The following is a 72,089-nucleotide window of genomic DNA, read 5'->3' as shown; positions in this document are numbered from 1 at the left end:
TTTCAATTCCAAATTGAATACGTGTTAGTTGTAGCATTTCACATGCCATGTTTAGAACAGCCGAGCCCATTTCTAGTTGCATTTCGCATGTGTTGCATTAGCCATCTTAAACTAGGATCATGCATATGATTACTAACTAGTTTCTATTTTGGCTTGGAGCACTCGGTAAGCATTTATGCTTTAGCATACCGCATGTGTGTGAGTGTTGCCATAACAGCATGATTACCATGAGGCTAGCTGCTTATGTGATATAACTGCTTGAATGCCTGTGGATGGAGGTTGAATTAATTAAATTGGGATAATGCATTAAAACTGTGAGTTTTAAGCCCACTAGATAGTGGCAAAACCATATTTTCTAAAGCCCACTTGAGGGTGGGAAAACCTACATTTTAGCCTACTTACAAGTAGCAAACCATTTTCAAAACAAGCATGAAATGTTTTGTTGCAATTTAGGCAATTTGGTCTATACTTGTTTGCTGCGCGCATAACATAGTAATTCTAGGCTAATAAATGGAATAAGAACACATAACATTTTCAAAAACGGATATCACGGTTAGTAGAGGCCGATCTTCGGATCGGGCGAGAGGGGGTGCTCATAGCTGACCTTCCCCAATCGTACCCAAGCTCCCGAGCCGAGGCAACTTTGGTGATGATGGACATGTGGCCTTTCGCACTGAGTCAGGGTTTCCTAAATTCCCCCTTAAAAAAAATATTTAGGTGGCGATTCTGTATCTGGCAAAGCAGTTCATGTTTGGCACTTCTTTTCTAAAAATCTATTTTCTTAAAACAATTAGTCGGATTTGGACTCTTTGGTTCAGATTAAGAACCGTGACACAAATTGAGTCCGAACTGTAGCACGAAGGCCTCATGCGGGCGCGTCTACACCCACCCATGATTTAGAACTAGCGGCGGTAATTTTTGCCTTAAAAATTTGGAGGCATTACTTGTATGGTGAGAAGTTTGAGATCTTCTCCGATCATAAGAGTCTAAAGTATTTGTTTTCTCAAAGGGACTTGAATTTACGTCAATGGAGGTGGATGGAATTTATGAAGGATTATGACTTTGAGTTACACTATCAGCCAGGGAAGGCCAATGTAGTGGCCGACGCTTTGAGTCGGAAATCGGTAAAATCTGTGTGTAGCTTGGCAAGTGTGGCCATTCGGGAATGGGAAATGCTAGGTGTTATTGGCAAGTTCAATTTGCACTTGGGTGAATCCAAGGAGAGTGCTACATTGTTTACTTTGAATGCTCAACCTACCTTGATTAGTAAGGTCATAGAAGCATAACAAGGAGATCGTGATGTAGAATCAATCCGTATTAAAATTTCCAATGGGAAGGAGGAGAAAGGTTTGAACATTTACTCAGATCTGAGTGTACATTACTTAGACCATTTGTTTGTACCAAAATCTTGTAGAGAGGAAGTACTTCAGGAGTTCTGTAACGCCCTCAAAATAACAACATTAAACCCATTAATACAGACATGCATTGATATACAAAAGCTTCACATTCTCCTATTCATCAGAGTGCTTCATTACAAAAGTATTACATGTTAACAACAAAAGCAAATGCCCTACGGGCTTACAGCTTTCCAAGTTAATACTTGGTTACAAAAGAGAGTACTAACTCAATTACATATTAAGCCCTTGGCTTGAATTTACATGTAATACATCAAAAGAAATAAGACAACAAAAGTGTGTCCGCCTTTAGCCTCCCAAGCTAAGTCCTTGGAGGTGGCATGCTACCTGTACCTGAAAATGATATTCCCATATAGGGTGAGCCACAGCTCAGTAGAGATATACTAAACCAAATATGAACAATGACTAAAAGATTAGCAGTTGATAGATGGGCAACATTGATACTTTCCCTTATCACACTTTACGGTTTCATGACATACAAGTCCATATTTCAATCCATTTTCCAATTCTTTTCAATTCTCAATTTATAACCATGGCTCAGAACCTGGCCAAACAACTTATATGAGACAATAACTCATATTAAGCCCTTTCTCATTTCATAATAGATAAGCATACTAGCTATATCACACACCAACAGATAAGCATACAAGCTATATCATCACTTTCATTGATATGCATAAAAGCACTATCACACTTCCAAAGACAAGCATATGAGCTCTGTCAACACATCACTAGATAAGCATATGAGCTCTATCTATGGAGTCCATCCCCTATCTCCTCCCAACAACATCCGGTTTAGAGGTCCATCCCTTATCTTCTCCTAAACCGTGGAGTACATCCCCTATCTCCTCTAACACAACACAATGCATATAAACAATAATTATACACATCATCACACAACACATAAAATTAATGTATTCTTTCAACCGTCATACTCAATGACATATTCCAGTGATTAGTTTCAGTTTACCTAATCATCATGCATTGTCTACAACAATCAAGACTATCCACCACCGATAGCCCAAAGCAGTTATTTCTATATAGAAAATAAATGCAACAATGGATATATAATCAACATTTCAACCAGGTGAGTAATAAATGATCCAACTACACCCTTTAACCCCTTTCCTTTCCAATTTCCACATTTTCAAATCAATCCCTCATTACCAACAATTAATTATACAAATTAATCAATCAATGTAATTAGGGCATTTTTCATAATTAACATTACAACCCTTAGGTTCCATTTTCATTAATGTTTCAACATTAATTTCACTTTTCCATGCCAAACATGTATTTAGGTTTTATATAGCTAAAACCCCAACTTTTTGTAAATTTACACAAAAGCCCCCAACTATCACAAAATTACCAAACCAACCCCAACATCTCAAAATACTAAAATTTAAAGACAAAGTCCATAGTGAGGAGTAGGTTATCCCTACCTCGAAGTTAGAGCTCGAATGGAGAAGAGACCAAAACCAAAATGCTCCAAAGACCGAGATTTTCGGATCAAAACGACGCCCTCGACGATCAACACAACTTTTACAAAGGCCGAAGAGAAGGAGGACACTCTAACTAGATCAAACCCTAGAGAGAAGGGAGTTTCTAGAGAGAGAGGCTCTCAAAAAAGGTTTTTAAAAAAAGTAGGAGAGAGAAAGAAAGGCAAAAAGTGATTTAAAATCACCCAGCGGACAACTCATATACGTATGACCCGCTCGAGCAGAGAACACAACACTCGAGCGCCAAGAACAAAAATTTGGACACGCTCGAGCGCAATAAGGCCCGCTCGAGCGCCAAGACACAAGAATAAAGCACTTTCGCTCGAGCGCGAAAACCAGTCCGCTCGAGCGTAGATTTCCCCCTCCCAGAACTTATACCCAGAAAGTACTACCCGCTCGAGCGCCACCACACCCGCTCGAGTGTAAACAAACCCGCTCAAGCGTAAAAATCACATCTGTGGAAGTTTTGCAGGAACACGAAATACTGGAGGTGTGCAATCCCCGCTCGAGCGCAAGAAGACCCGCTCGAGCGGATCGCCTAAAAACTGGACAACAAAGATTTGAAACCAAGGCCTAACCAACCTGTAACAACCCTGCCCAAAACATTCTAAAACTTAATCAAGTGGAATTAAAGGACGACAACAAGATGGATACCACTACCAACTTCACGGAACCGAGTCCGGAACACAACAGAACAGTAAGGGGACAACCGGGATCGCTATAAGTTCCATCACTCACGCCTTGTGGTGCATCCGGGAGGCACAAAAATGTATCAGGATCTTAGTCCCTAGTTTTGGTGGAGAGGTATGAAAAAGGACATAGCTGTGTTTGTATCGAAGTGCCTTACTTGTCAACAAGTGAAGGCCAAACATCAAAGGCCAGCGGTTTGTTGCAACCCTTGCCTATAGTAGAGTGGAAGTGGGAACATGTTACAATGGACTTCGTTGTGGGCCTTTCAAGGACTCAACGGGATAGTGATGCCATTTGGGTGGTAGTAGACCGGCTGACTAAGTTGGCGCATTTTATTCCTATGTGCATAAGTGACTCAGTAGATTATCTTGCCGACCTGTACATTAGGGACACAGTGAGGTTGCATGGGGTCCCTGTGACAATTGTTTCGGATAGAGATCCGCGTTTCACTGCTCGGTTATGGCAGAGTTTGCAGAATGCCTTGGGCACTAGATTGACTTTTTGTACTGCGTATCATCCTCAGACTGACGAGCAATCCGAGCGTACTATTCAAATCCTTGAAGATATGCTTTGAGGTTGTGTCCTTGACTTTTTGGGTTCGTGGGAGAGGCACTTGCCTTTAGTGAAATTTGCCTATAATAATAGTTTCCAATCGAGTATTGGCATGGCACCATTTGAGGCCTTGTATGGTCGATTGTGTAGATCCCCTGTGTGTTAGGCCGAGGTGGGTGATGTACCTTTGTTAGGTCCAGAGTTGGTTCAAGAAATGACGGAGAAAGTGGTAATTATCTGTAAGAGGCTAGCTACGGCTCAAAGTTGCCAGAAAAGTTATGCCGATCGTAGGAGGAGACCCTTGTCTGTTGAAGTAGGAGATCATGTCTTTTTGAAGATATCACCTAGAAGAGGTTTGATGAGATTTGTGAAGAGTGTGAAGTTGTCCCCTCGGTTTATTGGCCCTTTTGAATCCTTGAGCGGATTAGGGAGGTTGCTTATCGTTTGGCGTTACCGCCACAACTTTCTGGTATTCATGACGTGTTTCACATTAGTATGCTTCAGAAATATGAGCCGGATCCATCACACGTGTTGGATTGGACCGACTTAGAGGTAGATGAGGATGCCTCGTATGAGGAGAGACCGATGAGAGTTTTGGATAGACTGGACCAACTCTTTCAAGGCAAGACAATTCCTTTGGTAAAAGTATTGTGGACGCATCACGGGGTCGAGGAAGTGACTTGGGAACGTGAGTTGGAAGTCCGAGAGAAATATCCGGATTTGTTTGTTGATGCATGAGCACGTAATGGGAATTTGGTTATGTTAGTGAATAGTATGGGCATCATATATGTTTTAACTTAGGAGTTATTGTTGTTTTGGAAAAAAAAACATGGATTCAATATAATCATGGTATATGTTTTGAGAATATGGAATATTGTGGGTGTGGTGTCACTTTTGGAAGCATTGTGTATGCGGTGTAAAAACTTTTGAAAATTTTGACTTTGATTAAACATTGCAAATGTTTTGGGAAATTGTAAATTTCGTTTTGATTAGGACTTGTGAGCCGAGTCGTTGGGAATGGATGACCAGAGAATGGGTCATGGTGATGTAATTGTAAGAATAGCCTTGTTGTGGCTAGTGTAATTATGATTTTGGACTTAATTTGAAATTTCGGGGACGAAATTCTTTAAGGGGGGAAGGTTATAGCGATCCAGGTCTTTGACTCGTCCTTGTGGTGTTCTGGACTCGGATTTCATGGTTAGAAAGTATTATCTACATCTTTTCTTCCTTCCACTCTTTGAGTTTGAGTTTTGCGATGTTTTGGGAGTGTTTGGAACTGGTTAGTTGCAAGCTGTTCCAACTTTTGTCATCCAGAATTTTGGCTCTTCGCTCTAGCGAGCTTTGTGAGCTCCCAGTACTTTAGCAGAAAAGAGTCCTTCACTCAAGCTAAGTTTCTTGCGCTCAAGCGAGGAGTGCGTCTGAAAAACTTTTGAAGCTTGGTATTTTATGCTTGAGCGACGCTTCTTGCACTCGAGTGAGGTGACCTTTTTGTGTCAGGTTGCTCGAGTGAGAACTCCTTCGCTCGAGTGAGCCCGGCATATATCAGTCACCAGCAGCGCCGTTTTGCTTCACTTTGATTTCCTTTTGACTCAAAAACCCTAAATCTGCAGCTTCTCTCTCTAGAAGTCACATTCTCTCTTTGATTTCTCCAAATCCATTGGGATTTAGGCCTAAGTTCTTCACCAAAGTTGGTTATCACCTCGAGGGATTCATTGTGTGCGGTGGAAATCGAGTTTAGGCATCATTGATTTTGGAGTTTCATCTCAATTTTTCTTCAAAACTTGAGGTATGGATTTTCTTTGAGTTATATATATATATATATATATGTTTTTGCAAGATCTAGATGATTTTCGAAATCATCTTTTGATTAATTTTGGAAAATAGGTTGTTGATTCAAGAAGATGAGTGATTTTGAAAGTGGGTTTACTTTCTAATTTTTTTTTTATAAGAATTGAGGGTTTTGAACTATGTTGCAAAAAGAAATATGTTTTTGGTGAGATCTTCTTAAATATTTGAAAATGGATGGTTTTGGTGAGAACACCTAGAAATTGGGGTTTTTTGTTTAAAAGATGTTGAAAATTTTTGGGGGATGTTGTTATATTTTGTAACGCCCTAATTTTCTAGCCCAAATGATAATACAACAATCATGACTCTTTCAAGAAAAATCGAGTATAAATCTCCAAACTTACATTACATGATGTAATAGTTTTTCATGCAACAATACATTAATCCAACAACAAGTAAATAAACAAATAAATACCCCAAAGGGTTTACAAGTTTCCAAGACTTGAGCCTGGTTACACAAAACTATTATTCAAACCCACACACATACAGCCCTTGACTTATACACAGAGTCACAGCAAAATGAGAGTCTCGTACTCTCAACACACATTTTCTCGCCTTTAGTTAGGCGACATCACCACATCTTTTCCTGCACAAAAATCCCGTAGGGTGAGCATAAAGGCCTGTAGGAAATTCTTAACAAAGTATATACATTTTATACAAGACTTAAGATATGGAATGCACATGCCATGCTATGTCCTTTTTGAAGATAAATCACATTTTCATCTTTTGAAAACCATCATGCTCAATGATGTCATGCAATTTCAATTGTTCAAAACTTAACAATTTATTTCAAGGGTGGTAAATACGACTCTGGTAATCTCTAGGTCGGTGTCTGCAAGTAGACTATACAAGTACTACCAAATTGTCATTTTTATCGGTATTAACCGGAAGGTTGAACACCTATCCACGCGGGTTTTCGGTCTTTCACCCCGGACTCTCAGGCCAACTTATTCAATATCATCTATACTACCTATCAAGATTTAGCAACGTATTTACCCCAAAACCATTCCATGAAAACTTGTTTCTCAACATTCTTTTCTTAATGTAAGTTTTCAAATCAACTTTCAAAGTTTAATATAATCAAATGAATTGATATGCGAATAACACAAGATGAATATAAATACTGTTATTCCAATTCATCATCAAAGGAATAACACAATTCCTTCTTCTCAAGTATCCTCAACAATTGGTCATATCAAGACTATTTCAACGTTTTGAACAATAATTTCCAAAATAAATATTCCCTAAAATTTATCATTTATATAAATATAAATAAGAATTTTTCCAAACATCCATTTATTTTGACACACAAAATAAATATAACAATATCATTCTTGGATTTTCAGTCTCTAAAAAAAATCTTCAAATTTTAGGTTTTTTCACCAAAACTATACAACTCAAATCTTTTGAAAGAAAACTTTCCAAAATCATCTTTTATTCAATCAACGAAGATCAAAACCCATAAGATCATTTTAAAAGAACAAGAGATAAACCCACTTTCAAAATCATTCAACTTCTTGAATCAACAATCAGTTTTCAAAACTATCGAAAGATGATTTCGAAAATCATATAGATCTTGCAAAAAAAAAAAAAAATATATATATATATATATAACTTTAAGAAAATCCCTACCTCAAGTTTTGAAGAACAAATAAGATGAAATCCCAAAATTTACGGTGTCGAAACTCAATCTCCACCGCACACAACAAAGCCTTCGAGAAATTACACAACTTTGATGAAGAACTTCGGTCTAACTCCCAACGGATTTGCAGGAATCAAAGAGAGAGGATGACTTCTAGAGAGAGAAGCTCTAGATCTGGAAATTTTGGAGAGTTTTAGAGAGAGAGAGAACTGAAAAAGTGATATGAAATCTCCCCTTACGGCCTGATATAACATGGTCCGCTCGAGCGTGAAATACACTTTCCCGTAAACAATTTCGAATGAAAAATGCATTTTTGCTTTCCTGCTCGAGCTCGATCCCCGTAAGTTGACCGGGTCAAAATCGGGATCGCTACTACCTCCCCCCTTAAAGAATTTCGTCCCCGAAATTTCAAATCAAACTACCCAAACAAAGGGGGTTTCTAGCGATCAAAACCACGCTATTTCATTTTAAAATCACAATATTAACTCTCAAGCAATTTCTTATTTTTTATTTTTATTTTTATTTTTATTTTTTTATTTTTTGCCATTTCTACCATGGTTATCTTATTAACAACAACCGTCCACATCAACCTAAACATGAAGCAAAGAAATGACAATCTGTAACTACTTCATGCTTAACATAACAACATACATAACAACATGCGGTCAACAATTTTAAGACATTTCCCTCAAACACTAGGGAATATTACAAGAAAAAACAATTTAAGCATTTTCAAACAAATCCGAATACTTAGAGCGGACTTTCGCCTCCAGTTCCCACGTCGCTTCTTCAACCCCATGGTGTCTCCACAATACCTTTACCAACGGTATAGTTTTGCCCCGTAGCACTTGCTCTCGGGTATCTAATATTTGAACCAGTCGTTCTTCATAAGGGGCATCCTCATCTATCTCTAAGTCAACCCAATTAAGCATATGAGAAAGGTCGGGTTCATAGTTCCTAAGTATAGCTACCTGAAACATGTTGTGAACTCTCGAAAGTTATGGCGGTAAAGCTAACCGGTATGCGACTTCCCTAATTCACTCTAAGATCTCAAAAGGCCCAATGAACTTTGGAGATAATTTGCCACTCTTACCAAATCTCATCAAACTTCGCCTTGGTGAGATTTTTAAAAACACATAGTCACCAACTATAAAGACCCAAATAAGATAAAATAAAAATGTAGTGAAATTTTTTTTTGAAAGGATCATACTCACTTTCTGTGGGAAAGTGTTTAAAAAAAATAAAATAAAATAATAAAGAGATGAAGACTGCAATGTTGAATGAGTGGTACCTTATATTATAATATAGTAGAATAAGAGAATAATAATAATGAGGCGTGCGGGAGTTGTGGTCAAGTCGTGCATATTATTTTAAAAGAGAGACTAAGTGAGAATTAGAGGTGTGATTGATTTGATCTTGGTTCATCATCTCATGGGCAAAGTGACCATTAAAATATTTTCTTACTCATGCAAGATGGCTGATGTCACAGAGGGAAAAGAATATTTTTGAGAGAGAGAGAGAGAAAGAGAGAGAGGGAGAGGGGTTGAGCTGTCCAACTCCGTGCATATGGAAATAGTTTCCTCAAATCTCTTCCACCGAGATCATCATGCGGAGGCGGAGGAGGGGTTAAGGTGCTGGAAACTAAACTGAAGGAACTTCGTTTCGATCGGGAGGAACCAGGATTCGGCATTCTTCGTTTCTCCTTGCGGAGAAGCTTCGTTCGGAGTTTAAAGTGATCATACACTGTTCTTCAATGGCTGTAGACGAAGATGCTGACCAAGAATACGTGCCTCAGAAGAAGAAAATCGTTTCTGATGACGATAAAAGGAAGAAGAAGCTTGTGCCTGGAGGTTTGATGAAAGCTGTGGTTAGGCCTGATGGTGGCGATTCGATACCGCCGATGGTGATCAGGTCGTGTTTCATTGCACGGTTCGGACTCTGGATGGAGTTGTTGTTCAGTCTACAAGATCAGAATTTGGTGGCAATGGTACCCCAATAAGGCATGTTTTGGGGAAAAGCAAAATGATACTGAGGACAGGTTATGATCCAGACATCATAACTTATACCGAGCTCATTAAAGGTTATTGTATGAGAGGTAAAGTAATGAAGGCTGAAAAAAACTTTTTGCCAAGATACAGAGGTCTGGTTTACCCATTGAAAAAGTTCCATTTCTAATACTCATGAAAAAGTTCTGCCAGATGAGAGAGTTTAACAAGGCATTTGACCTTTATCAAATATGGCTTGGAAGGGACAAATAAGTATTTGCGTTAGCCAATTATTAATACATGGACGGTGATGATAGTCAGCTTCTGGAAAATGATGCCCCATAATGGAAAGTTTGTTGCTGACCTTGTATCTAAGGGACTATTCAGGAATGTCTATGAAAAACTTCGGGCTGAGTTGATGCTTGTTACTTTGTCCTGTTCTCCCTGGTTTCAGAAAAGGCTTGTGGTTTCTGCAAAGAGGGAGAAGGCCACACAAGTGATAGTCCAATCCATCAGCAGATTCAATTGATTGCTGACATAAGAGCCAACACACCTGGAATCGAAAATTTGGATTTTTGCATATTTCCTCTTCCAGCTTGAAGTAGGGATTTTCTTTGAATTATATACATGTTTTTACAAGATCTAAATGATTTTAGAAATCATCTTTTGATTTGTTTTGAAAAGTGGATTGTTGATTCAAGAAGGTGAATGATTTTGAAAGTGGGTTTACTTTCTTTTTCCTTCTAAAAATAAAAATTTATATTTTTGAACTATGTTGATGAAAGAAAGATGTTTTTGGTGAGATCTTCTCAAATATTTGAAGATGAATGGCTTTTGGTAAGAAAGCCTAGAAATTGGAAATTTTTAAAATTTTTAGAATATGTTGTTACATTATTTTGTGTGCCAAAATAAATGATGTTTGAAAATTATTTATTTATTTACATATAAATGATGTTTTCATGGAATATGAGAATTGTTGAAGTTTTGGGAATTGTTGTTTAAAAGTATTAATATAGTCTTGAGATGACTAAATTGTTAAGATTGTTTGAAACATGGGAATTATGCGATCCCTTAGATGAATTGAAATAAAAGTATTTATTCATCTTGTGAAATTGCATTGAAATGAGAAATGAAAATTTTGATCACAATGGGAATATTGTGTGGGAGTATTGAAAGTAGAAGAAATATTGCATTATATTATTAATCATTTCATTGGCATATCAATTCATTTGATAATGAGAGTTTTGAAATTTGATTTGAAAACGTTGCATTTAGAAAAGAATGTTGAGAAATAAGTTTTCGTGAAATAGTTTTGGGGTAAATACGGTGGTAAGTCTTGACAGGTCGTGTGGATTATAGGTATCGAACCTTCTAGTTGCGATTAGTAAAAATGACAAATTTGTAGTATTTGTATAGTCTACCTGCAGACACCAGCCTAGTGATTGATAGGTGGTGTGGATTATAGGTAGTATTTGTATAGTCTACCTGCAGACACCAGCCTAGTGATTGATAGGTGGTGTGGATTATAGGTGTCGAGCCTTCTAGTTGCGATTGGTAAAAATGACAAATTGGTAGTACTTGTATACTCTACTTGCAGACACTGGCCTAGGGATTACCAGAGTTGTATTTACCGCCCTTTGAACAAAATTGATAAATATGGAACAGTTGAAATTGCATGGCATCATTGAACATGATGGTTTTTGAATAAATGAAGACGTATTCTTACTTTTCAAAAGAGCATGGCATGGCATGTGCATCCACCTTTTTGAGACTTGTATAAAATGTATATACTTTGTGAAGGATTTTCCTACTAGGCTTTATGCTCACCTTATGGGATTTTTGTGCGGGAAAGGATGTGGTGATCCCGTCTAATTGAGGGTGTGGAAGTGTGTGAAGAGAGCATAGTGTGCTCGTTTGCTGTAACTCTGATTGGAAGCTAAAGGCTTTATATGTGCGGGTTTGAATAACTGTTTTATGTAACCAAGCACAGGCCTTGGAACTTGTAAACCCTTGGGGGTATTTGTTGTTTAATTAGTAGTTGTTGGATTAATTGTATTATCGCATGAAAACTATTTACATCATGTAATGCAAGTATGAGGATTTGTTACCAGTTTTACATTAAAGAGCCATGACTAGTGTATCACTATTTGGGCATGAAAATGGGGGCATTACACCAACTTCAAAAGATAAAGGTCGTCTCCTCTTATTGGTATAACTCTTTTGTTGGTTTTGGGCCGTAGCTAACCTCTTCCGAATGAGAATAACTTTCTCGGTTGTCTCTCTAACAATTTTTGGACCCAGTAACAGTGTATCACCCACTTCCGCCCAACAAATCAGCGATCTACAAGGTCGACCATACAAGGCCTCAAATGGTGCCATCCTAATACTTGCTTGGTAACTATTGTTGTAAGCAAACTCAATCAATGGTAAGTGCCTTTCCCAAGACCCCTTAAAATCAAGGGCACAAGCTCTAAGCATGTCTTCCAAAATCTGAATAGTATGTTCCAACTCTCTATCGGTTTGAGGATGATAAGCGGTGCTAAGAGTCAACTTAGTTTCCAACGCCTCTTGAAGGCTTTGCCATAACTGGGCAATAAAACGAGGATTCCTATCCGACACAATAGTCACAGAGACTCCATGAAGTCGAACTATCTCTCTAATGTACAACTCTACCAAGCGTTTAATTGAGTCGCTGGTGCACATCAGAATGAAATGGGTAAACTTAGTCAACCTATCAATAATCACCCAAATGACATCATTGCCTCATTGTTCTAGGAAGCCCAACTACAAAATCCATGGTAACACGCTCTCATTTCCACTCGGCTATCGGTAAGGGTTGTAACAAACCCGCTGGTTTTTGGTGTTCGGCCTTCACTTGTTGACAAGTAAGGCACTTCGATACAAATAAAGCGACATCTCATTTCATACCCTTCCACCAAAACTGATGACTAAGATCATGATACATTTTAGTGTCTCCCGGGTGTACCGCAAGGCATGAGTGATGGAACTCCTAAAGTACCTTCTCTCTACAAGATTCTGGTACAAACAAACGGTTTAGGTAACGTACACTCAGATCCGAGTGAACGTTCAAACTTTTCTCTTCCTTCCCATTAGAACTCTTAACACGGATTGATTCCACATCACGATTTCCTCGTTGTGCCTCTATGACCTTACTAACCGAGGTAGGTTGAGCATTCACAGTAAACAAGGTAGCACTCTCTCCGGACTCACCCAAGTGCAAATCAAACTTGCCAATAACATCAAGCATATCCCATTCCCGATTGGCCACACTAGCCAAACTACTCACAGATTTTCGACTCAAAGCATCGGCCACCATATGGCCTTCCCTAGATGATAGTGTAACTCAAAGTCATAATCCTCTATAAATTCCATCCACCTCCGTTGTCGTAAATTCAAGTCTTTTTGAGAAAACAAATACTTTAGACTCTTATGATCGGAGAAGACTTCAAACTTTTCACCATACAAGTAATGCCTCCAAATTTTCAAAGCAAAAATCACGCTGCTAATTCTAGATCATGGGTGGGGTAATTTTTCTCATGAGTTTTCAATTGTCGTGAACCGTAGGCCACAACTTTTCCCTCTTGCATCAAGACACACCCAAGTTCATCCCCAGACGCATCACAATAGACAGTGTAATTCAAACCCCTTTCCAGAATTATCAAAATCGGTGCGGTAGTCAATTTAGTCTTAAGCACTTGGAATGACTTTTCACAAGCCTCACTCCACACAAATTTGATACCCTTTCTAGTCAACCTAGTCAAAGGTGCAGCTAGTCTAGAGACAAACCCACTTTCAAAATTGCTCAACTTCTTGAATCAACAATTAGTTTTCAAAGCTATCGAAAGATGATTTCAAAAATCATGTAGATCTTACAAATATATATATATATATATACATAGATATAACTCTAAGAAAATCCCTACCTTAAGTTTTGAAAAAGAAATGAGATGAAACCCTAAAATTTACGATGTCGAAACTCGATCTCCACCGCACAAAACGAAGCCCTCGAGAAGTTACACAACTTTGATGAAGAACTTCGGTCTAACTCCCAACAGATTTGGAGGAATCAAAGAGAGAAGATGACTTCCAGAGCGAGAAGCTCTAGATCTGGAAATTTTGGAGAGTTTTAGAGAGAGAGAGAGAACTGAAAAAGTGATTTGAAATATCCCCTTACAGACTGATATAACATGGTCCACTCGAGCGTGAAATACACTTTCTCGTAAGCAAGCTCGACCCCCGTAAGTTGACCGGGTCAAAATCGGGATCGCTACATATTTATTTTGTGTGCTAAAATAAATGATGTTTTGAAAATTTGTTTATTTATTTACATATAAATGATGTTTTTCATGGAATATGATGGTTGTAGAAGTTTTGGAAATTGTTGTTTAAAAGTGTTGATATAGTCTTGAGATGATTAAATTGTTAAGATTGCTTGAAAGGTGGAAATTTTGTTATCCCTTGGATGAATTAGACTAAAAGTATTTATTCATCATGTGAAATTGCATTTGAATGGAGAAATAAAGATTTTTTATCACAATGGAAATATTGTGTGAAAACATTGAAAGTGAAAGAAAATATTGCATTGTATTATTAATCATTGCATTGGCATATCAATCCATTTGTTAATGAAGAGCTTTGAAATTTGATTTGAAAACTTGCATTGAGAAAAGAACGCTTAGAAACAAGTTTTCATGAACGGCTTTGGGGTAAATACGGTGGTAAGTCTTGACAAGTGGTGTAGATGAAAATGAATAGGTGTCGAGCCTTCCAATTAATACTGGTAAAAATGACAGATTATAGGTGTCGAGCCTTCCAGTCAATGCTGGTAAAAATGACAAATTGGTAGTACTTGTATAGACTACTTGCAGACACAGACCTAGGGATTACCAGAGTAGTATTTACCGCCCCTTGAATAAAATTGATAAGAGTTGAATTATTGAAATTGCATGGCATCATTGAGCATGATAGTTTTCAAAAGATAAAGATGCGTTTTATTTTCAAAAGGGCATGGCATGGCACATGCATTCATCTCTTGAGACTTGTATAAAATTTATATACTTTGTTAAGGATTTCCTACTGGGCTTCATGCTCACCCTACGGGATTTTTGTGCAGGAAATGACGTGGTGAATTCGCCCAACTGAGGGCGTGGAAGTGTGTGTGTTAGGAGCACAATGCTCTCATTATGCGTGACTCTGTTTTGTAAGCCAAGGGCTTTATTTGTGTGGGTTTGAATAACCGATTTGTGTAACTGGGCTTAAGCCTTGGAAACTTGTAAACCCATGAGGGTATTTATTTGTTTATGATATTTGATTTGGATCATGTAATGCAAGTGTGAGGATTTATACCCAGTTTTTATCTTAAAAAGCCATGAATATTGTGTTATCATTTGGGCATGAAAATTGGGGTGTTACAGTTGCCCAGATTTTTTCTCTTCCGTTCGAGCGGGCTTTGTAATTTTTGCTCCTCTGCTTGAGCGGCACTTTTCACGCTCGAGCAAGCTTTGCCAACTCTCAGTACTTTTGTAGGCCTACAAAACTGCTGGGAGAGTGTTTTTTATGCTCAAGCGGCCTTTTTTGTGCTTGAGCGGTTTGTCTGTTGCCTGCAAAAGTATTGGATGTGTGTATTTTGCGCTCAAGCGGGTCACTTCTTGCGGTCGAGCGGAACAACTTTTTGTGTCTGATGCTGGAGCATCAACTCTTGCGCTCGAGTGGACTATGCGTATATCAGATCGCGAAAATAACTTTTTATATCACTTTTTCATATCTTTTCTCCCTAAAGCCTAAAGTTGAGACCGTCTCTCTCTCTAAAACATTCTCTTTTTCTCTCTCTCTCTCTCTCTCTACATTTTTACCTAGTTTTAGTGATTTCTTAACCCTAATCCCTTTGATAAAAAGGTAGAACATCTCAAGATCTCCATTTTGATCTGAATAGAGTTGGATTTGAACACTTTTGAAGTTTCACCTTTTCTTGGCTTGTCTTCTCTCTTTGAGGTAGGAATTTTCTACACCTTTATATGGTTTTTAACTTAGTTATTTGTCGTTGTGTAACAATGGTGGGATTTGGAAATAGTTTGAACAAACTTAGGGTTTGGGTATGAAATGAAAAGGAGGGGTTTTTGATGATTATGAAATAAATGGGTATGGAGTTCGAATACAATATTATATGGTGTCAAAATTGTTGCTTTTGGTACTTGGGGTGATATTTGGAAAAATGGGAAGTTTTGCCCTAATTGGATTAAATTGTTATTTTGTGTAAATAATTGAAATTGACGTCGTGTAATGTGCAATTGGATGACTTTTGATGTAAATGGTAGAGTTGGACATGTGTTGTCTCTCACCTATGAAAATTTGAATAATTTATCTATTGAGAAATTTGTATATCTGTTTAGAAATATCTGTATTGGGCTATCGGTAGAGGATAACTATGATTATTGTAGAAATTGCATGAAGATTAAGTAAATTGAAACTAATCTAATGTTGTTTGTCATTGAATATGACTATGTTTTCAATACATTGTATATGTCGGTGCTTGAGAGGACAAAAGAAATGCACTCCATTGTTTGAAAGGAGATAAGGGATGAACTCTATTGAAATTAAGTTGGTCAGAGTGTTGAGGGTAAAAGTCCCGAAATCTTGTGTATACATGGGTGCCAATCCCTTGGACGAAATTTTTGTAAAATGGCAGATTAAAGTATTATGTGGTAATTGTGTTGATTAAATAACCACTAAGTTGTAGTCTCAGTTGGGGTTATTGGAAGATAATAAAATTGACTCATGAATTGAAATGAATTGAAGGAAATTGGAAGAAGATATGAACTTGGTACTTCATGATGATATAAAAATGAGAATGTTTTGTCATAGGCATTGTATATGCACATTGCACTTATACCTTTGTTAAATCTTATATATTGTGTTAGATTATTCCTGTTGGGTTTTGGCTTACCCTATTTGGGAAAAACCATTTTCAGGTGTTGGTGACATGCCTCCGCCAAGGCAATAACTTGAAGGGACTTTTGGGAAGCAAGAGATTATTTATTTTGTTTTATTCTTTTGAATAGCCAATGGCTTAAATTGTATTGAGCTAAGCTCATTTTGTTGTAACCAACTAACGACTTGGAAAGATGTAAGTCTATAGGGCATATTATTACCTGTTTAGTTTTCAATTCTCTTATTATTGTAACATATGCTCTAGATTTAGGATGAACATTTGTGAATGTATATCTCATGTGTTAACTTTTGTAAACGAACTCTAATGAATGAAAGCATATTATTCTATTATTTTTCTGCTTTAAGGATTGGTTTTATTGTAATAATTTGGGGGCATTACATATTTATTTATTTTAGAAATTATAACTATCCATTAATTTATGGATTTCAAATGGAAAAATAACAAAAATATTTCATAATCTCTCCATCTAAGCCTCTCTCACCAATTTTAAATAAATAAATAAATATTAAAACTTGCATTCCTTTTCTCTTTTCCAAAAAATCAGATAATATTTTTCATGAAAGTTGTGGGTATCCATCTATATCTTATATATTATATAATAACATATGAAAAAATAAAAATAAGAATAAAAATTAGATATACAAACAAATAAAATTAATAAATTTGATTTTTATTTGTTCAATTGAAATATTTCTTTTGCCTCTCAATATCCAATTTTAAATTTTAAAAATATATAAAGTCTATCTAAATAAACCTGATTTGAAAATATCTCCCACTATCATACTTTAAATCAATAAAACTCACATATCTATCACATATTTAACTCTCATCGTAACTTACCTAAATAATAATAATTAAAAATAAATAGAAACTATAGATAAATTAAATTTTAAGAAAAATAGAAACCCACAACTCCCATCACTAACCCACAACCACATATTTCACTATAATTCCATTTAAGAGAATATTCAACCCTTAATATATTTTTTTTATCAAATTATAATTTGATAAAAATTTAAAAAGATGAAATGTTGAAAATTATTTGTTTTTTCATCAAAATTGGTGAAAAGAAAAAAAAAAATTGGGATGAGAATGAAAGTTCTTTTAAAAATTGATAAAAATTTAATGAAAAAGTAAAGTAATTCATATCAAATCAAAATTTTTATTCAAATTTAAAATCAAATCAGATAAAAAAAAATTAAAAGAAAATGAAGAAAGTTTGAAAATATTTGAAACCTTCTTATTTTTAAAGACTAAAAATCCATGTGTGTATTATATTCATATTGTATTTTTAGTTATGAAATTGAAATAAAACAAATGTAACTTAAATTATTGGATTAATAATAGAAATATCATATTAATTATTGTTAAATTTCACTTGACTACACATTTAATAATAAAATTGTATATTTGTCTTAATTATAACTTTTAAATTTATATATTTTCAAAACAAGAAGAGATATGTCATAATTCATTTAATCTCATTTAATCAGGTTTAACTTTTTTTTAATGCAAATTATCAAACTTGCACTAAATAGATTTATATATATTTTAATTTTTTTAAACTAATAATATAAAAAGTTATAAACATAAAAGTTAACTTATAAATTTCATGTATACCTCAATGCAAAATATTAAATTACTTTAAAATATTTATAATGATTTGTTTATTTATTTATTTATAAAGTCCCGTACATAGAATGGGTTACCACTAGTTACTTTTAGGAAAAAATATAACTTATTAATATGGAAAGTTATTTTGACAAAATAAAATATAACAGTTTTTTTTTTTTTTTTTTTTCTCTTTTTTACTCTATCCAAACAAGATAAGCGATAAATTACATTCTTTTATTTTTTTCTAAACATAAATGGTGATAAATTATAATTATTTCTTTTCTTTTCTCACTTAGGTGGGAAATCACAATTATTTCTTTTTTCACATCATCTTACGATCCAAACGGATTGTTAGATTGTATTTGGTTGCAGATTTGAGAAAAGATTTGGAAAGGAAATGAAAAAGGTAAGTGAAATGTGAATAAAATATGTCTAAATTTTACTTAGTTTCACACTTTTTTTTTTCTTTTTCCTTTTCAAATCTCTTCCCAAATTATTCGACCAAACATAGCCTTAAATTTCAAAAAAAAGTAGAGTATTTTTATTTTTGAAAAAAATTCACTTTATCTAGCGATTTGGTAAGGCTTTCCAGGCCTACAACGATAATTCAAGTGGTTGTTCTATATTATCCTTCCTATACTATTTTGTGGGCATTATCTTAATTCATAATTATAATTTGAATTGTTGATTTAAAAATTTAACGGAAAAGATAAATTATCTAAAAATTTAGTTTGGGTAAATTATGTAAATAGTCCCTATAGTTTACACGATGTGACAATTTGGTCCATGTAGTTTCAATATGCTCGATTTTTCCCATTAATTTAACGAATTGTGTCATTTTAGTCCAATAAATAACTATTGTTGAGTTAATTTAACGAAAGGTCAAATGATGTGTCAATTTAGTCCCTATACTTATATACAATGTGTCAATTTAGTCCATGTAGTTTCAATTTTCTCGATTTTGATAGGGACTAAATTGACACATTGTGGAAAATACAGTGACTAAATTGACACATTGTTTGATTTTTCGTTAAATTAACTTAACGACTGTTATTTATTGAATTAAAATGACACAATCCATTAAATTAAGGGACAAAATTGAGCAAATTGAAACTATAGGGGCCAAATTGACACATCGTGTAAACTACAGAGACTATTTGTATAATTTTCCCATTTAGTTTTATTGAGCATTATATGTTTTAAAATAGATGTCAACTATAAATTTAAACTTAAACTATCTGTTTTATAAAACAAAATGATATATGATGAATTGATTCTTTGTATAGCCAGTCATTGTATGAAATGGGTTCTAGTAAGTTCACTGGAAATGATAAATATTTCCAAAAACTCATCAGAAAAGATGAATTTTGCTGAAAAAGATGATTTTTTTTTGGAAATGGAAGAGAGAAGCTAGATTTGTTGGTAATCAAACTATATTCAAGAAGAGATTGAGAGAAATAGTGGTTGGATGAAAGATCAAAGCAAGCAAACTAGAGAGAGAGAGAGAAAATAAATAGCAGAGCATCCCATAGAATCCTCACTTTCACTCTTTCATTCCAACTCACAAAATTTGCTACTATGTTTGTTCTGAATCATGAGCTATGGGTGGGTGTATACACACCCAAAATTGGCTTGAAGTCCAAGCAATTGATTGTGGTGATACCATGTGTTGCCATGTGACAACATGAGAAAGATTCCCTCCCTAACTGCGTGGTCGAGATAATTGCTACCCCCAAGCATTTTGTGTCTTCTCCTCAAGTATCTCGGAGAATAATAGGAAATCTAAGGGTTTTATAAGTTATCTCGACGAACTTTTGATTTTAGCCACCAACTCAACAATAACTACCATCCCAAGTTAAAGGTCAGGTGTTGTCCAAAGGGACTTCCCAAGTCCTACTACCTTGACTTTCAGTAAAGACTAATTTGAGTGATGAAAGAATTTATCTTTGAGTTCTCCATCTTTAAGAGAAGGTCCATTTTCTCGTCACATCATGGTTCTAACATGTCAATTAGGCTCCAAGTTCGTAAGTGTTTTGGGATTCTTAATGGAATAACTTCTGGGTTCTCGAAACATTTTTGAAGCCAAGCACTCAGATCTTTGGGTTTATGGCTCTAAACCTTTTCGAATCTAGTTGCAAAGGATATTTGGATTCATGGTTCTAAATCATTTTGAGTCCAAAAATTTGTCTCGAGATTTTCGTGGTTTGAACTCTTTGTACCACTTCTAGCCTTCAAAGTTTGGGTAGGAGATTTGAATTTCTTACTTTAAGTTGCCACCTCTTACGGTGTTCACTACATGGTTTATGAGATAAACGAACTCCAATAATCTTTTGGGTCCAGTGTGAGACCCACAAAATGAAGTACGAAGAAATATAAAGAATAGTCAATGCCTTCTTTTTTACTTTTAAATGCTAAATCTATAATTATGCCACATCATTTTGTGTAATTTTAGAAAATTCTATCAAACACCTTCTTCCAACTTTCTTAAGAATATAGTTCAAGATTTCAAATAATCTCACTTAAAAGTTTTTCCATGGGCTCAACAACCTCTATTACAGAAGTAAGCAAGAATGGAAAACACTGTCAGTGTCGAAGTGAGTAGAAGCAACATAATAGCTCTGAGAAATGAGATGATTGTCCATGGGCTGTTGAAATAATTACGCCTTAACATTGCAGTCCATATGTTCCAACATTGCTTACTATACTTGTTTATGTCATCAAATACTTGATAGTAATAAAAATTGTCTCGAGGTGCAACGGCACAAATAGAAATCTTGTTAAGAATTGACACAACCACTTCATCACCACCTAGCATGTTTTTGAGAATTCCATAGCGACGAAGCAAGGAGACATCCTGTGAAGAGTTAATGAGGCAATATCCGGACTTATTCGTTGGTATTTGAACATATGTCGAGATTTTAGTTTGTTAATGAAATGTTAAAACATTGTATATGTTGTGGATGTCTTGAAAACATGGATTCAATATGAGCATTGTATATGTTCTGGGAATATAGAATATTGTATGTGTTGTATCAAATTTGGAAACATTGTATATGTTTTGGATTATGAAAGCATTGTGAATGTTGAATATGTTTTGGAAACACAAATTTAATTTGAACATTGTATATGTTGTTTAACTCTTGGAAATGCAAATTTATCATAAACATTGAATATGTTTTGGAAATATGAGATGCACATATTGAAATTGGTTAAATTTGGAAGAATCATATTGATAATATATGTTGAGATATATTTATTGTGGAATTGTTCTTTTGTGGAAGGATTGAATGACCGGTAGGTGGGTCATGGTAATGAGAATTGAATTGTAATCATTCGAAAATTGAGCAATCATGGTTTTGAAACTTGTACTAAAATTTCGGGGACGAAATTTCCTAAGGTGGGGAGGTTGTAGCACCTGTATCTTTCAAAGCTTTTGGGGAAGTGTATTCGAATCCTTTATTTTTTATTTTGGAAATCTTTGGTGTTGTTGTACGTTGGTTTTGGAGGAGTATAATCCGATTTAAACTTGTTGGGTTTGGTTGTTCGCACTTATTCTTGTCAAAAGTTCCTTGGAGACTTAGAAATTCTATTCTAGGGTTGACACCAGCCTTCCTAAGGGTCGACCCTTACCTGTTGGTGAAGTTTCTGGAGGTGTTGCTAGAAAATATGGTAGACACCAGACTGGAGAGGGTCGACCCTTTTATGTCTATGTGTTAGTTGCTGGAAAATAGGGTAGACACCAGACTGGGGAGGGTCGACCCTCTTATGTCTGTGTGTTAGTTGCTGGAAAATAGGGTCGACCCTATCCTGTCTAAGGGTTGACCCCCCTTGCTTGTGCAGAATGTCTTTTCTACCTAAAGGGTCAACCCCCATGCCCGAAGGGTCGACCCCTGCGTGTTTTTTTTTTCCAGATTTTTAAGGTCCAAATGGCCCCTATCTAATGGGGTTTTTGGGCCTATTATTTTATCTAACCTTGGGGCTTTTCCTCACTACTATAAGTAGGCCCAACCCATTTTTCTCCCATGATTTTCCTTTCCTTTTTCCTTTTAAACCGTGATTTCTCTTTTTTCTCTCTAAAACCCAAACTTTTTCACTTAAATCTCTAGATCTACTCACCTAAAGTGATCTTTTCACATTTCTCCTTTGAGATAAAGTGTGGAGCTTGTCAAGGGCTTCGTTTTGATCGGGGCAAAACGTGGTTTCGTTGCCATCGACTTTTGAGCTTTCTCTCTTCTCTCTCATCTAAGCTTGAGGTAGGGATATTCTACTCTTTAATATAAGCTTTAACCTAGATATTTGTCATTTTGTATAAATGGTGAAATTTGGGAAGATTTTGGTAAAAGTTAAGGTTTGGGTTCTAAATTAAAGGGGGTTTTTCATGTTGATTTACAAAATAACCTTGGGGGTTTGTGTATGAGTTTCTTTATTGTTGAAGTGGTGAGATTTGGACCTATGGGTTGATATTTTGGAAAAAATGGGAAATTTTGCCCTAAGTTGAGTTGAAATAACTATTTATGTAAATAATGAAATTGGTTTGGGAATTATGAAATTGGGGGAAATGTGATTGAATGGTGTAGTTTGGTTTGATAAATCACACACCTATGGAATTTGATAAATTATCTCTTGATAGATTTATTTATCTATTTAGATATATCTGTTTTGGACTATCGGTGGAGGATATCTATGATTGTTGTAGAAACTGCATGAGAATTAGGATGATAGAAACTAATCAATTGAATTATGTCATTGAATATGACGGTTTGATTAAACCATTGAATATGTGTTTTGATTAGTCATTGTATATGACAAAGTGTTTAAATACATTGTATATGTACCTTTGTTTGGGAAGAGATAGGGGATGTACTCCATTGTTTGAAACGAGATAGGAGATGGACTCCATTGATAATTAAGTTGGTCGGAGTGTCCAGGGTGAAAGTCTCGAAATCTTATATATTTATGGGTGTCGGTTCCCTCGAACGTGGTTCCGTAAAATGGCAAGAAATAGAAGTGTTGGATTGATAAATGTAATGAATTGTGAACCATTGAGTTGTAGTCTCATATTGGTTCCTTTAATAATAATGAATTTGGTTAATTAATTTACCCGGAATGGAAGAATGGAAATGAATTGAGATATTGGCTATCTATGTTGGATGACCTTGAAAAGAATATGTATTGGTTAAGAATGTTGTATATTTATCTGATGCTCATATTTTAGTTAATTCTCATATATTGTTTAGGATATCTCTACTAGGCTTTGGTTCACCCTACTTGGGAAACCATTTTCAGGTACAGGTGACATGCCGCCTCCAAGGGCATAGCTTGGGAGGCTTAGGGGCTGGAGGCTCCATTTTTGTGATTTCGTTTTTGTGCTGAATGTTTATTCAAGCCGATCGTTTTATATGTATAGAGCTAGGACACTTCTTTTGTTGTAACCAAGCAAAGTCTTGGAAAGATGTAAGCCCGCTGGGCACTTATTCTGTTGTTAACATTTGGAGTTACATGCTATAGTTTCAGGATGATCCTTTGTGAAAGTGTAATGCATGTAATATCTCTTGTAATATTAACTCTGATGAATGAAAATATAACATTTCCATTATGTCTATAGATCTTGTGAATGATTGATTTATGTACTTTTTGAGGGCGTTACAGAGTCCATCCATTTTCTCCTTCCAAACAATAGAGTACATTCATTTTCTTCTCCCAAACATCATACATATACAATGTATTAAAATCCGCAGTCATTTTCAATGACAACCGATAAGAAATTAGTTTCAATTCACCTAATCCTCATACAATTTCTACAACAATCAATACTATCCTCCATCGATAGCCGAAACAGTTATTTCTAATGCATTAGTTAAAAGATAACAGCATGGACATACAATCTAACATACAACCATAACTTGGAATTTCCCGTGATTCCCAACACTTGGAAACAATCCATATTCCACATTTTAAAGACAAATTTTCAAGACTAATATAATTTTCCATCAAACTCAACATTTCAAAGGAGTAACCAATACTCGGTATTCCAAAAGTTTCATAAGTGCTTTCCAATCAATTCCACAATCTTAAAACCAAACATAATATTTTCCCAATAATCCAACAACTCTCAAAACATTAACATTTAGGATCTTTCACAAATTGGGACTTTCTCACTTTCAAATACCCACATGCAATTTTGTATACAGAAAATACATTTAGTAGCAAGATTATAGGTAATCAACCAAACCTTCAATTTACAAATCAAGTATCTCATATATGAATTTCAAGTACAAAAATAACATATTGGCATACTCCAACTAGTAAAACTAATACTCAATTTCCCAATTGTTTTGACTCACACAAAACTATCAATCAACTTTGTTCCACCTCAACCAAGGTAACCAATATGATTTTTACCAAATCTCATACTTATTGAATATTTCTATTTCCATCCTACTATATCAAAAGTTATGGTATCTTCTCAATAACATACTTTTAATCATAACGGATATAAAATTTTAACCAAACTAATTTAATTCACTAAATTAGTAAGTGTATCATATTCAAAACTTTCCAAATCAATAATACCAAACATAACTTCACATACCTCATCTCTCAAACATAACCATATCTCATGCCAAGCTACTCAAATAGCTAACCTTTCACAACTCTCTACAAATAATAATTTTCAAAACTTTTTCTAAAATTAATTAATCACATGATATTTACATCAAAAATTAAGAAACATGCCCAAGAGTAATATTTTCAAGGTTGTGAGTTCAAAAATCCACATTTCACATTTTCATTTTCACAAAAATGAACACAACTTAATCATCAACATATCACCTTTCATCAAATATCATGAATGTAACACTTTTAGAGTTTTTATTCCCAAAACAACTTTATAATCTCAACTTAACAATTTACCCAATATTCATCAACATCAATTTATTTTTTTCTCAAAAATAAATTCCAAAACTCAAAGATGAAATAAATATTTCAACATTATTTTCTCAAAATAAATTATATAACCATAATATGAGGTAGATACAACTCATACAACTATTAATTTCGTTTTCGGATTTTTTTGACAAATATTACCAACACAAAATGATTTTTTTTCTAAATCAATTTCAAAATATCAATGTCTTGAACACTTCAACATAATTTTTCTTCCAAAAATTAACCAGACAAAATATGAGAAATACATATACGCAATACCTCCTATAATGATATATTTTCTCAAAATAACCCTAACATAGCTTTAAAGTAATAATATGAAGAAAGCTCTTACCTCAAAATATGAAGAAAAGTAAATCTAAAAAAGCAAACATCACCAAATCATGAATCCGAGACCACCATTGCGAGGAGTACGACAAGTTCTCCGACTTTCATTTACAAAACTTTTGCAAAATCTCACTTTAAAGACTCCGACTCTAAGCTCAAAGCTTGAGCAATCATAGAGAAAAGAGAAAGGGAGAGAGAGAGAGACACAGAGCCTCGGCCAAACCAAAACAAAAGAAAATGAAAAGAAAAGAAGGGAAAAGAAAGAAGGGACAAGGAATGAGGGAAGGGGGGGAGCCCACGTGGGTTTCTTTCCCAAAAATTAGTTTCCCAAAATGATATATATATATATATATCATTTTTGTAAATATATCTAAGAATTTTGTAATATAAATTATAAAATGATATAATTTTCGCACAGCCTCTGCCAAACCAAAACAAAAGAAAATAAAAAGAAGAAGAAGGGAAAGAAAGAAGGGACAAGGAATGAGGGAAGGGGGGGAGCCTCACGTGGGTTTCCTTCCCAAAAATTAGTTTCCCAAAAATATATATATATATATATAATTTTTGTAAATATATCTCAGAATTTTGTAATATAAATAATAAAATGATATAATTTTTCTCACTACAAAATATAACATTTTTGTACACCACAATATATAATTCTTTTACTCACTACAAAATATACTCTTATTTTATTCACTATAAAAATATATAATTTTTCATCATATGGTACGCACCATAAATTCAACTTTCAAATATATATTATAATCATATATAATAAATAATAACAACTCCCACGGTGGTCAATACCAATCACATAATTAAAAAGGACCAAGCAGTTAAACATGAGTAAATAAACAAACTCAAATTAAATTAAATCTAAATCATGTTCTTCAGTTAAATTCACACCCATAAGCTAAACATCACCTAATTATACATCAAAGTAGACCCAACAAACTAAATCTTAAGTCATGGTCCAACACACACAAAACTCATTTTCAATTTTTGTTATAAATTAAACTGAACACCAATCAGTCCGCGAATTTTCATAAAATAAATACTTATCAATAAATTCTGAAATGTTTACCCAACATGCTAGACTCATATGTGAACAACATATAAAAGTTTCATAATTTTCTGAGATTGGGAACTATTTAAAAAAAATATAAAACCGAAGTGTTTTCACACAGAATATACACAGCACTACAAATTTGAAAATTTGCTCAATTAAATTATGCATTGACTTTTTAAAAAGAAAAAAAGAAATTATGGGTCATCACATTTAAGAGAAGGTCCATTTTCTTGTCACATCATGGTTCTAACATGTCAATTAGGCTCTAAGTTCGTAAGTGTTTTGGGATTCTTAATGGAGTAACTTATGGGTTTTCGAAACATTTTCGAACCCAAGTACTCAGATCTTTGGATTTGTGGCTCTAAACCTTTTCGAATCTAGTTGCAAAGGATATTTGGATTCATGGTTCTGAATCATTTTGAGTCCAAAAATTTGTCTCGAGAATTTTGTGGTTTGAACTCTTTGTACCACTTCTAGCCTTCGAAGTTTGGGTAGGAGATTTGAATTTCGTACTTTAAGTTTCCACCTCTTACAGTGTTCACTACATGGTTTATGAGATAAACGATTCCAATCATCTTATGGGTCCAGTGTGAGACCCACAAAATGAAGTACGAAGAAATATAAAGAATAGTCAATGCCTTCTTTTTACTTTTAAATGCTAAATCTATAATTATGCCACATCATTTTGTGTAATTTTAGAAAATTCTATCAAACACCTTCTTCCAACTTTCTTAAGAATATAGTTCAAGATTTCAAATAATCTCACTTAAAAGTTTTGCCATGGGCTCAACAACCTTTATTACATAAGTAAGCAAGAATGGAAAACACTGTCTGTGTCAAAGTGAGTAGAAGCAACATAATAGCTCCGAGAAACGAGATGACTGTCCATGGGCTGTTGAAATAATCACGCCTTAACATTGCAGTCCATATGTTCCGACGTTGCTTACTATACCTGCTTACGTCGTCAAATACTTGAGAATAATAAAAATTGTCACGAGGTGCAATGACACAAGTAGAAATCTTGTTAAGAATTGACACAACCACTTCATCACCACCTAGCATGTTTTTGAGAATTCCATAGCGACAAAGCAAGGAGACATCCTGTGACGAGTTAATGAGGCAACACAGGAAAGTTAAATAGTCAGTGGCATATTTGAGGCCAATGTCCTCCTCGAGATGATGTTGCTCGTATGCAATTCCATTTCTAAAAAGACATTCTGTCTTCTCATGTATGACTAATGTCGGGATTTCTAATACCCCATTTTTAAATTTTACATTATAAACGATCGTACCACAGTTAGATTTCTTGAACTTGATCCCAATTTCATGTAACTCAGTGGCACATTGTATGTGTTCCCATTTCTTTATCTTGTCTCCTACGGCACTTTTTAGAGTTACTGATTTTGAGAGTGAAAAAGATGTAATTTGGTATACCAGACCAAGAAAATGTTTCACACCACAAGTTGAAATTCCATTATAAGCGTATAAAATCTTTGCAGGACCGGGGGATGCATATTGACTGACACAATGATGGTATCGAATGGCTAAATCAATGATATTGTCATGAGGGTCGAGAACTTTGGTCATATTGAACAACTCCACAAGAACAAAGAATGGAAGTTGATTTTCAAATAACAATGAGTCGCGCCATAATGTTGGAAGTATCCAATCAATTTTGAAGAGCGGGTCATTTCTATCTCTCATACTTGTTATGGTAAATTTGCGAAACAACTCAACGAGAAAGCAGCTGTCAAGAAGCATCATTTTCACAAACTCGTCTTTGTTAAGCCATACAGAGTTTGCATAACATCTAAGTGCTCGTTCTTGCAAATCTCTCATGGCTACTATGTATCTATCCACACTAGTCTCATTTCTTCGTTTAAGAAGCAATCGCAGATACTGTAATTTGTGTTCTTCCATCCATTGTAGGTTCTCTTTACCATGGTGATATGGTCCTATAGCCATTATTTCTGGTTCATATGACTTTTCATTTTGCCAACGTAGTCGATCATGCACTTTGTAGATATAACACTCGGAGTTTGTACCAGATAGGTGTGTAAGCTTTTCATCTAAGCGAAGGGAGATAGGATCAACACTTGCACTCCACAGCATATCTTGTAAAACTAGTGGAAATCCTGTCTAAACAAATTACCAAATTTGTTATATATATATAAAAAAAGAAAAAAAGAAAGAACATAGGATATATTACGTGAATGAAGCCAAGCTTAAAAGATCACAGACTGGTCTAAAAGAGTTTTCCAAAAAAGTTTTCTCATAAATTTTGAAGCTCACATTTCAGACTGACCATGGCTAGAACATTTATTTAGTTATCTAAAAAAAATGGAACACCCTTGAAATGCATTAAAGTCTATCTCCTATATCTAATTTTTTAGCAAATTGTTTGAAGAATTTTTCCTTTTTTTTAGTTGGTGATCTAATTGGAGTGGTGCTATTGCGTTGGGCTCCTCGGTTCAGTTTAGGACCACCTAATTGATTAGAACCTTTCAATTTATAGGATCCGTAGATAAGTTAATTTATTTAAAAAATTAAATTAATTGGATATTGATGATTACATGATCGTATCACATTTATATTGTAAAATTGGACAACAAAATTTATCTAGTGGAATCACCATTGGAGAGGAACTCAACCCTTAGGAATTTCAGTGATAGATAACATTAGATGAAGCAAAATGCTACCTATAATCTTATTCCTCATCTCTTTTTCTCACTACAAAACACAAGCAAGCAAGCAGATTTTATATGCATTTATGAATATAAAGGCCTAGGGCCTATTACTTTGTGTTCAAGAGTGAGACACCAAAATAAAAAATATAATTATATATAACATTACTCTTAGATAAAACTACTAAAACTACATGTGTTTCTTAAAATGTTTGCAGGCCAATTCCCCTCCTGATCCCCCTCTCCTTGTGCCCTTATCAGGTGTGATATTTAGTTCAAATCTTATCATTGTGTCTAGGAAGCAGGATACTAGAAATAATACGATAAGGATACAACTATAGAACAAAACTTAAAAAAAATATGAAACCAATATGATTAGGATATGTTTTTAAAAAAACATAAATAATTTTTTTTTTAAAATTATTATTAATGAATTATGCATAAAATCAAGAATGTTGAAAAATCATAATGTAATTTTATAATGCAAAATATTAACATTTAAGAATTAGATATTAATTTAAGATAGTAGCTTGTTTACTTTTTAATTTTCAATAGATCTTGCAAATATTTCATTTCAATATCTAATATGTTTGTATTACAATAATAAAACAATTTACAACTTGTCCCTGCATTTTTCCTTTTGGCACTGGTAAAGAATATTGTTTTCAAGTTTACTTACTTATTTATATGTTGATATTTAATTTTAATTATACTACTATTATATTCTTTTCTTAATACTTACTTTCTATATAATTATATGAGACATGCATGAAAGAAAAAAGATAAATCAATTGGACAAATTTAATTACTTTAATTCACTATATTTTTCTTATCAAAGAACTAAATAAAGTATTTAAAAAGTATTCTTATATTTATCCTTACAATTATTTATATTATATTATTATGCAAGAAATACTACAATTTTAATTTTGTAAAAGAAGTATTTTGTGATTTAGAGTATCTGATACGTATCTGTGAATATCTAAAAAGTAGATATTTAATACAAACATAATACAGATACATCTCTCTTTTTGAAATATCGGAGAAAAATATCCGTACTTCATAACAGTGTCTTATGGAAATTTTGATTTCTTTCATTTTTTCCTTTCTAGCTACCAATTGTTAATATATATATATATATATAAACAAATAAATAAATAAGTGGACAAACATACCACGAAGGAGAGGCCTCCAAATATCAACCAATTCACGTACAGACACCTCAAAAAGCAAGAGCAGGATGACAGTCGAGAGGACTTTCCAAACAACAACAAACTTTTATGACTTTTTATCTACATACATATGCATATTCATCCATATATATATAAAGGGTGAGTGAACAAAATATATATATATATATATATATATATATATATATATATATATATTTTGAATTTATCTTATTTTTGTCTGTTATGTAAGGTTTTCTTTACCCTCGAATTATTTATGTCCACTCACCAAGACGACTATTATTACAAAACTATTGAATAGACTTTTCAACAGCAAAATTATTCTTTTCTTCTTCTTTATTTATGTCGACTCCCTAAGACATCTATTATTACAAGACTATTGAATAGACTTTTCAACAGCAAAATTATTCTTATCTTCTCTCCAATTCTGCATTCACACCAAACCAATCAAGATATGTATCCAGACACAATATTTCAATGGTCTGGCTGGCCGGATTTTAAAATGACGGTTCAGGTTCAAGCTTTCGGGTTGGATTCAGGCCCGAGCTTAATCGGACCGGGTCCACTTTGAACTGTCGGTGGGTTTCGGATCGCCTATGGGTCACGAGTCATTTTTACGCTCCTAACTAGATGTAAGCTGAGATTAATTAAAATTTATGAATATTATTGAAGGAAACAATGGTAACTCGCAATTTTCAAACAATGTTTAAATTTTGAATTATATAATAGTGATTTACGAGGATTAAAAAAAAAAAAGAGACAAATATTCACAATAATATTAATTAAAATTTTATTACTTTTTCTTTATAATTTTCTTTTTGTCTCTCTTTGAAAACGTATATTGAAATATAAGGCCTCGTTTGGAAAGGGACCGGTTTCGCCAAAAAGTTACTAAAAAAGTCAAAAAGTCAACAACTCATACCAAAAAGTCAAAGATTCTCTTTTCTCTCTACTTTTTGCACATCTTTTCATAAAAAGTCAAAAAGTCATCCAAAACATACTAATTTTTTTCGTTCATATTTTTGCCAAATAGTCAAAAAGTTACTAAATTAACCTATTCCCAAACGAGGCCAAAGATTCAAATACATCCTCAATTAAACACGAATATAGAGTTTGAAGTGAACGGTATGACCAGCAGCCTCAATTAGAGAAAAGTCTAACAAGCTCCCATTTGTCGTGTTTGAATTTTGGCACCAGAACACTTGTGATAGAGAGTTATCAATGCCGAATTAATTTAATTTTTTATAAATATTTTTTTCAATAACACTTATAAAATTAATGGTTTGAATCATTAAAATTAATTTGAAAATGGTCTCACTGATCCTAACAATATCTATTTTTATTCATTTAGCTCGTCGAGATAAAACTGTTATGTACCAAAAACAAAATTTGGGATAAATTACTTTGGCAATCTCTACATTTTATCCATTGTGTTATTTTAGTTCTACACTTTTAATTAACTCAATTTTGACCCTTAATTTTAAATTTTGTGTCAATTTTGTCTGATTGATAACACCATTAGAATTTTTGACGGAAAGTAATTACTGAATTAGTTGAGGTTGACTCATTGAATAAAAAAAATTTATAATTTTGCTTTCAAAAGCATAAAACATGCCGCTTATGTGTGCATTTTTTGTAAAATAATACTTACAATTGTAATCAATTGGATGAAATTGAGACAAATTTATAAATTTAGGGTCAAAATCGAATCAATTGAAATTACATAAATCAAAATAACAAAAGGACTAAAGTATAAGTACACTGACGTAATTTGGCCTAAAATAAAAAATAAAAAATAAAAAATAAAATGTTGGAAAATTTTTAGAAGTGAATGAGAATTGACTCCATTTGAATGAAATGATGTAATCCTTCATGGTGTCTATTCCTATAAAAGGGGGTGAACCCAAGAAACATGATCATTCTAAAGGTCATGGATACTTCTATAAATACCATCCAATCCCATGGCATTGATGCATAAATTAAGGTTTGTTTTAGGATTCATACATTTTGTCTAGTCAAGTATATAAGAGAGAGTGCATGGCAGAAATTGATTTACTGTACACACGGAAAATTGATCAATTTTTATGTGAGGTGATTGTTGTATCCTGAAAGTAAGACGTCCATTAATTGCAAGCACCAGAGGCGAGGGAAAAATTTTGTCTTTAACACAGTGTTCAATCACTGGCCTCGGTCACAATCTGTACTAAGTTAACAGAATTTTTGTAAGGAATTTCTTGTGTTTTGTTTTATTATTTATTTGCATTAAATTGATTTTACCGAAAATATTTTTCTACAATTTTAAGATAGAATTCTCCTATCTATAATGATACAGATTAATTCTTTTCAGTTAAATTAATATTTTTCAAATTTGATTTTTTGTAAAATTTTGTTTCTTGTTTTCTGTAAAACTCCAATATTGTTACAGCATCTTTTCTCTGGTAATAGAATCAACAAATATGATTGGTAATTTTTACCTAAAATTGTGTTTAAGTGGAATTCTATTCCAGTATACTAATGTCAGTTCTATATTAAATTTGGAAAATGACTCGTAGCTCGAATTCGGTGGCCCAAATTCGGCTCGAAACCCAAAATGACGTCGTTTTGGGTTTTGAATTTTTTTTTTTCCTGCCTTTTCTTTCTCTTCCTTTTCTTTCTTTCTTTTCTTCTTCTTCTTCTTCTTCTTCTTCTTCTTCTTCTTCTTCTTCGTTGAACACAGGAGAAGAGCAGAGGAAGAAGAGAGGAGAAGAGAAAGAGTAGGAGAGAGGGAGAAAGAGAGAGGAGGAGAGGAGATCGTCGCAGCACCACTGCCGTCGCCTCGCCGCCGCCGATCGTCGCAGCACCACCGCCGTCGCCTCCGGCCCCGCCTCCGCCTCCTCCTGTGATTATGCCCCCTCCAATCCTCCTCCTCCTCCTTCTCCTTCCTCTCTCTTCTTCTCCGAATTCGAGCCAAATTCGAGCCTCCAAATTCAAGCTACCTATCGGAACCGATTAAATTTGTTGTCAGACAAATTTCAGTTTCTGTTGTGATTATACAGTCAATTTTAAATCTATTTTGTATGTTTCGTCTATGCTTCTTTCCTGTGTGATTTCTTCCTTGATATGGGTATTGACACTTTTTCTGTTTTGCATATCTATTATAAGAATAAGACATCCATTTGGTTTTCTAAAACACTGAGACTAACGTTCTATCATTTTGATTATGACCATTAAGTCATATTGGCCCTGTTTGGTACAGTTTAATTTCAGCTTATTTCAACTTTCAGCTTAATTTAAGCTATTTTGATGTGTTTGGTTTAGCTTATAGCTTATAGCTTTGTGAAAGTCAGAAAACAGCTTATTCTTTAAGTGGGGCAGGAGATGCTTTAAGAATAAGCTGGAAATCAGCTTAAGCTGAAAGTTATAAGCTATAAGCTGTTTAGGCATAAGCTATAAACACTTTCCCACAGCTCTACCAAACAGGGCCATTGAGTCCGTATGCAACTTCAATTAATTTTATTTAATTTAATGGATATAGTTTGCTTGGTTGTGTTTTTTTAAAAGAACTTTTCAGAAAATTCTACTTTCTTATTTTTCGTATTTTTTTGTTTTTACTAAAATTTTTTTAATATTTTAAGCAATTTTTTTTTTTAATTTTTAGACATACATAACATAAATATACCTAAAAAATAAAAAAATTATGAAAAAAACCTTTTAAAAATTCACTAAATACCAAAAATACAAAAAAAAAAAAAAAAAAAACGAGAATTCAATACATTTTTTTGTATTTTTATGTATTTATTAAAATTTTAAAATATTTTTTCACAAATTTTTTACTTTTTAGATACATCTAAGTAAAGTGCATCTAAAAAAGTAAAAAAAATGTTTAAAATTTTAAAAATATTCAATTAAAAAAAAACACGAAAACTAAAAGACTGAATTTTTAAAAAACTTAATTCAAAAAACACAAACGAAACACACTTTTCAAAAAATACAGATTGTTGGTTTTGTTTTCTGGATTTTGTTGTATATGTATTTTGTTTTCAATACAGAATTTTATTCTATGTTTTTTGGTTTTTTTTTTGAATGCTTCTGGTTTGTTTACCTATAGAATTTTTATTCGGTAGTTACTTTATTTTGTATATTCTGTATTTAAAATATGATTTTACATGAATCTATGTGTAGGAGAGGGTTCAAGAAAGGAGTTGGAAAATTCGAAGATCTTCAAAGATCCTTGAAGAACAACTTCGAATTCTCTAGAATATGATGAGAGGCTTAGATTCTTCAATAATCTCAACTTAGGAACACGACAACAAAGGAGATGATGGAGATAAGAGATTGGGTGAAGAAGAAGGCAAAATGGCTAGAGAATAGAATAATGGCAAGGCTCTCCCATGGATCTCCCACTTTCACTCTCAAGGTTGATAATGGAGAAGGGAAATTAGTTCTTTCCCAAGAGTTAAAAATCTCCAAAATCCATCCCCTGTAAAGCTATGGGTGGGTGCTATTTATAGGCACCTCATGATGTAGGATGGAGCCCATGTGCAAGGCACATGGGAGATATTTTCTCTAACCACCTTGTCCGAGGAGGTGACCTCTCCGAGGAGGTGACTTCTCCGAGGATGAGAAAACCCCGAAGAGGAGATCACTCCCTCGGCGAACCCTTCTTCTTAGCCACACCTAACCAATGATCCCCAATCATCCCAAAGGGTCAGGGGTAGTCCCAGAGGACGTCCTGCCGCAAAATATTGCCGAGTCTCATGGACCCCCCGGGGTCGTGCCACCTCGACCCGGGTATAGGCTAGTTTAACCGAAGAGTGAATTTATCTCCACTCACCGTCCTCGGGATCGGGTCCTTTGTTCGAACTCCATTACGCCCATGGTTCTGGTGCGTAGATCCCGGAAAGCTCCGAGCCCGCAAGTGTTCTGGGACTCATTAACGGAGCGACTTCTAGATTGCGTCTGAATCCGTTCGAAGCCAAGTACTTCGGATCTCTAGATTCGTGGGTCCGAATCTTTTCGAGTCCGAGTGCCTCGGATCTCTAGGCTCGCTTAATACCCTTTCGAGTCCGGGCCCGAGTAAGTCTCTAGGTTCGTGGATCCGAACCCTTTCGAGGCTTAGAGCGATTCAATCCGTTTAATGGCGATAAATCTGGGCCCACCGATTCTTGGACTTGCGATGAATTCGGGCCCACTAATCTTGGGCTATTGGGCCTAAATAATTTAGTGGGCTCAAATTAGCCCCTCTTACATTTGCCCCTTGCGTGTATGAAAAATTTTAAATTTCTCAAACATGCATACTGTCATTTCTTCGACCCTGTTTCGCATCACGTTCCCCAAAAAAAAAAACGTTTTGTCACGACAGAGTCTATGGATAAAGTTGATGACGCACTTCAATTTACAGAAAAATTTGACAAGCAAAAATTTTAATTTTTTGTACTCTTTTTTTTTTTTTTTTTTTTTTTTTTTTTTTTTTTTTTTTTTTTTTTTTTGAAAAATACAAAACCCCCCCCTTTTTTTTTTACGTCTAAACACTTTTTTTATGGGCTTAGAAATGGGTTGGATTTTTTTTTATATATATATACATGCATATATATATTAAGAATATCTGAGGCCATATTCCATGCATCACACCCTTTTTTTATTTATTTAAAGAAATGGCTCAAAACCCTAAATCTCACAAACTTTTCTTTTTGATGAGCCGCCGAAATCAATCAACCTTCCTCTTTCTTTCTTTCTTTAACCCAGCTTTTCTTCTTCTTGAACAAGACCAACCCAGCTTTTTCTTCAGGAACAATCTGCTCACTGACCTCCATTGCATCTCCAGTCTCCGTCTCTGCCATCCTCATCCTCACACTCTCTCTCATCATCACCATTCCCACCATGAAAGCTCACAACATCACAGAGATCCTTTCTTCCTTCCCAGACTACACTCTCTTCAACAGCTACCTCACCCAAACAAGGCTCTGTGACGAAATCAACAGTCGCGAGACCATCACAGTCCTGGTTCTCAACGAAACGTCCATGTCTATCCTCGCATCCAAACACCCCCTCTCAATCGTCAAAGCCGAACTCAGCATCCACATCCTCCTCGACTACTTCGACGCTGCCAAGCTCCACGACCTCGCCACCGCCACCGTCACCACTCTCTACCAGACCACCGGCGAAGCTGAAAACGGAGTCGGCTTCGTCAACATCACCGACTTACAAGGCGGCAAGGTCGGATTCCGATCGGCGGCTCCGGGATCAGCTCTCGACTCTACTTACATTAAAGAGGTGAAGAAAGTACCGTATAGTATTGCGGTTTTGGAGATCAGCGAGCTGATCATTGCGCCGGGGATTTTGAATTCGTCGGCTGGGTCGGCTTCCGATGTGAATATCACTGATGTGATTGTGAAGGCTGGGTGTATAACTTTTGCGTCGTTGATTGTGGAGACTGGTGTGTTGAATGTGTATCGGAAGATTGTGAATACTGGATTGACGATTTTTGCACCGTCTAATGAAGCGTTTAAGGCTTCGAATTTGCCAGATCTGAGCAAGCTCACGAATGCTGAGGTGATCGTCGGTCTGTCCATGTCCATTCTTATTCACTGTCTGTGCCATCGCCGAACTATTCCGACTATCCTTGGTGCTGATTTTGATTTGTTGATTGCTGCTCATTGTTTTTTTTTTTTTTTTTTTTTTTTTGAGAAAGAGAATAAGACTCTGTTAAACCCATATTAATTGCTTGGTCACTGAGAGAAGTAAAATGCCCAGATATTGAATTTTTGCAATTTTGGCCTGAGATGGGTAATACACTATTGAACCTGCCCCGATTTATATAACTTGAAGAAAACAGATTTCAAATCCATGTCTGAGCTACGAAATTCTATTGATGAACTTGACTTGAATATGGCTTGTTGGCTTTTATCATTTGAGAGAAGGCACGATGGGATTATGTTGAATATTGAGCTTCATTTTTTTTTTTTTTTTTTTCAGGCACTTGTGTTGGCCATTCTAATATTAATAGAATACTTGATGCTTGCATTGAAATATTGATGTCAAGGGTGGAGATGTGATAGGAATGATGTCACGCTTGATACCTTGCGCCAAGACCGAACCAGCCTACCATCGGCCTCTCTTTGCTGAAACTCTTCCTTCGGCTTTGACGGTCCAATGCAAACCACACACGTCGCCCGTTCAACGTGTCGTGTGTGGCCTTGCCTGACGCTGTTTAGCTCATCGTTGGTGTGCCCTCCTGGCTTAGCAACATTTTTCAAAGCTCTGAATACATAGATCTTGGCCTTGCTTTACACTCACTGGTTCCAGCCCCAATCATTGTTGACTTCGACGGTTCCAACGCACACCACACACGTTCGCCCTCTCAACGCAACGTGTGTGGTTGCTGACTCTTCTGTGGTACCAGCGTTGCTTCCGGCTTCAACTTGTCCGACGCCGACCACGCACGTTCGCCCACTCAACGCAACGTGTGTGGTCCTGCCAAGCCTAGCCCAGTCTTGTTGATTACAATCTGTAAAGCCTCTCTGATTTCAGCTTATATTTCCAACATCGGCTTCGGGCTTCACCTCTCTAACAGTCCCAAATTTGTGAGTATGAAATTCGGCTCCCTCTTCCTCTCGTTGAATAATAAAGATGATATATTGTTGTTTGTTTAACTTGTGGATGCTTGGGAAATACATAGCTGATGCCAAAATTTTTGTGTGACCGTTGTAGTTTTACGTCGGCTTGAGAGGAACCAGCCCGGAGAGACAAAAACTTGATAGTTGCATTTTTATGAACTTGCTCAGAGTAATAAAATTGTTGTAGCTTAAATAGATAATTATTATTTGTTGATGTTGCCCCATTCTGATAATGCCTGAATCATGATCTGAAATTGATATTGTTTGTCTCATTTGTTGGTTTTACTATTTCAGACAAATAAATTCTTGATTGAAATCCACGTCCTCGGGGCCCTTGGAACCTGCACTAATGAGAGCAAGGGCTGTTCCTCGGAAGTCCGAACAGAAGCAAGACTGTCCCTCGGGAGTCCGAAGGTAGCACACACCCTACTTTGGCAAGAAAGATTCCTCTGGAAGATAACCGAGTCTACCAAGCTTGCACCAACAGAAATAAAGATTGTCTCCCAGAAGTCCGAGCAGAAGCAAGGCTGTCCCTCTGAAGTTCGAGCAGAAACAAGGCTCTCCCTCAGAAGTCCGAGCAGAAACAAAGCTGTCCCTCGGAAGTCCGAGTGGATGTGCACTTCTACTTTGGCAGCTAATGGAAGCAAAGGCTATCTCTCGGGAGTTCGAGTAAGAGTCCACTCTACTTTGAAAAGAAAGATCCTCGGAGCTCGTATTGATGAAATCAAGGGCTGTTCTTCAGACCCGCACTAATGAGAGCAAGAGTTGTCCCTCGGAAGGCTCTCCCTTAGAAGTCCGAGCAGGAACAAGGCTGTCTCTCGGAGGTCCGAGTGGATGCGCACTTCTACTTCGGCAGCTAATAGAAGCGAAGGCTATCCCTCGAAGCTCGCACTAATGGAAGCAAGATCTGTTCTTCGAAAGTCCGAGGCGGAGAACACACTCTACTTCAACAAGAAAGATCCCTAAAGCTTGAACTGACAGAAGTAAGGGCTATTCTTCGGAGGTCGAAATGGGAACACACACTCTACTTCAATAAGAAAGACCCTCGAAGCTTGCATTGATGGAAGTAAGGGCTATTCTTCGGAGGTCCGAGTGGAAGTATACTTCTACTGTGTCAAGAAAACTCCCTTCAGGTTGGTAACTGAGTCTACCATTCCCTTTTTTTTCTTTGAGGGGCAACAAAAATTGAAAACTGTTTCAAGCAACATAACACAATGAAAATATACAATGTAGAGAAAATAACTTTTAATGGAGATACATAATATAGAGGAAATAAAATTTTTTCATAACATAAGAAAGATAGAACTTCATGCACAATGCAGTAAATGCAAACTGTAAATGTCATAGGTAGACTTCTTTCACGGAATGTTGAAATTTGCCCCTAGAGTTGCAAGATCATTTGGAAAGCTTTCACCAGCTGCTCGGGTTGTGGCCATCATGCACCATCATAGCTATGTCTTTGGATCTTTCTGTACAGACTGATATCCACATCCCCGCAAGACTTTTCATGGATCTGTTGTAGTCGGAAACTTGCTTCTTGTTGGCCAACACACCAGGCTAGGAATCCGGTACCTCCTCGGAAATAAAGTTCACCTTGAATAATTATGAATTGGGCAAGCTTGGCCATAGTCAATTTTCCAACTTTGCTTCTGAGTTGTTCGAGGACTTCTCCTCTCCAGTCCTCCGGAAGGGTGAATACCAAAGCTGAGCAATGTTTCTCTATCGGAGTATATCGGACTTCTGCTCCTCGAATCTTCCGGCCGATGTAATACACCGGGCGTTCTGCTCCATCTATATCTTGGACCAATAATGCCCCTATGGACTTGGGGGTTGAAATTAAGTACAACATTAGAGGTATCCCGGGCTGCGGGGCTATCATGGTCTGAGGCGAGGTCAAGGCTGCCTTGATTCTCTCAAAGGCCTTTTGGTGCTCCTGGTTCCACTCGAACTTGGCATCTCCTTTTAACAATGAACCGAAAGGGGCAGAGATCTCTGCAAGTGCTGGGATGAACCTCCGAATATAAGACACATTCCCGAGGAACTTCTTTAACTCCTTCTGAGAATGCGGGGGAGGCATTGCTCTGATAGATTTGACCTCGTCTTTATCTGGGCTAAGGCTCGAACTTACGAATACCGGCCTCGGTGCATCTTGTCCATCACTTAAATCTATTTCAATAAGTTGTTCAGGCTGAGGCTTCGGCCCATCTTGCATGCATTCTGGAGCTACTTCAGGCTTTATTACTATATCATTGTCAGGAGGCTCTTCTTTTGACTCGGAGTCGGTGACTAAAGAAACCGACTCCCCGCACCTTCATAAATAGTACACCATCTTGCCTCCTTCTCGGACTTTCATCACCTTCCGAGGAATAGGCGGACTTTTTGGTCTAGACACCGCCCGCTTACTTGATTCTGCCATCGGCTCCTTGTCATCTTTGATATCCTCCCAACGAGGAATTTTGACCCCCTGAGGCTTAGAGGTGGTGGGAACTTCTTCGACAGCCAGTTCGGTGAAGTAGATGGCATCAGAATAATGAGCTTCATAGATCTCGAAAGGCCTTTCTGTAGCCTGAATTGTCACCGTCTTCTTTCCCCATTTAGCCTTAACACACTGATGATAACTTGATGGTATAGCCCCATGTCTATGCATCCAGGTCCTCCCTAGGATGATGTGGTAGTTTGCCTCGGAATCGATAATATGGAACTTGGTGGCCGAGCGAATCTCTCCGACGGCTAAATCAACTATTACGCATCCGATAGTAACTCTCCTTTCTCCACTGAAACCAGTGATGACTATCGGCTGCTTCACAATGCGTTCTTCAGAGATTCCGGCCTTTTCTAGAGTAGCGCGAGTCATAATGTTGATAGAGGCTCCACTATCTAGAAAGGCCCTTTTGAACTCAACCCTGTTAATAAAAGCAGTCACATAAAGCGGGCGGTTGTGAGAAAAAGGATACTTCCGATCAACCTCAGAGAAAGTAATGGCACTAGATTGCTCTTTTGCCTTCCTCGGGATAGATCCCTCAGTCGACATGCATTCCTCATGGTGTGCCTCGGCTATATTAATGATAGACTTGGTGATTTCTGTTCTTGCCTCCTTGGAAAGTCCAAGCTGGTCAAAGAACTGCTTGAACTTTACACAGTCTTGCAAGGTTTTGGCATAGTGATCCGGATCTTTTTCCACTCTTGGAGGCTCGTAGTTGACCATCTCCTCGGTCTCTTCAAAATAAGATGCCACATAAAGATGGTGTCCTCCTCTTCCGTAGTACTCTTCTCCTCCTTCTGGATCAAAGGGATCTTCGCCATGAGTCATAAATGTTCTGCCCTCTGGATTGAGAGCACTTCCATAGTAAACTTGTTCACCCTCTGGCTCGAGGATGTCGTCCAGATAACAATCATCGTCATCGAGATTGGCGATAGCCTCGATCATCGGGCCTTCATAAGCTATCATAGCAACATTCTTGCCCTTGTCTCGGTGTTGAGGATATGGTTGTTCTCGGATGTCTTGAGTCCCTTGCTTTTTGAACCTCAATTCGTCTGCCTCGACTTTATCTCTGAAGATTTTCCTGAGAGTCCAACACTTCTCTGTCGGATGTTTCAATGTACGATGGTAGACACAGAATTCAGGGCTCTCACGGTCCTTTTTTGATGGCATTTCTTCAACATAAGGCAATTTTAGCTCTCCGTCAGCCACCCATTCCTTAACTAGAGCTTTCACTTCCTCGATTCCACATGGATAAGAAACATTCCCCTTTTCACCATTATATTGCTTTCTCTTCTGGCCTCTATGACCTCCTCCTTGTGAATTTCGGGTATCTGGGGCAGAGGCAGCAGCAACAATAGGTCCACGAGACGATTTGAAACTAGTCTTGTAACTGGCCTTAAATCCGGACTCCTGAGCCTGAGGAATGCTAATGTTCCGAGCTGCTTCTATTAATGCCGAGAAGGTGGGTAGCTTGTGATTAATTAGAAACATTTTGTACCTGCTCAATGCCCCTTCTAGACAAATTTGAACCAGATAACTCTCCTCAACTGCTTCATGACAATCCACAGCCTTGTCCTGAAACCTTTTGACGTAGTCAAGGATGTCTTCACTTTCTTGTTGCTTCTCTTTACACAATGTAAGTGTGGTCACCTTCTCCGCCACTTGAAAGAACTTGGAGTGGAATTTGTTAACCATTTCCTCCCAACTTCGGACAGAGTTTGGGGCCAAATTAACATACCAACTATATGCTCGGTCGGTGAGGGACTTAGAGAATTCTCTCAGTCGGAGGATGTGGTTTGAACCATGAATACCTAGAGTCTCGATGAATCGCACAACATGTTCTCGGGCATTTCCTTGTTTGCCGTCGAACTTGATGAACTTTGGCACTGTATACCCCTCAGGGTATGGATAACTCAGCATTTCAATGGGGTAAGGCGGCTTGATGTCTGGATCAGGCAAAGAGGGTAAGGTCCTCTTGCCCCGTTCGAGATCGAACATGGCCTGCACATCGGCGAGAGTGAGAAACTGTTGAGGGAGAGAGTTTGATGGTGGTATTCCCGGGACTTGGCTTATGTACCCGAAGACTGAGCTAGGGGCGTCTTGGCCATTCTGGTGCTGCGAATTCATCATTGGTGAGGACATTTGACGATACTGGCCATCAGCACCTATAGACAAGCCAGTTGGTGATGGGATATTGAATTGAGGCCCATAGAGTCCACCGCACGGCGCCGCTATACCGGGTTGTGCTTGCAGATTTGTTGTTGGTACCAAAGGAGGCCCGCTTGGTGCTTGGGTAACATTCACTGGCGGCGTAACAAGATTAGGTACGGGCATAGCTCCCTTTTGTGCCATCGTGCTCCTTATGTTTTCCTGGACACCAACAGTCGTTGGAGTGCCGTTCATTACACCAGAAACTCCCCTAGTCACCATTGGATCTTGGCTCGGCACGCCATGGAGCCCGGGCATGGGCAAACTGCCGCCGCCTACTGTGGTTTGAGCATGTGTTACTGTGGCCGTGTTGCCATGAGCCATAGGCTGATTGGGGCCTACTTCTCCGTTTGGCGCCGGTGCAAAGTTGGAACTCATCACCAACATGGTGTGAGTGAGATTCTGAAGAGTGGTAAGAATCTCTTGCTGAGTATTCTGAAGTCCTTGAATGGCTTCAAGCAAAAGTGGTTGATCTGGAGCTATGGTTCTGTCATCACCACCATTAGAGGATCCTTGTTGGTGAACATCATCTTCTCCCGCCATCCTTGTTGGAGTTGTGTGGATTCCAGATCTCGTTGAGACCATTAACCAATCCGCCTCCCCAGTGGAGTCGCCAAAAATGTAGGAGAGGGTTCAAGAAAGGAGTTGGAAAATTCGAAGATCTTCAAAGATCCTTGAAGAACAACTTCGAATTCTCTAGAATATGATGAGAGGCTTAGATTCTTCAATAATCTCAACTTAGGAACACGACAACAAAGGAGATGATGGAGATAAGAGATTGGGTGAAGAAGAAGGCAAAATGGCTAGAGAATAGAATAATGGCAAGGCTCTCCCATGGATCTCCCACTTTCACTCTCAAGGTTGATAATGGAGAAGGGAAATTAGTTCTTTCCCAAGAGTTAAAAATCTCCAAAATCCATCCCCTGTAAAGCTATGGGTGGGTGCTATTTATAGGCACCTCATGATGTAGGATGGAGCCCATGTGCAAGGCACATGGGAGATATTTTCTCTAACCACCTTGTCCGAGGAGGTGACCTCTCCGAGGAGGTGACTTCTCCGAGGATGAGAAAACCCCGAAGAGGAGATCACTCCCTCGGCGAACCCTTCTTCTTAGCCACACCTAACCAATGATCCCCAATCATCCCAAAGGGTCAGGGGTAGTCCCAGAGGACGTCCTGCCGCAAAATATTGCCGAGTCTCATGGACCCCCCGGGGTCGTGCCACCTCGACCCGGGTATAGGCTAGTTTAACCGAAGAGTGAATTTATCTCCACTCACCGTCCTCGGGATCGGGTCCTTTGTTCGAACTCCATTACGCCCATGGTTCTGGTGCGTAGATCCCGGAAAGCTCCGAGCCCGCAAGTGTTCTGGGACTCATTAACGGAGCGACTTCTAGATTGCGTCTGAATCCGTTCGAAGCCAAGTACTTCGGATCTCTAGATTCGTGGGTCCGAATCTTTTCGAGTCCGAGTGCCTCGGATCTCTAGGCTCGCTTAATACCCTTTCGAGTCCGGGCCCGAGTAAGTCTCTAGGTTCGTGGATCCGAACCCTTTCGAGGCTTAGAGCGATTCAATCCGTTTAATGGCGATAAATCTGGGCCCACCGATTCTTGGACTTGCGATGAATTCGGGCCCACTAATCTTGGGCTATTGGGCCTAAATAATTTAGTGGGCTCAAATTAGCCCCTCTTACACTATGTTTGAGTCAAATTCTATTTCTTATTATGTTGTCTTTAACCGTAATTTTTGGTTATTCATGATTTTGTTTATTAGAATCTGATAATATTGTTGCAGATTATTATTTTACGAAATTTGTTTTCTGTATAAGTTTTCTACTTGGTACAAATCTATGTTTGTGTTCTTTATATTTTCTGAGATTATCCTTTATAAGTACGATACTCTTGTATTATGTAGTTCTAGTCAGAATTCTGTCACATTTATTTGAAAGTCGCAACTATTCCGATCTGATATCCCATTATTGAATTCAGCATTTATCTGCTTATTTGGTCTGGTTTGTGCAGCATTGAATTCAGAGACGTGCTTATATTTATAAGTTGCACTTGGAGCACTTTGAATACTATCCTCAACCCCGCTTACCTGAATCTTGGATGTAGCTTTCTGCCTCTTTTCCCTTGATTTCATCCTTCGCTCACGAAGAACTTTTGAACAGTTTTCACAATGCCAAGCATGTTCATTGGAGAGAAGCTCTGGCTTCGTGAAATACGCCAAACAGCTCTCTATGGACACTGGAGAATCACTATTATCGACTTCATCTGGATCAGACTCACTGCTATTTCCATCTAAGAAACCAGTTTCTGCAATTTCGTTTGCCGGAAAATTACTCACACTTGACAAGGGTTTTACATCGGGCCCTGCAGCAATTTCTGGCTCATCAAATAAGTCTCCAAAGCCATCAAAGTCCAATGCATCTGGTTCACAGCCAACAGCTGACGATGACACCTTCTCTCAATATCTCACCACTAGTTGAAGTTTCTTCTTTCTGAGGAAGCAACAGAACTTCAGAATCTTGGACCGGTAATGGGAGGTCATTTTTAAAAGAATTCCCTAAACCATCCTTGCCTCCAGAATCTTGGACTACTAATGCATCGTTAACTTTGGAAGCCATAACACGATCATCTGATAATGTATTGGGTTCAAGGTAATCCAACCATGCCAAATTGTCCAATGAACCTGCTGTTTCTACTATACAAAGAGAATGGATCTGCCTGCTAGATTCTATGCCATCCTGTAACAAGGCATCGTTTTGAGCACCATATTGTTTTCCTGAATCATAAATTGCTGCAATATCGTTAGGTTTTGAATCTGTATCATTGTCATTTGACACAGGATCTGGTTCCAGGTAATCCAACCATGCTAAATTGTCAACTGAAGCCTCTATTTTATCCATGACATTCTTGAGGAATGTATTCTTTTCAAACTCTTCAGCAGTCGAGATTTGATGAAACTGAACTCTTTTTATCTGCCACTGTACTAGGGCCAACGGATTCAAACAGTGTATAATCGACCAAAGCATCTCCCACTTTTTCTTTGACAGGCACGGTAGATTCTACTTGGCAAGAAGATGAACCACCAGCTGACGGAACTGAAACACTTTCAGATGCTACAAAATCTGCATCCCTATTAAGCTTTGGACGAATCCTTCCACTTTGTTTTGGAGGCGGTTTTGGTTTCTTGGCTCGAGAAATAGGTTGGGCCCTTTTAGATGGGGGTTTCTTAGTTGGTACTGGAGTGAGAGATCTAGAAATGGCTTAAACACTGTTGAAGAGTGCCCACATTCCAAACAAGAAACAGTACTGGATAGTTGGCCCCCAAAGATGCCATCAACAAAAGTAGGACCTAGATTTGAGGAAATCCCATTTTCCAGAGAAGTAGTCTGTTTTCTTGCATTCAACTCTTCAGCACACAACCCATCAAGTAAACAACGAAGCAACTCATGACTGTCATGCTGTTGATACCCCCTAAATTGGGAAGCCTCGGCACAAACACACCCGAAAAAGGATTTTGGATTTATCAGATTTCTCAAGCCAGCCTCTCGACTAGTTTCAATAAAGAGCTTCTTTAAAGAAACGGTAAGGGGATTTAGACTCATCCAATTCCAAGAAGTGATTCCGTAATCTCTCCATTGCTAAGAGATTCTGCACGATTGAATTAAAGAAGCAAGTATTACCAATATTAACCAAGCCTTTGACCACATAACCACTTTTTCCATCCAAACTACTTACAATGGTGTTTTCTGATTTTATCTCACTTATAACACTGCCACTCCCAAAATAAACATCCTCAACATCCACTAAGGCCCCTTGAAATGATCGCCCCTTTACCAGCTTCACAATATCTGACAGCGGACCTTTCTGTTCACCACTTTCCTCCAATTTTTCAACTGGAATAAGTGTATTGCAAGGGAAGCACTAGTGTAGTTGAAGGTTTTCAAATTGGATAGCCAACAGATGACGAGTTTGCCTGGCATGCTGAACTGCATGGGTTTGAGGGGTTGTTGGGAATCCAATCCCCCCGCATGAAAGATGACCACATTCCAAACAAACCCAAATTGCTTTAGACTCGGGTTTCTTGTCCACAGAACCTCCCCCTTTCTTCTTCACCTGCTTGCCCCTTCCCTTACTTGCTCAATTATCAACCACACCTTCTCTGCAATCTTCACATCTAATATGTTCTATAGACCTTATTCTTGAAGAAAATTTAGCTAAATCAATACCCTTATCAAGATGGGAACACACTTTCCTCTCTTTTATGATTGAAAATCCATCATCAGTGCTTGGAATGCTTTGCTGGGCGACAGGTTCAGTTTTCTGAGGAAGGGTAGAAACTCGCTTCTCTGTATGACCACTTCGGGCTTTCTTCTTAACTTTTTTCGCCATTAATTCCTAAAACCAATCCAGCAAAACTATAAACACCAAATACCCCCAAAGAAATAAAACCAAAACCATATCCCATTTGGATTGAGGGGTTTGACTATAAAAGAAAAGAAATGGTGAGAACAAAATTCTTATCACTTGTTTGGATGAATGAGGAGAGGCAAAATGATGGGAAAGGAAGAAATTGAGAGAAAGTGAAGTCTTTTAAAACTCATGTTCTATATTTCACCAAACTTGGTGCCATTTAGTGAGAAAGGTAAAAATTTTATAATACCTAAATTGTCCATCTAAATTAAAAATTAAAAAGGAAAAAAGAAAAAAGAACACCAAATAGAGTCCTCTTTCTATCATGTTCATCCAAACATAATGTGAGAAACCGCAATTATTTATTTTCCTCACTACCATAATCTTTTCCTTTCGTTCCTTACCTAACTTACCAAGAGGACTGTTAAGCAAACATCCAAATGATCAGGAAAACAAAAAATAAAAAATAAAACCGTTCCAAAGCCATCGAATAAAACAATAAAAAATAAACACCAAATAATTAATAATTAAAAAAAACACACTAACAATTATTAGTAAACCAAACCATTCCTAAAATCCCAATAGTCAATTAATTACAAACCCACATATTAACAGAAGGGGGAAAAAATACAAAAAAAAAAAAAAAAAAAAAAATTACATCAAACGGTTAAAACAAGAGATATACTCAATAACCCAATCCAATTATTCCACCAATACAAACAAATATTTGAAAAAAAAGTAAAACCCATCAAAGATTTGTGTTTGGAAGATACCCAGATGATTAAAAAGAACAAAATATTCACCTCAAAATCTGATATTGCTTGAACAAACTCTGATGGATTCTCGCAAAGAAACTGGTGTTCGAAGATTAGGATCTAAAGCGAAGGGTATTGAGCTGTGTTAGAGTCAGTGGAGTGCGCATTTTAAAGTGTTTGGCGCACCCTCATGGTCTCTACTAGCCCTCTCTCTCAATGGGGGGAGGAGAGTGAAACAGAGGGGAGGTGGAAATGGAGGTAGAGTTAAAGGCCTTGCTGCAGCTTAAAAGCTCCTTATTTTAACTTTTAGCTTAATTTAAGTTATTTTGACGTGTTTAATTTAACTTATAGTTTATAACTTTTTGGAAGTCAGAAATCAGTTTATTCTTTGAGTGGAACAGGAGATGCTTTTTATAAGTCAGAAATTAGCTTATGTTCAAAGTTATAAGTTATAAGCTGTTTAAGCATAAGGTAAACACTTTTCCACAGCTCTACCAAACAGGACCAAAAAAGTGGGACTTAGACCCTGTTTGGATGGAAGCATTTGGTGAGAATATGAAATTTGCTATTTGTTTTTTTTTTTGGATAAGTTGGCGGGAAATGGTAAGAGATGTTAAAAAAAAATTCTAACCAAATTTATGTTCTATTTTTCATTAAAAGTGGTAAAGTTTGGTAAGAAATAAACTGAAATCTATATCTATACTATATATTAAGTAAAAGATGATTTTTAACCTCAAGCCTTGTAGGAGTTTCAATCTCCCAATCTAAATTTCCTGATTTTTTGATTTAAAAAAAAAAAAAACTTAGCATTTATTAACTTTTCCCAACTCCCAACTCTTACCCTCATAATAACACTTTAATACATTAAAAACAAGCATAAAAAAAATTCTTTAAAATCCAACACATATGAATTCATTGAAAAGTTCTAACACATATGATTACTATCCCTCATAATAACACTTTAATGCATTAAGAACAAGTATAATTTTTTTTTTTGAAAAGTCCAACATATATGATTATTATCAAAATATTAAACTTTAATATAATATAATAAAAAAAGAAGACATTTAATTCATTGAAAAGTCCAATACATATGATTATTATCAAAATATTAACTTTAATATAATATAAAAAAGGAAAAAAAGAAAACATTTAAATAAACAAATAAAAAGATATTTAAAGATCGCAATTCACATATATAGATAATTGTAAATATATTAAGGAAAATGAGGTTTCTAAACCCCAAGTCTTGTGGGAGCTCCAATCTCTCACTCTTAATTTTCTAAATTTTGGATTTAAAAAAAAAAAAAAAACTCAGCATTTATTGATTTGGTCAAAATCCCTTGATCAGCATTTATTAACTTTTAACTTTTTTCAATCCACATGCCTGCATTTATTGATTTGGTCAAAATCCCTGATTAGCATTTAAAATTTTCTCATACAGATAATTATAGATACAGCCCGTGCATAGTTATTATAGTAGCCTTTTTAATTTCTCTTGTACACTATGGTTAGTGATAAGATTGTTAAATTATTTTTATAAAAAATCTTTAAAAACATAATTTATATATTAAAAAAAAATTAAAACAAATATAAATATCTATAATTATTCCGTACATAGCACGGGTGATAGGTTAGTATCTATACTATATATTAAGCAAAAGGAGATTTTTAACCCCAAGGCCTGTGAGAGTTTCAATATCTCAATCTGAATTTTCTAAATTTCTTATTAAAAAAAAAACTCAGCATTTATTGATTTGGTCAAAATTCCCTTATCAACATTTTTTAACTTTTTTCAATCCATATGTTTTTCCACATGATTTGGTCAAAATCTCCTAATTAGCATTTAAAATCCCCTCATACAAATAATTATAGATGCAATCCGTATATAGTTACTGCAGTACCCTTTTCAATTTCTCCCATGCACTATGATTAGTGATAAGATTGCTAAATTATTTTTATAAAAAATCTTTAAAAGCATAATTTATATATTAAAAAAAATCTAAAACAAATATAAATATCTATAATTATCCCGTGCATAGCTCGGTATTATGATGTCTGCGTGTATTCCACATGTAAAATATATATATATATATATATATATATGTGCGTGTGTCTTGGCTCATTAAATTGTGGTTTCCATTAATTAAAATTTTTGTTTTAGCTCAGCATTTATTAAATTCTCCAAAGTCTTTTTGACTTCTCCTATATACACATCCTTTTTAACTTTTTTATTTTTTTTTATTTTTAACAAATATAAATATCTAAAAAAAATATAAATATCTATATCTATCTATCTATCTATACTTACTATATATTAAGTAAAAAGGGGTTTTTAACCCCCAACACCTGTGGGAGCTTCAATATCTCAATCTGAATTTTCTAAATTTTTTATTAAAAAAAAAAACTCAGCATTTATTGATTTGGTCAAAATTCTCTGATTAACATTTATTAACTTTTTTCAATTCACATGTCTTTCCACATGCCTACATTTATTGATTTGGTCAAAATTCCCTTATCAGCATTTAAAATCTCCTCATACAAATAATTATAGATACAATCTGTGTATAGTTACTGCATTACCTTTTTCAACTTCTCTCACACACTATGGTTAGTGATAAAAATTGTTAAATTATTTTTATAAAAAATCTTAAAAAGCATAATTTATATATTAAAAAAAATCTAAAATAAATATAATAACTATAATTATCTCGTGCATAGCTCAGGTTGACAGGCTAGTATTATATAAGGAAAATGGACTTCTTAAGAATATTGATTGTGGGAACTCTAAACTCTCAAATTAATTTTGTTAATTTTTAAAGAAATAAAAAAAATCTATTTGTTATTTCCTTAAGTCAAAAAATCAAAAACAAAAAAAGGCTATAATTATCTATGATTTTGAATTTTAAAATTCAAAACAATATAATAAGTCACACTTACTCTTTTCAAAAATAATATCGATCGAAATAATTCAAATAAAAAAATAATAAAGGCACTAATTATCTATGATTTTGAATTTGAAAATTCAAAATCATGGTAAGCCACCCTCATCCTTTCTGAAAATAATATAAATACTAAGATTTTAAAACTCAATCAAATTAAAAATTCAATATAATTTTCTCTTTAGAATAACCAATATTTGATCTTTTTTTTTTAGCCCAGCCAACTCCTCTCTAAATGTAATGATGCAAAGATTAGTCTTTCTTTTTGTTAATAGTCCAAACTTATTTCAAGTATGTTTGTTTATATTTTTTATTTATTTATTTTTTTTTGTAAATTTCTATTTTCTTGTGAGTATTTTTTTTGGTCTATATGACTTTTTTTTTTCCAACTAAATTGATAATATATATATATATATATATCTGTTTAACTATTTTTGTTTTGGGAGTTAATTTGAACTTTCATTTTTATTTTTTTGGAGGATGTTTGTGTATTTTTTATATTGTTTTTATTATTATTTTTGATATATGTAAATTGATAATACAGTTATGAGTTTTTTTAATAGGATATGGCGTCTTATATTATTTTTTATGATTTGGCCATTTTTTAAAAAAATTTTAAACAAAATTTTCAATTTTTTTTATTTGTAAAAAATTAAAAACATTTAATTGACTTGCCCAGCAATAAATAAAATTTTAAATAATGAACAATGCTCCGTAATTTATAGATTTAAAAAAAAAAATTTATCACCCATATATGGAATAAGAAAAACTAAAACCACACAATTTTTTTTCATTTTTTATTTTAATTCTTTAAAACTCTAACGGTACCTTTTTATTTCCTCAACATTGTCTTTTTAAATTTGCAAAGAAAAAAAAACTATACCAGAGTTGCATAGTGGTTAGTGGAGGTGATGAACATGGCAACAATAAGGATGATGATGAGCACGGTCAGAGTATTGTTTGGGTGTGAGTTTTGAAAATGTGAATATTACTTAATAGAATAGTAAATAGTTTTGGTGATGAATTGATTTAGAAAACTAATGTGTGGTTGAGATTAAGTATGAATTTTACTATATAAAAATTGAATATGGATCATATATTATTTTTTTTAAGTATGAATTTTACTATATAAAAATTGAATATGGATCATATATTATTTTTTATATATATCATTTTGGGTACTTTTGTATAACTATAAAAAATTATTGTAATCACATATTATTTATCATCTGATATATTATTACTGTATTATTGTAATGAGTTTTATTATTAATGTCCATTATTAATGTAGTGGTGAGATGTCCCATGATAAATAAAAATATATTTTGTTATTATTATTGTTGATAATGTAACGCCCTCAAAATAACACATTAAACCCATCAATATAGACATGCATTGCTAATAAAGATAAACATTCTTCTATCCATCAGAGTAGTTCTTTACAAAAGTATTACATGTTAATCATCAAAAGCAAATGCCTTACGGGCTTATAGCTTTCCAAGTTAACACTTGGTTACAACAAAAGAGTGCTAACTCATTTACACATAAGCCCTTGGCTTGAATATACATGTAATACATCAAAAGAAACTAAACAGCAAAAATCTGCTTCCATCTAGCCTCCCAAGCTATGTCCTTGGAGGTGGCATGATACTTGTACCTGAAAATGATATTCCCATATAGGGTGAGCCACAGCCCAGTAGAAATACACTAAACCAACCATGAACAATGACTAAAAGATTAGCAGTTGATAGATGGCCAACACTGATACTTTCCTTTATCACACTTTACATTTTCATGACATATAAGTCCATATTACCATTCATTTTCCAATTCCTTTCAATTCTCAATTTACAACCATGGCTCAGAACCTGGCCAACAACTCATATGAGACAGTAACTCATATCAAACACTTCCCATTTCATAACAGATAAGCATACTAGCTATATCACACAACAACAGATAAGCATACAAGCTATATCATCACTTCCACAGATATGCATATGAGCACTATCACACTTCCAATGACAAGCATATGAGCTCTGTCAATACATCACTAGATAAGCATATGAGCTCTATCTACGGAGTCCATCCCCTATCTCCTCCCAACAACATCCGGTTTAGAGGTCCATCCCCTATCTTCCTCTAAACCGTGGAGTACATCCCCTATCTCCTCCAACACAACACAATACATATAAACAATAATTATACACATCATCACACAACACATAAATTTAACGTGTTCTTTCAATCATCATACTCAATGACTCGTTCCAGTGATTAGTTTCTGTTTGCCTAATCATCATGCATTGTCTACAAGAATCACGACTATCCTCCACCCATAGCCCAAAGCAGTTATTTCTATACAGAAAATAAATGCAACAATGGATATATAATCAACATTCCAACTAGGTGAGTGATAAATAATCCAACTACACCCTTTTACCCCATGCATTCCCAATCTCAACAATTCCATTTCATTTCCTCATTTCTCACAATTAATTATCCCAATTAATCAAACAATGTAATTAGGTCATTTTCCATAATTACCATTACAACCCTTAAGGTCCCATTTTCATCAATGATTCAACATTTATTCCATTTCCCTATGCCAAACATGCATCTAGGTTTATTATAAATAAAACCCCAACTTTTGTAAAATTACACAAAAGCCCCAAACTTTCACAAAATTACCAAACCAACCCCAACATCTCAAAATACTAAAAATTAAAGACAAGATCCATAGAGAGGAGTAGGATATTCCTACCTCAAAGTTGGAGCTCCAAGGGAGAAGATGACAAAACCCAACGTGCTCCAAATCCCGAAATTTTCAGATTAAAATGTAGCCCTCGACGATCAACACAACTTTCGTAAAGACCAAAAGTGAGCAAACAACTCCTACTAGATCAAATCTAAGAGAGAAGGGCCGACTTTAGAGTGAGAAGCTTTGAAAATGGCTTTTTGGAAAAGTAAGAGAGAGAAAAGATCTTGAAAAAGTGATCCAAAAGTCGGATCTCGGCTTTATATAAAAGTTGCCCCGCTCGAGCGTCCAACTCCCCGCTCGAGCGTCACTCACAGACTCCTGCTCGAGCGTCAACAATCCCGCTCGAGCGGCGGATACACACTCCCAGAACTTTTACAGAACTAGGTCTCCCGCTCGAGCTTCCAACTCCCCGCTCGAGCGGCACTCACACAATCCCACGCTCGAGCGGCCAATCCCACGCTCGAGCGTCGAACACTGCACAGGAAATACTGGATGGGTGCAATTCCCGCTCGAGCGCCAAAAACCCCGCTCGAGTGGACAGGTCAAAATCTGGGCAACTAGTTTTGGTTTCTAAACTCAACCAACCTGTAACAAACCTGCCCAACACATCCTATAACTCAAATACGAAGTAAGAAAGGATGTACACCAGGTAATAATCCACTACTATCATCCACAGACACATGTCCGGATCACTGTACAACAAGGGTAAATCCGGGATCGCTATAGATAATATATATCTTTATTTATATTTTACAATGTTTAAAAAACAATTTATGTTCATTGTTAGTTTTTGTAAATGAGAAGTCAAAAACAAATTATATATAATTCAAGTTATAACTAATTTGAGATTGAAAAGAAAAGTTCAAAAGAAATTAAAATTATATCTAATTTTAAAATATTTTTTAAAAAATACAAAGAAAAATTGGAACTATAAATTATAATTATCAAACAACGTAATTTGATTATGAAAAAAATTAAATGAAAGTTGATCAAATTTAAATTTATAATTATTAAATATTTATAATAAGTCATCAATTTTTTATTCAAGTTCTAACCTGATCAGGTCTTAAATAGTATTTCAAATATAAATATATCTTAATATTGATACAATCAGTATTAGCCATATTTTAAGAAGGGTAAATTATATTGATAGTCCCGTATTTTGTCTCTTGTGTCAATTTGATCTCTGTAATTTTAATTAGTTTGATTTTGACCTTCAATTTTAGATTTTGTATCAATTTGGTGCAACTGATAATGTTAGTTAAGATTTTTAAAAGAAAATAGTTATTGAGCTGGCTGATATTAACTTATTGAGTTGAACAAATTTGTAATTTTGTCTATAAAATTATAATAGATGCTACTCAGGTGTATATTTTCAATAATAAAAAATAAAAAAAACTAGCAATTATAACAATTGGATCAAATTAAGACAAAATTATAAATTCATAATTAAAATTGAGCAAATTAAAATTGTAAGGACAAAAATAACACGAGTTAAAATATAAAAATTACCAATCTAATTTATTCTTTTAAGAATAACCACATAATTTCTTAATTAATTTTAAAATTGTTAGTAAATATACCAAACAAATATGTACATATTTCCTATTTTTGTTATATTTTTAAAAAATATATATTTACTAATTAAAAATTAAATAAACAGGTGGGTCTACTAACTCATGGATTCGATATGAATTGGACGGTTCCCCAAGGACTAGGCTTAAATCAAGAATTAGTGGCAAAAAAATCGACTTGAACTAAATTTTCTTATATAGCGATTCTGATTTTGACCCGACCTTTGTTGTATTCCGGATTTGGGTCTCGTGGTTTAATATTGTCATTCACGTCTTTTTCCTCTTTTCACCCATTGAGTTTGAGTATTGGGATGTCTTGGGCGTGTTTGGAACAAGTTAGTTGCTAGTTGGTCTAAATTGTTGCCTAGATTTTGGCTTCTTCGCTCGAGCAAGCTTTGTGATCTTCCAGTAATTTTGCAAGCCTACAGAGATATTGGAAAGGTGTTGTTATTCGCTCGAGCAAGGACTTTTGCACTTGAGTGACAGTCTTCTGCTTGTAAAATTTCTAGAAGTTTGTATTCTACATTCGAGCGACTCTTCTTGCGCTCGAGCGAGGCAACTTATTGTGTCTGGTTGCCTGAGCAACAACTCTTGCGCTCGAGCGAGCTTCGCGTATATCAGTTCGCAACAACACCTCTTTATATCACTTTTTGATATCTTTTCACTCAAAAACCCTAGACTAGCTCTCTCTCTCTCTCTCTCTCTATAAAATCCGACTTCTTTCTACAAATACACCTAAATCTAATATCTCTCTACCCTACTCACTTTGATAAAAAGATAGAGCATTCTGGGGGCTTCCATTTGATCCGAATAAAGTCGACATTGGACATCTTTGAGGTTTCTCCACTTCTCCTTTGGGCTTCTACACTTTAATATGAGTTTTAACTTGGTTATAGGTTGTTGTGTGAAGATGGTGAGATTTAGTGGTATTTTGGAGCAAACCTAGGGTTTGGATTCAAGTTGAAAAAGAGAGGTTTCTATGTGGGTGTTATATAAATGATTATGGGGTTTGGTTATGAGGTCATCTTGTGTTAAAATAGTTAATTTTGGCCTTTGGGTTAATATTTGGAAAATGGGGAGCTTTGTCCTAAAATGTCTTGAATAAGTATTTTGTGTAAATAATGAAATTGGTATGAAAAATGTGAAATTGGGAGGATATGTACATGAGTGGTGTTGTTGGATTTGTTTAATCGCTTACCTATGGAAATTTGATGATTTGTCTGTTATAGAGATGGTATATCTGTTTAGAAATATCTATTTGGGCTATCGGTGGAAGATAGTCATGATTGTTGTAGACGTTGTATATGGATTAGGCAAATTAGGCAAATTATGAATGATATACATTGTCTATGTATGATATTTGGGAGAAGAAAGAGGATGTATTCTATGTTTTGAGAAGAAGAAAGGAAATGGATTCCATTGAACTAAGTTGGCTAGTGTGTCCAGGGTGAAAGTCTTGAAAACCATTTGCATACATGGGTGTCGATTCCCGCAGACGAAATTTCCGTAAAATGGCAAATAGAAGTGAATGTATTTATATGATGATTTTATTTGTTGGAAACTTGTGGGATGTAACTTCTGTTGATGGGTTAAATGCAGTGGATGTATCTATTGAACCAAAATGAACAAATTGAGATGCGAGTTTGGTATAACATGGTTTGGAAAGAGTTATAAAGATTTTGTCATAAGACAATGAACATTTGCATCATACTTCTATCTTATTAATTCTCATATATTGTGTTAGTATGTTTCTATTAGACTTTGGCTCACCTTACTTGGGAACCATTTTCAGGTGTTGGAGACATTCCTCCGCCAAGACAGTAGTTTGGAGATACTTGGAGCAAGAGCTTCCTTTTATTTTATGTATTTTGTATAGTCAAGGGTTAAGTTGTGTTGAGTTAGACTCTTCCTTTTGCTGTAACCAAGCAATGTTGTGGAAAGATGTAAGCCCGTAGGGCATTTATTTTGTTGATTATTAACTGGCAATACATGCTATAGATTTAGGATGAACATTTATGAATGTATATTATATGTGTTATCTTTTGTAATACAAACTCTGGTGAATGAAATCATACCAATTCTATTATACTCACTTTTCTTATGAGTTGGATTAATTGTTTTTTATTTTTTTTATTTTTTAGGGCAAGGGAGGGGGGGGGGCATTACATCTTAAATTGACTTGCACTAAATTTTCTTGACTACTTTTTAGTTTTTAATCAAATATTAAAACCCACTAAATTAGCTCATATCAGTCACGAATTGATAAGTTATGATAAAATTTAAATTTATTAGGACTATAATATGACCTACAATTTAGGGTGGCTCTATCTTATATAATTTTTCCATCCATAAATATATATAACTATTCATTTAATTGTTTTAACATAAATATATAGTTTTTTTAAACTAAGTTCAAAATTTTTAATTATTATAAAAAATACTTACAAATATCTATTTACTAATTTAATAAATCGATAGGACAAATGATTCATATAAGTTGGGAATAGACAAAAATATTTTTTAATGATTAGGTGAAAAACAAGTTGGCGTAAATCTAATGTTAAGCCTAAATTTAATATTACAAATGAATTCTAATCCATTTTTATGTAAGTCTTATAACATAAGATAAATTATAATTTTGATGTTAGACAAATTTTTAGACTTTACAAAACATGAAAAAATTAATATATTGACAAATATAATTTACCACTATCATATGATAAATTAAATTTACGAAACTCATAAGATGAAATATATTTATATTTTATCATAAATATAATTTTTGTGATTTATTTTTTAATTTTTACCAATTAAATTATGACATATATTTGTTATTAAGAACTTAGAACACACAATTAGTAACATAAGAATAAAAAAAAAAAAAAAATTCTCTTATATGTAACTATGATAAAAATGAATAAAATTTAATTGATTCTAAATTATTTTCACTAAATATTCTAGATAAATTTTTTAGATTATTATTTAATTTTGAAAATTAGTTTTTGATTATTTATTTATACCCATGCATAGCACGGGTAATTATACTAGTCTATATCTATACTATATATTAAGCAAAAGGGGGTTTTTAATCCCAAGGCCTGTGGGAGCTCCAATCTCTTAATCCTAATTTTCTAATTTTTTGATTTAAAAAAAAAACCCTCAGCATTTATTGACTTCTCCCAACCCAACCTCAGCATTTATTGACATCTCCCAACCCACAATCCCTTTTGACTTCTCTCATAATTATTGCAACACCTTTTTCAATTTCTCCCATACACTATGGTTACACACAAAAATAAAAAAAAGATAAGAATTTAGCTATAAATCTGAAAAAGATATAACATCTAAATTTGAATTATGATTCAATAATATAATTATGTATTTTTTTAATGTATATCTATGAAAATTTTAAATCACTTAATGGGAAAAATTAATCAATTTTCCAAAATTATTGATTTTTAATTTACAAAATAGATTAAAAAAAACTATTGACTGATTTATTTATTTAATAACAAAAATATTTCATAATCTCTCCCTCCTAATCTCTCTCACAAATTCTCAAAAAAAAAATATTAAAACTTGCATTCTTTTTCTATTCCCCAAAAAATCAGATAATATTTTTTTATTAAAATTGTAGATATCTACCTATATTTTATATATTCTATTATAACATAACAAAAAAAACAAAAAAACTATTTTTTTTTTTAAAGTTTATCTAAATAAACTTTAAATCAATAAAACTCACACGTCTATTACATATCTAACTCACATCATAATTTACCTAAATAATAATAATTAAAAACAAATGGAAACCACAGATAAATTAAATTTAAAAAAAAAAAGATACCCACAACTCCATCTTAAATAAATTGAAAAAAAAAAAATACCCGAATAGAAATCACACAAAAATAAAAAGAAAAAGAAAAAGATATATCTATCTATCTATCTATATATATTAAGAAAAATAGGGTTTCTAACCCCCCAAGTCTTGTGGGAGCTCCAATATCCCAATCTAAATTTTTTGATTTTTTATTTTAAAAAAAAACCTTAGCATTTATTAACTTCTCCCAACCCCCAAGTATAAAAAAAATTCTTTAAAAAGTTCAACACATATAAATTCCTTGAAAAGTCCCAACACACACGATTATTATCTCTCATAATAATACTTTAATACATTAAGAACAATCATAAAAAAAAATTCCTTAAAAAGTCCAACACATATGAATTTCTTGAAAGTCCAATACATATGATTATTATCAAAATATTACACTTTAATATAATATAAAAAAAAGACATTTAAAAAAAAACATTTAAAAATCACAATTCGCATATATAAAAATAATTGTGAAGTACATATGAATTCCTTGAAAAATCCAACACATGATTATTATCTCTCATAATAACATTTTAATACATTAAGAACAAGCATGAAAAAAATTCCTTGAAAAGTCCAACACATATGATTAGTATCAAAATATGAAATTTTAATATAGTATAAAAAAAAAAAAAAAGACAAAGTGGTGAAACACAACCCGTGGGAACTCCAATATCCCAATCTTACTTTTCTAATTTTTGATTTAGAAAAAAAAATAAAACTCTCAACATTTATTGACTTCTCCTAACCTACAAGCCTTTTTGACTTGTCTTATACCATTTTCAACTTCTCTCATACACTATGGTTAGTGATGGGATTGTTAAATTATTTTTATAAAAAAATCTAAAAGAATTAATTTGTATATTAAAAAAATATCTAAAACAAATATAAATTCTTATTAAATCTATCTATCTACATATATCTATATCTATACTATATATTAAGTAAAAGGGAATTTTTAACCTCCAAGGCTTGTGGGAACTCCAATATCTCAATCCTAATTTTCTAATTTTTTGATTTAAAAAAAAAATCTCAGCATTTATTAAGTTCTCCCAATCCCCATGTCTTTTGAGAGATTTGGTCAAAACCCCCCTCATAATTAAACTTTAATCCATTAAAGACCAGCATAAACAAAATTCTTTGAAAATTTCAACACATCTATCTATCTATATTATATTATCTATATCTATATCTATCTATTTATATCTATACTATATATTAAGCAAAAAGAGGTTTTTAACCCCTAAGACCTGTGGGAGCTTTAATATCTCAATTTGAATTTTCTAAATTTTTTATTAAAAAAAAAAACTCAACATTATTGATTTGGTCAAAATCTTTTGATCAGCATTTATTAACTTTTTTCAATCCACATGTCTTTCCACATACCTACATTTATTGATACAATCCCCTGATCAGCATTTAAAATTTCCTCATACAAATAATTATAGATATAATCCGTGTATAGTTACTGCAGTACCTTTTTCAACTTCTTCTATACACTATGGTTAATGATAAAATTGTTAAATTATTTTTATAAAAAATCTTAAAAGCATAATTTATCAATTAAAAAAAATCTAAAACAAATATAAATATCTATAATTATTCTGTGGATAGCACAGGTGATAAGTTAGTATCTATCTATACTATATATTAAGCAAAAGGGGATTTTTAGCTCCAAACATTGTGGGAGCTCTAATCTCCCAATCTAAATTTTCTGATTATTTGATTTAAAAAAAAAAACTTAGCATTTATTAACTTCTCCCAACCCCCAAGTCTTACCCTCATAACAACACTTTAATGCATTAAGAACAAGCATAAAAAAATTCTTTGAAATTCAACACATGAATTCCTTGAAAAGTCCCAACACGTATGATTATTATTCCTCAAAACAACACTTTAATGCATTAAGAACAAGTATAAAAAGAATTTCTTGAAAAGTTCAACACATATGATTATTATCAAAATATTGAACTTTAATATAATATAATAAAAAAAAAGACATTTAATTCCTTGAAAAGTCTAACACATATGATTATTATCAAAATATTAAACTTTAATATAATATAAAAAGGAAAAAAAGAAGACATTTAAAAAAAAATATTTAAAAATCGTAATTCACATATATAGATAATTGTAAACACAATCCGTGCATAGCACGGGTGATATGCTAGTACTATGTATTAAGCAAAATGGGATTTTTAACCTCCAAGGCCTGTGGGAGCTTTAATACGTCAATCATAATTTTCTAATTTTTTGTTTTTAAAAAAAAAATTAACCTCAGCATTTATTAACTTTTTTCAACCTACAAGACTTTTTGACTTCTCTCATAATTACTGCAGTACCTTTTCCAAAACAAATAATTTGTATATTAAAAAAAATTTAAAACAAATATAAATATCTATATCTATATCTATATCTATCTCTAACCCACAAGTTTTGTGGCAGTTTCAATATCTGAACCTTAATTGCTTAATTTTTTTTTTTGAAAAAAAAAACTTAGCACTTATTAAATTCTTCCAAGTCTTTTTAACTTCTCCAATACACACACTCTTTTTAACTTTTCACATACCTATGGCAAATAGTGAGTCTCCTTTTTGTTTTCTCCTTCTTGACTTCTTACTTCTACACTTTTAACTTCAGTGACCACGTATGCAAATAGTAAGTCTTCTTTTTATTCTCCTTCTTGACTTTTCCTTTTGTTTACTGTTTTAATATTATAGTTAGATAGCGCATAAAAATATTTGTGATTTTTCTAGCGGATAAAAAATTCTAATTTGATTTTTTAATATGATTGTAATTAGATAAATATAAACCTTCACAAAGAGAAAAATGTGATTATAATTAGTTGAATAATTCTTCTTTTTTTTAATGCGATTGTAGTTAGTTTAATAGTTCTTTTTTTAATTTATTTATTTTATTATGGAAAAAATGTGATGTGATTGTAGTTTGTTCAATGGCTCTTTTTTTTAATATGATTGTTATAATTAGTTCAATGGGTTTTTTTAATGTTATTTAATCTTTTTATTTACAATTTTAATTTTATTTTTGATTTTTTAATATGATTGAAGTTAGATAAATATAAACCCTCGCAAAGAGAAAAATGTGATTATAATTAGTTAAACGATTCTTTTTTTTCATGTGATTGTAGTTAGTTTAATAGTTCTTTTTTTTCATTTATTTATTTTATTATGGGAAAAATATGATATGATTGTAATTTGTTCAATGACACTTTTTTTTAATATGATTGTTGTAGATAGTTTAATGGTTTTTTTTAATGTTATTTAATCTTTTTATTTACTATTTTAATTTTATTTTTGATTTTTTAATATGATTAAAGTTAGATAAATATAAACCCCTCACAAAGAGAAAAATGTGATTATAATTAGTTGAATGATTCTTTTTTTTTAATGTGATTGTAGTTAGTTTAATAGTTTTTTTTTTCATTTATTTATTTTATTATGAAAAAAATGTGATGTGATTGTAGTTTGTTCAATGGTTCTTTTTTTTAATGTGATTTAATCTTTTATTTACTGTTGTAATGGTTTTTCTTTACAATTATTTATGAAAAAAATATGATTGTAGTTAGATAGCATAAAAATATTTGTGATTTGATTTGATTTTTTTTCTGACTTGATTTTTAAAGTACCAATTATTGATAATGATTAGATCATATTTTGAAAAAAAAAATTTGTAATTGATTTTTTTAACTCACAGTGTTTTTTGAATTTTTTTTTTAACTATCAATTTACTTAATTTGTAATTTGATTTTTAATTCACTGTGTTTTTTAAAAAAACAAAATGGATTGTACTCATTAAGGTCACATAATGTACCAATTATTGATGATGATTATATTGTATTTTGACCAAAAAAAAAATTGTAATTGATCTTTTTAACTCACTATGTTTTTTGAAAAATAAATTATAGTGTTTTTTAATTATCAATTGACTTAATTTGTGATTGATTTTTTTAAATATTGATGATGATTAGATAGCATTAAAAAAAATTGTGATTTGTATGATTGAAGTTATCTCCTTTTGTTTATAATTTTATTTTTAATATGATTGAAATTAGGTAAACATAAACACTCACAAAAAGAAAAATATAAAGAAAAAAGGGTTTCTAACCCCCAAGCCTTGTGGGAGTTTCAATATACCAATCTTAATTTTCTAAATTTTTTATTTAAAAAAAAAGAAACCTCAGCATTTATTGATTTGGTCAAAATCTCATGATTAGCATTTATTAACTTTTTTCAATCCACATGTCTTTCCACATGCCTGTATTTATTGATTGGTCAAAATTCCTGATTAACATTTAAAATCCTCTCATACAAATAATTAGAGATACAACCCGTGCATAGTTACTGTGGTATCCTTTTCAACTTCTCTCATATACTATGATTAGTGATAAGATTGTTAAATTATTTTTATAAAAAATCTTAAAAAACATAATTTATATATTAAAAAAATCTAAAACAAATATAAATATTTATAATTATCCCGTGCATAGCACGGGTGATAAGCTAGTCTATACTATATATTAAGCAAAAGGGGGTTTTAACCCCCAAGGCCTATGGAAGCTCCAATATGCCAATCCTAATTTCCTGATTTTTTATTTTTTTTTTAAAAAAAATTGACTTGGTGATTGGTTCAAAGATTATAATAATTACACTATTGACAAATGGAAGAGATAGAGGGTGGGGAAGAGAATACCGCAATAAATGAAATCCTAATTTCCTGATTTTTTATTTTTTTTAAAAAAAAATTGACTTGGTGATTGGTTCAAAAATTACAATTACACTATTGGGGAAGCACGACTGACTAGAATAAAGCAATAACTGAGAGAGAGGGGCTATATGGCTATGTGCTGTGTATATGTGTGATAATAAAAAAGGCATTTGCCTTTGGGGCTACCTCCTCGGTCAAACCCCAGGTATTTACACACCATTACTTTTTGCATCCCCAAGAGACCCATCTATACTATATATTAAGTAAAAGGGGGTTTTAAACCCCAAGCGTTGTGGGAGCTTCAATCTCCCAATCTAAATTTCTTAATTTTTTGATTTAAAAAAAAAAAACCTTAGCATTTATTAACTTCTCCCAACCCCCAAGTTTTACCCTCATAACAATACTTTAATGCATTAAGAACAAGCATAAAAAAAATTCTTTGAAATCCAACACATATGAATTCCTTTAAAAGTCCCAATACGTTTGATTATTATCCCTCATAATAACACTTTAATGCATTAAGAACAAGCATAAAAAAAATTTATTGAAAAGTTCAACACATATGATTATTATCAAAATATTAAACTTTAATACAATATAATAAAAAAAAGACAGTTAATTCCTTGAAAAGTCTAACACATATGATTATTATCAAAATATTAAACTTTAATATAATATAAAAAAAGGAAAAAAAAAAAGAAGACATTTAAAAAAAAAAGACATTTAAAAATCACAATTCACATATATAGATAATTGTAAATACAATCCGTGCATAGTACGGGTGATATGCTAGTGTAATTATTGTGTAAATGGCTCTTAATTTTTTTCCCTCTAATTTTTTTTTGTTTTGTTTTTTGAAAAAAAAAAAAACCACTTATTAAATTCTTTCAAACTCCTCGGTCAAACCCCAGGTATTTACATGCCATTACTTTTTGCATCCCCAAGAGACCCATGTAATTATTGTGTAAATGGCTCTTAATTTTTTTCCCTCTTAATTTTTTTGTTTTGTTTTTTGAAAAAAAAATAAAAATAAACACTTATTAAATTCTTTCAAATCTTTATAACTTCTCCAATACACATATTTTTCTTAACTTTTCACATACCTATTGTAAATAGTGATTTTCCTTTTTGCTTTCTCCTTCTTGAGTTCTCACTTCCATACTTTCAACTTCAGTGACTACGTATATAAACAGTAAGTGTTATTTTGTTTTCTCCTTCTTAACTTTTTCTTTTGTTTACTGTTTTAATATTAACAGTGATTTTCCTTTTTGCTTTCCACTTCTTTAGTTCTTACTTCTACACTTTCAACTTCAGTGACTATGTACGCAAACAGTAAGTGTTATTTTTGTTTTCTCCTTAACTTTTAATGTTATTTAATCTTTTTATAAACCCTCACAAAAAGAAAAATGTGATTATAATTTCTCCTTCTTAACTTTTTCTTTTGTTTACTGTTTTAATATTGTAGTTAATCAAAAATTAGTTCAATGGTTTTTTTGAGTTTATTTTTGATTTTTTTAATATAAACCCTCAGAAAAAGAAAAAATGTGATTATAATTAGTTGAATGATTATTTTTTTAATGTGATTGTAGTTAGTTTAATAGTTAAAAAAATGTGATTAACAAATTTTTAATGTTATTTAATCTTTTTATTTACTATTTTTATTTTATTTTTAATTTTTAATATGATTAAAGTTGGTTGAATGATTCTTTTTTTTTAATGTGATTTGTCACGCCCCAATTTTTATTACTCAAAGTCATTACCAAGTTCATTAACTTAATTCAATTTTAGAGATAACATGTGGAAATAAACTCAAATATTCAACTAAAAGGAGTGAACAACAACTCTCTCTTTCGAATGTTTATTAATTACAACATGAGCATATTAAATAAATTGCCCTTGGGCTTACATTATTAACAACATATCAAGAAGAAGGGTACGACCCTTTTTCATATATGGCATTCTGCCCATATAAGAGAGGCCCTGTGGCCAACAAATCAGAAGATCCAAATCTTGCAGCACATTCAGCTAAACACCTGAAAAAGATTCAACAACGTGTGATGAACATGTAGTCCAGTAGGGATCTCAACATGGCCCTCAACAATAACAACATACAGATAGCTATGATCATGAATACCCAATCTCATACTAGAATAATAATGTGACAGTTTATACAAAATATACATAAGTATGAACTTTTCTTGAAAACAACCATTTCAATCGATGCCATAGGCGATTCAATTTTCTTTTCTTCTCATTAATCCCCGTTCCCAATCTTTCATAACATTAACAATACCTTAGGAAATAAATTCACTAAGCCCACTACTCTCTTCCATTTTCCAAACATACACAGACATACCTTTTCAAAATATATATCTCTTTAAAATATCCATTCTCTTTCATACTTTCCAAAAGACAAAAAATGACATTTTTGCTTCTTCCTGATACAATCAAATCTATACATGTACCATTATAAAAAGGGAGATAACAACTCACCAACATGCATAAGACAAACCAATGAGGCAACTCGGCCCTCCAAAACCGTAATCAACACAATCCATGATATTCCCAGACACACTGGAACATCAACAACAGAACTTTGCTCTACTAGCTATGTGCGTAGTAAGCCAAAGATACACCTCTCACAACAACATGCCAGTTTACCAGGCGCTAGCTGGAAGGGTATGGTGCCTTATATTCTCAGCGCAGTCAGTTCTCCAGGCGCTAGCTGGAAGGTCACGGTACCTCTGATTCTTAGCGCACGGTATAACACCACCAACCCAACACAACATGGCATAATCAACATGTATAACACGTATACACAAACCATCAAGATACAGGCAATGTGTTAAAGTATATGAACACATAGCTACCTCCTCCCGAGCAAGCATACATATATAATGTATCTCAACACTTCATCACATACGATGTTCAATCAATAACGGTATAATGCATACACGACAATTCAACACAACCATGTCATCCTCCACCGATGACCAAGGACAAAACCTCTAGATGCAAATATGTAGTACATCTATTAGAGACTCAATTACTATGAGACCACAAACTCAACATTAGCATTAACACGGTAGTTAAAGATACAATCCCACACAAGTGTGTGTTCAACACTCAAGAAACAACAATCCAATTTTCACTCGTATTTCAAAAATACTTTTCCCATTTCACAAAACAAGTTCCACTTCCCTTTTGTTTTCACAAAACCAACACCGTCCCTTTTGTTGTCACAAAACCAAATCAATTCCTTTTATTTTACAAAACCAATTCCATTGACAATAAAGCCATGACTCACACTAGTCCATTACATTCATTTCAAACCATCCCAAAGCCAAAGTTAACCCCTTAGGTATTAACACCTTCACCCAGCACTCATCAACAATAGAGATTTTCAAAAAGGGTTCACTATTGTCACGACCCAAACCCGGCCCTATGGGTTTAGCACCGTAACCGGCCAGTAATCCGAGATTACCGAAGGCCTGCTGAACAGTAATACAGTAAAACAGAGTGCAGGGCCTGGCGGAAGCCAAAACAGTAAATAAACAATGCCCAATGAGCTGTGACAGTCTGTATGCAAAAAGACTTTTCATACATTCATACGTAAACAATACAGAACGGTATGCACAATATTTACAATCATTCAGACTAGGGACTCAACCCTAGATAGCAGTACAGTGAACAGTCAGTCTATACAGAATAGTAAGACGGTACAGAAGGGGAAATCATAAAACACCCCTAAGCCTTAACACGATAGGCTCGGAACCTCGCAGTGAGGCACATAGGCTGGCTTGACAAAACTGGAGTTACTCTGACGCTCCTAGCCGCGGTCTGGTGCCTGTACACCTACATATATATATGAGCAGTGAGCTAAAGCCCAGTGAATAACATAAAGCGTAAAGGGGTTTAGAATGAATGTCCTTACAGTAATGAAAATAGTTCAATTCAATCAGTATTTCAGTTGTTCAGTACAGTAAACAGTCATATGTGGTACATCCATTAGCATAACAGTAACAGTAGGTCTTAAAAGACCGAACAGTAATGATGGCCATCAGTCAGTAAATAGTAGTGGCTCCATGAGGGAACCGACAGAGATCTCTGTAACAGTAACAGTAACAGTAAACAGTAGGTACTAAGGATGCCACAGTACAGTTCAGAAATAAAGGACATACATTCATTCAGTAATACCAGTTCAGTAAACAGTTCAGTTCAGTATTCAAAAGATAATCAGTTGAACATATCTTTACACAATTGTTACTCACAGAGTTTGGGCTACAGTATGCTAGAGCGTGTCTCCCCAGTCGCCAACCCTACACAGTTAACAGATTGAACACACTAAGCCACACAATTGGGAACGGTAATAACTTAATCCCTAATGCCTCGGTGTGTTCTACATCTATATCCTCAACAAGATGCCTTAAACTAGGCCTAAGAATGCCTAGAATGGGATGAGGATGCTAAGATGCACATTTAAAAGCATTTTCAGAATTTTCAGGAAAACAGAGTTCCGCTCGAGCTCAGGTTTCCCCGCTCGAGCGGTAATGCAACAAAGGTACACGCTCGAGCGTAAACTTTTCCGCTCGAGCGTACTGTGAAAGTACTGGATGGGTGAAATCTCCGCTCGACGCCCGCTCGAGCGTGAGACCTGACTCCGCTCGAGCGCCCAATCCTCCGCTCGAGCGGACTGTAAAACAGTGCAGAGATACTGGATGCTCGAATTCTACGCTCGAGCGGCACTTCCTCCGCTCGAGCGGAAGTGCAGAATCTGGAAATTCCAGATTGCACCTCCAAGCCAAAAACCAAGTTCAAAAGCATTAAAACCGATCCTCTTGGGCCCATTTTCTGGAAAACATTTATAAACACATAGAATAACATGTTTCAAGCTCAATTTGAGAAATCAAAGCCCAAGGGTGTTTAACTCAAACTCAATTTCAAATCATTTTCAAGAACAATCTTCAAACATGACATGCATGATCTTTAAATAACTTTCAAGCTTCAAAACATGCTCTAGTGAGCCAATTGATTCCAAAACATGATGAAAGCATGGACTACTCTTAAAACATGGACATGCATGTGACAATTTGCCATGAATTCAACTCAAAATCCAACAATTCAAACATGCATGCATGAATTATGTTATATTTCAACATGTATGAACTAAAACAAGACTTAGCTCCTCAATTTGACATGAATCATGCAAGAACAAGCTCAATTCATAAACAAGAGGGTAATTACTCTACCTTAGGTCTTGAATGCAAGATGAACAAGCTCAACTATGCAATCTTATGCTCTAAATCCTTCAATTTCCAAGCAATTCTACAAGTGAACTCAAGACTCTCACTTCCTCTCTCTCTAAATTCGGCTGAGTGCTCAAACAAGGCTGAGGAAATGTTTTGATAAAGCATACACAAGGCTTCAAATATGAGTAAACAAAGGCCCCACTAGATGGCAAAAGTGTAATTTCGTCAAACTCTTTAATTGGCTTATTTTAATCTAATTTAATCATACCTAATCAGTTTTCAGATAATTATACCATAAAATCATATTAAATATGACGATCATAAAACACCAATCAATTCCGGATTCGGCCGCTGATAAGGCCTTCAATTAGCAGTTTAAACATAAAACATGAACAGATCAAACAAACAGTCAACAGATAAAATGCAATTCAAACAGATGTATTCGCTCAATTCAGTTTCAATTTCGGTCTGTCAGTTCAGTACTTTAATCAGTTCAATTCTCAGTCAGTTATCAATCATTATCAGTTCCGTTTAACAGTAATCGGTGATTATCGATAATCAACCAGTCATTAACAGGAAACAGTATGAGGGTTGTTACAACTATCCTCCATTTTAATTTATCAATCAAAATATGATTTAGGGCTTTTTCTTCTATCAACTAGAACATGCTAAATTACACTCTGATTAGCCCAAAACAACCATCAATGATAACATAACCATTTTTCAAACACCCAACCCTAGGTTCCTTCTCATGATTTCAAACAAATCCAACATGGATATGATTTTCATGCAATACAAAATTATCACATGTCTATCTATAGACGGAGTATTGAAAAAGAACAAGGAAATCCCTACCTCAAATGTAGAACCCAAGGGAAAGAAGAGCTAAACTTGGAAGTGCTCCAAACACCAAATTTCTCGGATCAAAATGTAGCCCTCAATGATCAACACACTTCTTACAAAGGCTCAAGGTAAGGAAAACACTCCTACTAGATCAAACCCTAGAGAGAAGTTAGGTTTTAGAGTGAGGATCAAAATCGATTTTGGGAAAGTAAGAGAGAGAAAGGAAATGTAAAAAGTGATTTAAAATAGCCTAGCTGTCAACTGATATACGACTCTTCCACTCGAGTGGAGAACACAACGCTCGAGTGTCAAGGGCAAAAAGCTAGGTACGCTCGAGCGCAAGAAGGCCCCTCGAGCGCCAAGACACAAGAATAAAGTACAACCAGCTCGAACGCTAACAAGCCCGCTCGAGCGCGACCGCTCGAGCGTAAAGAAATCCGCTTGAGCGTAGAAAACACATCTGCAGAAGTTTTGCAGAGGCACGAAATACTGAAACTGTGAAAACCCCGCTCGAGCGCAAGAAGACCCGCTCGAGCGTACCGCTCAAAAACTGGGCAACAATAATGGGAGCTAAAGCTCTACCAACCTGAAACAACCGAGCCCAACTCGTTCTAAAACTTAAACAAAAGAGTTTAAAGGTTGACAACACGATAGGTACAACTACCAACTCCACAGAACTGCGTCCGGAAAACAACAGAACAGAAAAGGGATAAGCGGGATCGCTATATGATTGTAGTTAGTTTAATAGTTAAAAAAATGTGATTAACTAATTTATTATGCTATTTAATCTTTTTATTTACTATTTTAATTTTAGTTTTAATTTTTTAATATGATTAAAGTTGGATAAATATAAACTCTCACAAAAAGAAAAATGTGATTATAATTAGTTGAATGATTTTTTTTTAATGTTATTGTAGTTAGTTTAATAGTTAAAAAAATGTGATTAACTAATTTTTAATGTTATTTAATCTTTTTATTTACTATTTTAATTTTTAAATTTTTTAATATGATTAAAGTTAGATAAATATAAACTCTCACAAAAATAAAAATGTGATTGTAATTAGTTGAATGATTCTTTTTTTAATGTGATTGTAGTTAGTTTAATAGTTAAAAAAAATGTGATTAACTAATTTTTAATGTTATTTAATCTTTTTATTTACTATTTTAATTTTATTTTTAATTTTTTAATTTTTTAATATGATTAAAGTTAGATAAATATAAACTCTCACAAAAAGAAAAATGTGATTGTAATTAGTTGAATGATTCTTTTTTTAATGTGATTGTAGTTAGTTTAATAGTTAAAAAAATTGTGATTAACTAATTTTTAATGTTATTTAATCTTTTTGTTTACTATTTTAATTTTATTTTTAATTTTTTAATATGATTAAAGTTAGATAAATATAAACTCTCACAAAAAGAAAAATGTGATTATAATTAGTTGAATGATTCTTTTTTTAATGTGATTGTAGTTAGTTTAATAGTTAAAAAAAATGTGATTAACTAATTTTTAATGTTATTTAATCTTTTTATTTACTATTTTAATTTTATTTTTAATTTTTTAATATGATTAAAGTTAGATAAATATAAACTCTCACAAAAAAGAAAAATGTGATTGTAATTAGTTGAATGATTCTTTTTTTAATGTGATTTTAGTTAGTTTAATAGTTAAAAAAAATGTGATTAACTAATTCTTAATGTTATTTAATCTTTTTGTTTACTATTTTAGTTTTATTTTTAATTTTTTAATATGATTCAAGTTAGATAAATATAAACCCTTACAAAAAGAAAAATGTGATTATAATTTCTCCTTCTTAACTTTTTCTTTTATTTACTATTTTAATATTGTAATTAATCAAAAATTAGTTCAATGATTTTTTTTAATGTAAAATCTTTTTATTTACTATTTAAATTTTATTTTTGATTTTTTAATATGATTAAAGTTAGATAATATAAACCCTCACAAAAAGAAAAATGTGATTATAATTAGTTGAATGATTCTTTTTTTTAATGTGATTGTAGTCAGTTTAATAGTTAAAAAAAATATGATTAACTAATTTTTAATGTTATTTAATCTTTTTATTTACTATTTTAATTTTATTTTCAATTTTTTAATTTGATTAAAGTTAGATAAATATAAACTCTCACAAAAAGAAAAATGTGATTATAATTAGTTGAATGATTTTTTTTTTTAATGTGATTGTAGTTAGTTTAATAGTTAAAAAAATGTGATTAACT

General features: G+C 34.0%; 1 protein-coding gene and 2 pseudogenes across 4 annotated transcripts; 1 reads left to right on the top strand and 2 right to left on the bottom strand.

Annotated features, from left to right (window-relative positions):
- Positions 1 to 27,239: 27,239 nt before the first annotated feature.
- LOC114276371 (UPF0481 protein At3g47200-like) lies at positions 27,240 to 30,553 on the bottom strand. Of its 2 annotated transcripts, none has more exons than XM_082877921.1 (2): positions 30,416 to 30,553; positions 27,240 to 28,695 (listed from the first exon to the last, which is right to left on the bottom strand). In XM_082877921.1, exon 2 carries the CDS (start codon positions 28,666 to 28,668, stop codon positions 27,343 to 27,345), a length of 1,326 nt encoding a protein of 441 aa, XP_082734047.1. In that variant the 5' UTR covers positions 28,669 to 28,695; positions 30,416 to 30,553; the 3' UTR covers positions 27,240 to 27,342. The 2 variants fall into 2 exon arrangements, with proteins under 2 accessions (XP_082734047.1, XP_082734048.1); XM_082877922.1 differs by having other exon boundaries at positions 27,240 to 28,691.
- A 5,721-nt stretch (positions 30,554 to 36,274) lies between these two features.
- LOC145795096 (fasciclin-like arabinogalactan protein 8 pseudogene) lies at positions 36,275 to 37,635 on the top strand (annotated as a pseudogene). The gene has a single exon (XR_014335319.1). The product of XR_014335319.1 is annotated as a fasciclin-like arabinogalactan protein 8 pseudogene (transcript).
- Positions 37,636 to 44,505: 6,870 nt separating this feature from the next.
- Positions 44,506 to 48,072, bottom strand: LOC145795097 (ubiquitin carboxyl-terminal hydrolase 2-like; annotated as a pseudogene). The gene is made up of 2 exons (XR_014335320.1): positions 47,935 to 48,072; positions 44,506 to 47,116 (listed from the first exon to the last, which is right to left on the bottom strand). The product of XR_014335320.1 is annotated as a ubiquitin carboxyl-terminal hydrolase 2-like (transcript).
- Positions 48,073 to 72,089: the final 24,017 nt, after the last annotated feature.

The sequence above is a fragment of the Camellia sinensis genome, chromosome 7 (genome assembly GCF_055761805.1).
Source record: "Camellia sinensis isolate YWXY chromosome 7, ASM5576180v1, whole genome shotgun sequence".
In the NCBI taxonomy this organism is placed as follows: domain Eukaryota; kingdom Viridiplantae; phylum Streptophyta; class Magnoliopsida; order Ericales; family Theaceae; genus Camellia; species Camellia sinensis.
Note: the sequence above shows the minus strand (reverse complement) of the source record. Positions and strands in the feature narration are given on the sequence as shown.

Coding starts and splice junctions, on each gene's coding strand:
- LOC114276371 (XM_082877921.1), bottom strand. CDS start 28,668: ATGCTGTGGAGTGCAAGTGTTGATCCTATCTCCCTTCGCTTAGATGAA.